Here is a 72,089-nt window from a genome sequence, read left to right on the forward strand (position 1 = left end):
GGGAGCGAATACGCTTTGCCTGAGTCTCGAGTTGCTGTCTGTTGTTCTTGAACCGCCGCCGGGTCATCCCCTTATATACATGGGTTGATGCCCGTTAGTTTACAGAATCCCGAGGCCGGCTCATACACGTGTCCGGCTCGCTCTCCGCTCTTTCTATCTTACAACACAAGTTTACATGTTAATGCCGGCCTATGTCTACAGGCCTTAAACCGGCTTTGGGCCCGGGGCCTTCATAAAGCGTCACCGTCTGTCTTCATGGTCTTCAGATATAGTGAACTACCATGGGGTTTACCCGGCTTCTCCTGGCCGGTTTACGCCCAGTGGTAATATCCCCAACATTAGGCCCCAGATTGATTTGACTTGGTTCATGTCAGTCCTCAATACTTAAGAAAATTTCTTCTTCAACATCTTCATGTAATCTTGTAAACCGTCGTGACGTCATCTTCCAGGACCATGGTAAACCGCCGCGACGTCATCTGTTATTTAAAACTGTGTATAACCCACTTTCATTAATGGGCCTCCGATGATCGGCGCAACAGAGCTGTCACACACCCCATTTTTCGGGCTCCTCGATTCTCGCACCTGCCTTTTATCCTTTTGCCTTTATAAATAGGGCCAGGGGGTCTTTCCATTTTCCCTCCGTATCTCTTCACCTCATCTTCTTCCTCATGTTGCCTGACCTTTGGAGCTCCGCCGCCACCGTCGACCTTCGTTTCTTCCGCCGCAACGGCCGCTGCATCAACCTGACCGAACCAGAAAAGTGCGGCGCTCCTCCGCTGTTCGCTCATCATCAGTGAGTTCTTCCTTTCTTTGCTCTAGATCCACCATTAGGGTTTCAAGGTTCATCGGAGTTTATCCAATCTCCGCCATTGCTTTCTCCTGTTCCTTTCATTAGCATAAACAACTAGCTGGATCCAATATTTCTTACGCGGCCGTAGCCATAATCTCCTTTTCGTTAGATCTGTTCCTTTACACAAAACTCATCTTCAACCTTACTGAATTGTTCAAACTCATGAAATTAGGTCTGAATTTATTGTTTTTCCAACGCACGGTAGATCTGAAACTACCATGCCAAACTATGAAACTTGTTTTTCCTTCAATTATACATCTTTAGACTTATACCAGATTAGGCGGTTTAACTTCATAAAAAATGATGACCCAGTAGATACCATTAGTCCCCTGTTGAACCACCGCTGCATTCCCCATTATACTGTCTTCATTGTCAAACTCCGGTTTACATGCAACCAGCTCCGGTTTAACAATATGCTTAGATCCTTACACCGCCTTATAGTTGTCCACTGTAAATCTTAAACTGGCAATAATCACGTTTCAGATCTTTCATTGCCATGGCCATGCAAGTCTATGAATGCAATTGGGCTCCTTCTTGAGTAACCGAAGAACAGCTAAACAATCTTGTTAAAACGGGCGCTTTAGCCAAGAAAGATGTCATCCACTGGAGGGTCCCTGGCCCGGAAAATCCTCCTACACCCAAGGACGGGGAGGTAGTCGTGTTTGCTGACCATCTAGGTCGAGGTTTTAGCCCTCCCGGTTCGTAATTTTTCCGAGATGTACTAGCCAATTTTCAGCTGCGCCCTCAAGACATCGGTCCCAATTCTGTGACCAACATCTGCCACTTCCAAGTCTTCTGTGAGGCTTATCTGCAAGAGGAACCTATAGTCGAACTGTTTAGGGATTTCTTTCACTTAAACCGTCGCACAGAGTTCACGGATGGACCCAATACGGAACTGGGCGGAATGGCAGTTCAGAAAAGGAAGGAAGCCACTTTCCCTCATCCCAAGCTCCACGGTCACCCCAAAGAGTGGAACCAGACCTGGTTTTATTCCAAAGATACATCTCCACCTGATGAAAACCCCCTACCGGGTTACCGCCCTGAACGCCTTAGCAACACGCATCCTTTTCCTCAGAGGTTAACTGCAAAAGAAAGGGCCAACTATGCTCCTGAATTATCAAAGCTTAGAGCCTTCCTGGCGAACGGTTTGACAGGAGTTGATCTTGCTCGTTGTTGGATAAGCTGGAGTATTATGCCCTTAAGCCGGCGCTCCGGTTTGATGTGTGAGTATACGGGGAGTTTGAAGGATGTGCTCAGCGGCACATTGACATTCAACTTACAGATGCAGAAGTCACTGAGGCTGTAAAGAAAATGTTGAACAAACCGGAGGCTGTCGGTGCCCAAACCGGACTACTCCCTTTCTGCACCTTCAACAAACCGCCAGCTGTAAGAATCATATAATCTTTTTATCTGAAGTTGCTTCTGTCCAAATAGTCTCTGAAAGTGTGATTATTTTCTGACAGGGTGATGATCCATTCTGGAACAAGAAACCACCACAAGACAAACCGGCGAAGCCGCAAGATAAACCGGTCAAGCCAGTTCGTCCAATGACCAAGGTTGTTAAAAAACCGGCCAAGAAAAGGACCACTGCATCCTCCGAGCTACCAGCTGATGACGATGTGAGTAATCTGGAATCAGAGGTAGAACTTGACTCTCTTGGTTCATTTTTCATAAACCTCATTGACAATGATTATTATCAGGACGACGCTGAAGGTAGTCATGCGGATGATGTAGAGGTAATCATTCTTTCCTCCGATTCAGATCCTCTGCCAACATCAAAAATCCGTCGAGCAAACCGGAAATTAAAATTTTCTCACCCCCTTGATTACTTGGACCCAAACTTTCTTTTGAAGACACAGCAGCACGAGGCTCGCCGCACAACCCGGCACATCGGCCAGGTAGTTACCTCCGCCGGTTTACCGAACAGCCCGGTTCGGAAACACCGATCAGTGGTCTCTTATCCCCTTGACACTTCATGCCCCAAAGCAGGTTGTTTCCGCCAGCCTCTTAACCCGTTTGATTCAAATTATTAGGGCACTTCTCACTCATCTTCTGGTGAGTCATCGGCCACAAAACTTCCACCCCTCAAAACAGTTCTTGGTTGAGCTATATATATTTGTTTTTATCCTTGATATGTTATTTTATATACTGTACTAATCCTCATGTTTTATTTTTCTCAGGGCCAAGCCTAGACCCAGCAAGAAGACTCGGTTGAATAAACCGGCTGATGATGACGTGGCTGTTAAACCGGAAAAGACTCCAGATCCTAAAGAAACCAACGTTGATGCCATACTGAATGACCCACCGCCTCAAGATCATGACTTTGTTGCTGAGCAGATAGAAGTTGACACCGCAAGCCATCCTGGCCAGCCAACCAGCCCTGTCCGGAGTGATGACAAACCGGTCAGTCCAGTTAAAAATACTGACAAACCGCCAACCCCAGTAACAGCCTCTGATGACAAAGACGATGATATTATAATTACTGGCACTGGCCATACCACTCCTGGCAATCCAGTCGCTTTGTCAAAGCATACTGCCAAAGATGAGCTCTCTGCAATTGGCAAAGGCAAATGGAACGCCGATTTGTCAAATTATGCCCATCTGAATGCTCAAGACCTTCACTCCGGCTTCTTGAACCATCTGTACACCAGTCGTGACTATGAAGCCGGTTTGGTAAATTTGATGAAGGAGCAGTATGAGGTAACTACATAAGTGTTTCTCTCTTACATTTAATTGCAGCTTATCAACTCCAATAGCCCCCAAGTAACGGTTTAGGATACCAATCTAAACCGGGACTTAGTAACAATTTCATGTTTGCAACAATGCATCTTAACTTTACTGATGTAGCCCCCAAGGGCCGGTTTAACTTTATAAAGATGAACTGGGACTTTGTAGCAGAATTCCCATATCAGCAATTCTGAGCAAACACACATTAGCCCCCAAGTGCCAAGTTTAATACTTGTATTGTGCTTGGGAGTTGCAAAAATTTCTGATAAAGAGCAAATATGCATTAGCCCCAAGTACCAAGGGCATAACTTGTTATGTGCTTGGTACTTCAAATATGTACTGTCAACTCATTATATATCTGTCTCGTTATAGGCTGAACAGAGCAAGAAGGAAAGCCAAACCGCTGATCTACAAGAGAACCTCAAATCCCAGCAAGCTGAAATCTCCAAAGCGAAGGAAGAATTTACCAGCGCTCTAGGCGCTATGGAGAAACTGAAAGAGGGCTTCAACAAAGAACGGGCGGATTGGGAGACTGAAAAATCCGCTTTGATAAAAAGGGCTGAAAATGCAGAAGCCGCTCTTAAACCGGTGGTTGATGAACTGACCGGCGTAAAGCGGCAGATTCATGCCATGACTTCTGTTGTGTTCAGTTCCCATGTGTTGTCGGTTTACTGATGTGTACAATGGTGCAGGAACTCGCATTAGCCATCTGGGCTCTGATGTACAGAAGAAGTTGAAAGCTGCCTACACTCTGATAGAACAGTTGTATACCGGTGCGCAGCGGATCATCTATACTGCTTCACACAATAATCCTCCTCCCACTTTGATCAAGGATACCTTAGAAAGGTTATCTATGCTTCCTGCCCGGGTAGACGAGCTAAAAAAGTCTGCCGCTAGAACGGGCGCTTTGGCCACACTAACCCGGGTAAAAGCGTGGGTACCTGACTTTGATCCAGTGGAGGCGGCCCAAGGCTATCCCAGTTTAAAGGAAGACGGAACAGAATTTGGCAATGATGATCTCCGAATCATAAACCGGGAAGTACGCCCATTGGCTTGTCAACTGGTTGAAGAGGCAGATCTTTCGTACTATCAGGCGAGTTATGATGATAAGAACAGACGGGTTGCGACACCAATTCCAGAAGCGCAAAATCTTATCCCACCAATCCGTAAGCACACTTATGCCCCTGACATTGAACCGTCCACGCTGATAAGCGATGAAGCTGTATTCCAAGCCCTAACTGGGATCGACTGGCCAACTGCTGATTTCCAGCCACTGGGTAGAGAGGAGGGAGTTGAACCGGTGCGAGATGATCCGCAGCCGTCAGGCCAAGCTGGTGACCAACCATGAACCGGAGGCTGGTTTAGTCTTCTACATGCTGCAACATGTATTTGAGAAAACAATTATCCTTTTGGGCACTGAAACGCCTTGTAATAGGCTAGTTAAAATACTTGATCTGGTATGCCTTCGTGCATATTTATCTGCGACTGATGCTTGCTTAATCTGACATGCTTAAGATATGATATTCATAATCCATACCATTTATTCAAGCTGTTCCTGCAGATAAGAAGCTTAAAGCACCCTGGCGGTTTACCCCCGGGCGGGTCATGATACCCAAATATATATATGACCAAGGTTTGTAACCAAGGTTGTAAAAGATAACCAAATATGGAAATATATAATACCTGCGACCTTTAGGCATGATGTTGGCTGACCAACTTTGTAGTGAGGGCCATAACCCTACGCTGGAGGATAAGTAACTCCTGTTATATGATGCCGGTTTACAATAAAACCGTTTCGGGTTGTGATAAACACCGGTTTATTCCATACTGGTGACTTTGAGTCAAAACCAGACCGGGCTGATAGTCTCCGGATTATAATTTGATCGTGTACTGACAACTTGTAGTTGACAGCCTAACCGGGTTGATAAACACCCGTTTGAAAGCATCACAAATCTTTATCAAAACAAATAAAAACTTAGCAAAAGGCAAATAAAAACCGTTGTAGTCAAGGCTTTTCACGGGCTGCCAGGCCCCAAATTTGAGGCTTTTCATGGGCTGCCAGGCCACTGAGTTAAACCATTTTTGCAAAGCCTTTTAAGATGGTCCTCAATCCTTAACCAATCATTGTTTTAACTTGACAAGTTCAGGGTCTTTATTTTAGAGTAACTTGTCAAAGTTCGAAGGGTCATACCAGGTTTACCTGGGCGGAGTGACTTACTTAAATAGGCAGGTTAACCCGGGGTTATTGGTGTATACACCAGGCTTCCAAGCCATAGCTTGATAGCCTATTACAAGTGGAGATTCTTAGTTCATTTCGACAGCAAAGAATCCCCAAGTAATATTTTGAGCTGTGCTCAGTGGGTGCCTTTGTTTGAGTTGTTGTTGTTCAACACTCTCTTTGGCCCCGGATTGATTTGGCTTTCAGCCGATCAAGAGGTGTGACTATGGTTCGGATACGACCAAGCCCCCAAGTGATGCTGTGGCATTGCGCCGATCAAGAGGTGTAGCTATGGTTCGGATACGACCAAGCCACCAAGTGATGTAATATAAAGCTTTGAGAAGCTAAATCAAGGGGTAAACCGGACGCCGCTTTATAAACAGAAGCTCCATGTAACCACACATGATGTAAGAAAACAAACAGATACCCCGCTTTAGATAAGGTTCCGGTTTATTATGTTGATCATAATATATACATTGTCATAATATGTACATAAGAAGAGCCTATGGCTCAAGTATAGTAAGGCCGAAGATGAGCAATATTCCACGGCCGGTTGGTCTCTTCCTCCGATTTACGTGAGTCTTTGCACTCTCGAACATCGATTAGGTAGTACGACCCGTTGTGTAGATTCTTACTGACCACAAAGGGTCCTTCCCAAGGGGGGGATAGCTTGTGCATATCCGTCTGATCCTGGATGAGTCAAAGCACCAAATCACCTTCTTGAAAGGTTCTGGTTCTAACCCGGCGGCTATGATAACGACGCAGATCTTTCTGATAAATCGCCGAACGGGCTGCCGCCATGTCACGTTCCTCATCTAACAGGTCAAGAGCTTCCTGTCGTGCCTTCTCGTTGTCAGTTTCAACATATGCCGCTACACGAGGTGAGTCATGACGGATGTCACTAGGAAGAACCGCTTCCACTCCATAAACCATGAAGAACGGTGTGTATCCTGTCGATCTATTGGGTGTGGTATTGATGCTCCATAACACAGAAGGTAACTCCTCAACCCAACAACCCGGCGTCCGGTGCAAAGGAACCATAAGCCGGGGTTTGATGCCTCTCAAGATCTCTTGATTGGCCCTCTCCGCTTGACCATTGGACTGGGGGTGAGCCACTGATGACACGTCAAGCCGGATGTGCTCACGTTGACAAAACTCCTTCATGGCACCCTTTGATAGATTGGTACCATTGTCTGTTATAATGTTGTGTGGAAAACCAAACCGGAAGATCACCTTTTTGATGAATTGAACCGCCATGACTGTGTCACACTTACTAACTGGCTCTGCCTCCACCCACTTATTTGTGAATTTATCAACCGCCACCAAAAGGTGGGTCTTCGTGTCCTTGGACCTCTTGAAAGGCCCAACCATATCCAGCCCCCAAGTTGCAAATGGCCAGGTGATTGGAATCATCCTCAATTCTTGAGCCGGTACATGAGCGCGCCTTGAGAATTTCTAACAGCCATCACATTTTTTGACCAAGTCCTCGGCATCAGCATGAGCTGTCAACCAATAGAAACCGTGACTAAACGCCTTGGCCACCAAAGACTTTGAACCGGCGTGGTGACCACAATCTCCTTCGTCGATCTCACACAAAATTTCACGGCCTTCTTCAGGAGACACACAACGTTGAAACGCCCCTGTCACACTGCAATGATGCAACTCTCCATTGATAATAGTCATGGACTTGGACCACTCGATTATCTGCCTGGCCAAAGTCTCATCCTCTGGTAACTCGCCCCGGTTCATATACGCCAGATATGGAACCGTCCAATCCGGGATAACATGAAGAGCCACCACCAACTGAGCTTCCGGATAAGGAATAGCCAAATCCTCTTCACCAGGGAGCTTGACGGACGGATTATGCGAAACATCCAGGAATACATTAGGTGGAACCGGTTTACGTTGGGAACCTAAACGGCTTAAAGCGTCCGCCGCTTCGTTCTTCCGCCGGTCCACGTGATCCACCTGATAACCTTTGAAGTGACCCGCAACAATATCCACCTCACGACGATATGCCGCCATGAGTGGGTCCTTGGAATCCCAAGTGCCGGACACTTGTTGAGCCACCAGGTCCGAGTCACCGAAGCACTCAACGCGGCTTAGGTTCATCTCCTTAGCCATCCGAAGACCATGGAGTAGGGCCTCATATTCAGCTGCATTGTTAGTGCAAGGGAACATTAAACAGAGAACATAACAAAACTTATCACCTCGTGGGGAAGTTAATACGACTCCAGCCCCCGAGTCCTCCAATTGCCTGGACCCATCAAAATGAATAGTCCAGTAAGTATGATCCGGCTTCTCTTCTGGCGCTTGTAGTTCTGTCCAATCATTGATGAAATCCACAAGTGCCTGAGATTTGATCGCCGTTCGGGGTATGTATTTCAACCCGTGAGGCCCGAGTTCGATAGCCCACTTAGCAATCCGGCCAGTTGCTTCCCTGTTCTGGATTATATCCCCCAAAGGAGCAGAGCTAACCACCATGATGGGATGACCTTGGAAATACTGCTTAAGCTTCCGGCTTGCCATAAAAACCCCATAAACAAATTTTTGCCAATGTGGGTACCTCTACTTGGACTCAATAAGTACTTCACTGATATAGTAAGCCGGCCACTGAACCGGATATTCCTTTCCTGCCTCCTTGCGCTCCACCACAATAGCCACACTAACAGCCCGAGCGTTAGCTGCTACATATAGCAACAACGGCTCTTTGTCGACCGGAGCAGTAAGAACCGGCGGATTAGCGAGCTGCCGTTTTAAGTCCTCAAACGCTTCATTAGCGGCGTCACTCCAGATGAAGTTATCCATTTTCTTCAGCATCTAATATAAAGGGATAGCCTTCTCGCCAAGGCGACTGATAAACCGGCTCAACGCGGCAATCCGTCCCGCCAGGCGTTGAACATCATTGATACCCTTTGGTTTGGCCAAGGAGGTGATGGCCTTGATCTTTTCCGGATTAGCTTCAATGCCCCTGTTAGACACCAAAAAGCCCAAGAGCTTGCCTGCAGGTACACCAAAGACGCACTTGGCCGGATTAAGCATCATTTTGTAAACCCGCAGGTTATCGAAGGTTTCCTTCAAGTCATCAATCAATGTCTCCTTCTTCCTTGATTTCACCACAATATCATCCCCATAGGCGTGAACATTGCGGCCGATCTGTTTATGAAGACAATTCTGCACACACCGTTGATAAGTCGCCTAGGCACTCTTGAGCCCAAAGGGCATGGACACATAGCAGAAGGCTCCAAAGGGAGTTATGAAGGTTGTCTTCTCCTGGTCCTTAACTGCCATTTTGATCTGATGATAACCAGAATATGCATCCAAAAAGCTTAAACGCTCGCAACCCGCCGTAGCATCAATAATTTGATCAATACGGGGGAGGGCAAAAGGATCTGCTGGACAGGCTTTGTTGAGATCTGTGTAGTCCACACACATACGCCAAGTGCCATTCTTCTTAAGGACCAGCACCAGATTAGCCAACCACTCAGGATGGAAAACTTCAACGATAAATCCAGCCGCCAAGAGCCTGGCTACTTCTTCTCCAATAGCCTTGCGTCTTTCTTCATTGAACCGGCGGAGAAACTGCTTGACCGGTTTATACTTGGGATCAACATTGAGAGTGTGCTTAGCGAGTTCTCTCGGTACACCTGGCATGTCAGAAGGCTTCCACGCAAAGATGTCCCGATTCTCACGGATGAACTCGATGAGCGCGCTTTCCTATTTTGGATCCAAGTTAGCGATGATGCTAAACTGTTTGGACGAATCGCCAGGCACGAAGTCAACAAGCTTAGTCTCATCAGCCGATTTAAACTTCAGGGTCGGATCATGCTCTGTAGTTGGTTTCTTCAATGAAGTCATATCTGCCGGGTCAACATTGTCTTTGTAAAACTTCAACTCTTCTGTTGCACAAACCGACTCAGCATAAGCCGCATCACCTTCTTCACACTCCAGAGCAATCTTCCGGCTCCCATGCACGGTTATAGTTCCCTTGTGACCTGGCATCTTGAGCTGCAGATAGACATAACAAGGCCGTGCCATGAACTTAGCATAAGCTGGCCGTCCAAACAGGGCATGATACGGGCTTTTGATTTTCACCACTTCAAAGGTCAAAGTTTCTGATCTTGAGTCATGCTCATCTCCCAAAGCCACCTCCAGAGCTATCTTACCAACAGGATATGCCGATTTACCACGCACCACACCATGGAACACCGTATTGGACGTTTTAAGATTTTTATCTGTTAACCCCATGCGACGGAAAGTTTCGTAATAAAGGATATTGATACTACTCCCTCCATCCATGAGTACCTTAGTGAACTTATAACCTCCCACCTCAGGCGCCACCACCAGTGCCAGATGACCCGGATTGTCAACCCGGGGCGGATGATCTTCTCTACTCCACACAATCGGCTGCTCGGACCAGCGCAAACAACGGGGCACCGCCGGTTCAACGACATTCATTGCCCTTTCATGAAGCTTCTGATCGCGCTTGTCTAGGCTAGTGGTGAAGACATGATACTGTCCGCTATTCAACTGCTTCGGGTTGCTCTGGTAACCCGACTGCTGCTGCTGCTGTTGCTAATTCCCCTGATTGTTATAACCACCTTGGTTGCCCTGATTGCCTTGATTGCCATGCCCGCTCTGGTTACTGTGAAAACCTGAACCGGTACTGCCTCCACCATAACCCGGCCCATGAGACCCAGGGCCCGAACCGCCACCCGGTCCATGATCATACCGGAAAGAATTAGAGTTTTTGAACTCTTGCATGGCAAAGCCACCGTTCATAATTCTTGTGGCAAAGCCACCCGGTCCTTTGTTTTTGTGGCAAAGCCACCGTTCATAATTCTTTCATACATGTCACTCTTCATTCATTGCATATCCCGGTATACCGCCGGAGGCATTCACATAGAGTCATATTTTGTTCTAAGTATTGAGTTGTAATTGTTGAGTTGTAAGTAAATAAAAGTGTGATGATCATCATTTTTTTAGAGCATTGTCCCAAGTGAGGAAAGGATGATGGAGACTATGATTCCTCCACAAGTCGGGATGAGACTCCGGACTAAATAAAAAAAGGCCATACAAAAAAAGAGAAAAGGCCCAAATAAAAAAATGAGAGAAAAAGAGAGAAGGGACAATGTTACTATCCTTTTACCACACTTGTGCTTCAAAGTAGCACCATGATCTTCATGATAGAGAGTCTCCTATGATATCACTTTCATATACTAGTGGGAAATTTTTCATTATAGAACTTGGCTTGTATATTCCAATGATGGGCTTCCTCAAAATGCCCTAGGTCTTCGTGAGCAAGCGAGTTGGATGCACACCCACTTAGTTTCTTTTGTTGAGCTTTCATATACTTATAGCTCTAGTGCATCCGTTGCATGGCAATCCCTACTCACTCACATTGATATCTATTAATGGGCATCTCCATAGCCCGTTGATACGCCTAGTTGATGTGAGACTATCTTCTCCTTTTTTGTCTTCTCCACAACCACCATTCTATTCCACATATAGTGCTATGTCCATGGCTCACGCTCATGTATTGCGTGAAGATTGAAAAAGTTTGAGAACATCAAAAGTATGAAAGAATTGCTTGGCTTGTCATCGGGGTTGTGCATGATTTAAATACTTTGTGTGGTGAAGATAGAGCATAGCCAGACTATATGATTTTGTAGGGATAACTTTCTTTGGCCATGTTATTTTGAGAAGACATAAATGCTTAGTTAGTATGCTTGAAGTATTATTATTTTTATGTCAATATTAAACTTTTGTCTTGAATCTTTCGGATCTGAATATTCATACCACAATTAAGAGAATTACATTGAAATTATGCCAAGTAGCATTCCACATCAAAAATTCTGTTTTTATCATTTACCTACTCGAGGACGAGCAAGAATTAAGCTTGGGGATGCTTGATACGTCTCCAACGTATCTATAATTTTTTATTGTTCCATGCTATATTATATTCTGTTTTGGACATTAATGGGCTTTATTATACACTTTTATATTATTTTTGGGACTAACCTATAAACCGGAGGCCCAGCCCAGAATTGTTGTTTTTTGCCTATTTCAGAGTTTCGCAGAAAAAGAATATCAAACGAAGTCCAAACGGAATGAAACCTTCGGGAACGTGATTTTTGGAACGAACGTGATCCAGAGGACTTGAACCCTACGTCAAGAAAGCAACCAGGAGGGCACGAGGTAGGGGGCGCGCCTACCCCCCTAGCGCGCCCTCCATCCTCGTGGGGCCCACGTTGCTCAACCGACGTACTTCTTCCTCCTATATATACCTACGTACCCCCAAACTACCAGATACTGAGCCAAAAACCTAATTCCACCGCCGCAACCTTCTGTACCCGTGAGATCCCATCTTGGGGCCTTTTCCGGAGCTCCGCCGGAGGGGGCATTGATCATGGAGGGCTTCTACATCAACACCATAGCCTCTCCGATGATGTGTGAGTAGTTTACCTCAGACCTTCGGGTCCATAGTTATTAGCTAGATGGCTTCTTCTCTCTCTTTGGATCTCAATACAAAGTTCTCCACGATTCTCGTGGAGATCTATTCGATGTAATCTTCTTTTGCGGTGTGTTTGTTGAGACAGATGAATTGTGGGTTTATGATCAAGTTTATCTATGAACAATATTTGAATCTCCTCTGAATTCTTTTATGTATGATTGGTTATCTTTGCAAGTCTCTTCGAATTATCAGTTTGGTATGGCCTACTAGATTGATCTTTCTTGCAATGGGAGAAGTGCTTAGCTTTGGATTCAATCTTTCGGTGTCCTTTCCCAGTGACAGTAAGGGCAGCAAGGCACGTATTGTATTGTTGCCATCGAGGATAACAAGATGGGGTTTATATCGTATTGCATGAGTTTATCCCTCTACATCATGTTATCTTACTTAAAGCGTTACTCTGTTCTTTTGAACTTAATACTCTAGATGCATGCTGGATAGCGGTCGATGTGTGGAGTAATAGTAGTAGATGCAGGCAGGAGTCGGTCTACTTGTCGCGGACGTGATGCCTATATACATGATCATACCTAGATATTCTCATAAATATGCTCAATTCTGTCAATTGCTCAACAGTATTTGTTTACCCACCGTAATACTTATGCTCTCGAGAGAAGCCACTAGTGAAACTTATGGCCCCCGGGTCTATTTTCCATCATATTTAATCTCCCGACAACAAGCTATTTCTGGCGCCGTTTTTATTTTGCTTTCTTTACGTTGCATCTTTATCATAAAAATACCAAAAATATTATCTTATCATATCTATCAGATCTCACTTTCGTAAGTGACCGTGAAGGGATTGACAGCCCCTTTATTGCGTTGGTTGCGAGGATTTTATTTGTTTGTGTAGGTGCGAGGGACTCGTGCGTGGCCTCCTACTGGATTGATACCTTGGTTCTCAAAAATTGAGGGAAATACTTACGCTGCTTTACTGCATCACCCTTTCCTCTTCAAGGGAAAACCAACGCAGTGCTCAAGAGGTAGCATGTCCCGTGCTTACCGCACGCCTCGTCGCTATCACCGCGCCGAGCATCTGCTGTCCTGGTCGAGTCTCCTGGGTAGCTAGCCCCCACTGCCTCAACCCCCACTGCAGAGAACCACCGATCATCACCGACCGATGCTGAGTATCACGTCTCCATCAGACCACTGGTACCTAGTCCGATCCACGTGTCTCTCGCTATCCCGTTGAAATAGGCTTCGACTCTCCATGCATTTACGACGTAGCCCATCCATCAGCATAAAATGTAGTCATCCATCAGACTCCAGCTCCACCTTCAACATGACTCCATGTAGCTGCGCCTTTGCTACCCCGCACCTTGTCGACTTCAAGCTCTCTCATGTTAGAATAATTCCGAGGCCACCGTGTGATTGCTTTAAATCCGAGGCCATTGTGTGAGTGCATTAAAGCAATCACACAAGAACTTGAGAGAGCTTTTACCACTTGTTACAATAATTCCGAGGCCACCGTCGATCTACCAAGGATCAAGCAATCACACAAGCACGACACTGAGATTTGTTAACGAGGTTCACCATCATGGCTACATCCTCGGGGCCTGACTACGGGCGATCCTCCCCGTGACACCGTCACAATACCGCACCCCGGCCACCCGGGCGCCGGCACACGCCGCCGGCTCCCCCACGTGCCCGTGCTATTATGTTGGCATAGGTTACATCGTGTGTCTACCCCCGATATATATGAAAGGCCTAGAATACAGGTGTCTTATTAGGACACAACTCTTACCATGTCTACACACAGTCCAAAACCAAGTCCAACTATAACCTACCTTGTACAATAATATTCGACACAACTCTAACAGCCCGACCCAGGTGACGTCGAGCCCGCTCCACATCCGGATGAGCGAGTGCAATGGGCTATGTTTTTCCATGCAGCCGCATCCCTTTTTCGCGGGTTCTTGAATTATTTTGGGGCGGAGCTGCACCACCTTCCTCCGAACGCCATAGTTTACCTATCCGTATTCGTCTCTTTGTGCGAAAATTTTATCGGGTGCCACCTCATTTGGCTCTATTCAAGCATATTTTCTCCTGCCGCTCCCAAACTGTCAAAAAGTCTTCTCCAGATGAAGAGAAAACTAAAGTAATCCAGCTGTGCGGCAGATTGGGAATCCAACTCAAGGGCTCGAGTGCTTTCCCGTCCATCAATTTTTCAAGAATTCTCTATTTTATTATAAGGATATTCCAAGTAGTGGTTCTCAAATAGGCCTCCAATTTACAAAGGCGTGGGAGTTGCAGCCCCAAAAGCGCTTAGTGTGTCCAAGCTAGAGAAAACCAGCATCGAAATCTTGATCAATGTCTTGGCGTCGGAATTAAGAGGGCCGACATACACGAGATTGACCTGCTAGAAGCCTTATTAGTCGTCTCATCCAGCCGCTGCAAGAAAGGGCGACGACGATCTGGAGTACAAAGGTCCGAGTGATTCTACCTTAGTGCATGCTCGGCCTTTGACAGGGACTGAAATTGAAAGCCGAGTGAAGCTCATCACTTCAGCGCGTGACAGTGCTCAAGGAGGTCGAAGGGTAGCTCCCTATGACCACGAGCATCCGCCAGCAGAGGTAATCTTGTGTTTGATCATTTTTGTAAGCTTGCCAGTGAACTTGTATATTCTGATTTGATTCTCCGATTGCTTCCTCAGCAGGCTCCACGGGAGATGGTTTCACCAATCCCGAGGGTCGACCGCAATCCGGGTGATGTGGTGTCCGACACCAACCAGAGTGAAAACCAGCCGCAAGACGCCGAAGAAAGTTATGAGGAGGATGGCGATGATGATGAAGTTAGTGATGATGGGGAGGAAGCGGAGTCTTCTCCCTCTGACTATGTTGTTAAAGAAATCCGGTCCAAGAAAACTCAAGACCCGAGTGCTCAGACCCCGACTGTATGAAACTTAAAGCGTGGTCGAGTCGGAATTGCTGAACGAGAGGGCAAGGCCCCCAAGCAGGCAAAGCAATTGGCCAAAAGAGATTTCAGCAAAACCTGGAAGGTCGTGACTCTTCCAGTAATGATGTCAGTGTCTATTGCCTCAGTGTAAGTGTCATAGCTATTGCTTTTACTTTATCCACCCATTTTGATCTTTACTTAATCAAAATGTTAGCAAAATCTGGAAGGCTGTGATTCCTTCGGCTTCAGTAGGGATGGGCTTCTCCACCACGCCGTCTATGATTATGTCCAAGAGCATCCACATGGGCCGGTTGAAATGCGTCAGCGCGGTTCGGGTGCGCGACCGGCAGTGGCGCGAGGGGCGGCGTGCCTCGGGTCAGCGAGCTGCCGCGGCGCAGAAGAAGAAGAGCGGCCACGACGGCCTAAGGAGATAACCGCGGCGGTGGCTAGGTTAGGAGTATGGCAGCGGTGCTCGATGTAGGTAAAAAAGATTCGAGAGCGAGATGAAGACCGGGCACGAACGGTGGCATTCCCGCACCTAAGGAAGCGACGCGGCACATACCACGTAGAAATCGACGCGCGAGGACAGCTGAGTCGGAATTGCTGGACGAGAGGGCAAGGCCCCCAAGCAGGCGAAGCAGTTGGCCAAAAAAGATGTCAGCAAAACCTGGAAGGCCGTGACTCTTCCAGTGATCAAGATGTCAGTGTCGATTGCCTCAGTGTAAGTGGCATAGCTATTGCTTTTACATTATCCATTCATTTTGATCTTTTACTTAATCAAGATGTCAGCAAAACCCGGAAGGCTGTGATTCTTTCGGCTTCAGTAGGGATGGGCTTCTCCACCACGCCGTCTATGATTATGTCCAAGAGCATCCACATGGGCCGGTTGTGTTAGACTAAGTATATAGTCAATATACATGTTGTAACACAATCTGTTTTTTTACTGTTCCCTCTTATAAATATATCACAGCCGTGCCCACCTAGGGCATCGAGCATTGTTCCAAACCCTAGTTTGTCTAACATGATATCAGACGACGCGTTCGATCCGCGCCGTGCTTCCGCCTCCTCTACCGCCGTCGCGTCGGCCTCCGCCGCTGTGCCGCCTCCGTCAACCCTGGCGATGGACTCGCCGTTCATGGCGTCCGCACCACTCGCCTGGGCCCGTCCGGGATCGCACCCGCCTGCGTCCCGATCGCCCGCACCCCGATCTCCAGCGATCCCACCTGCCTGCGATGCGTCCCTGGCGTGCGCCTCCTTCGACCCTGCGCAGCTCCCTCGGGATGCATCTGGCGCTGCTGCGGGGCTGCCCTACGCTGGGACTCAGGCCCATGATGCGACCTACGCCGGGACTCAGCTGCCCCGTGATGCATCTGGCGCTGCGCGGCTGTACACCGGGACTCAGCCCCATGCTGTGTCGCCCTACGCCGCCGGGTCTCATGCGCATGCTGCGGCGCCGGCCTCAGGCCCCCGCGGTGCCCCCGCCCAGGTGCCCTACGGCGGGCCGTATCCAGCGCCGTACGTCACGCCGTTGAGCTCTTGCCCTAGCACTCACCTGAGCTCTCTCTCACTCACTCACCGGACTGGAGGTAGACGTAGAGGAGTACAGAAGAAGAAGGAGCAGGGAGACACAACAGAATTTCTTCCCAGCGCACGAACGCTGCAGCCGCACGTACGGCCTTGTATTCCCTCGAGCAACAAACTCGATCTTTCATCTGTTACAACGCATGGGGTATTATACCCTGGGACTCACCGGGCATGTAGCCACGTCCCAGTCCACGCCCAGCGGCCGTTCCAGCCCGCGCCATCCACGCCCCACGCATGCACGTACGTGCCCTGGTCGTGCGCGCCCGGTCATGCATGACCGACTCCGGCGCTCCCCCGATCCCGCCAACAGAATACACACGCACTACACACCTAGGTGTACTAGCCCACGGACACACCCATGCGCTCCACACGCACGCACACACGTACGCACACTCGCGGACCCGACGCACCCGTCATGCCCGGCACGCGCCCATACACGCGCCCGACTCGACCGGCTCGCCGCCGCGACTTATTTTCCCAACAGCCGTCGCTGTCGCCGTATGTCGCGCTAGTGCCATATGCTTCGTCCTCCGCGGTTCCCTACGAGGCACCATCCGGCGCGCCCTACGCTGCCCCTGTGCCGTACGTCGCGTCGCTGCAGCCCTATGGCGTACCTCCTGCGGTGTCCTACGGTCATCACCAACAATATCGTGCGCCTCCGTCGGCCGATGCGCTGATTCCGTACAGTGCTCCTCCGACGTACGACACGCAGCTCTCCGCACCGGTGGCTGAACCAGGGCCGTTCCACTTCGCTCATCTGGTGACGGTGAAGCTCTCTGCTGATAACTATCTCCTGTGGCGCGCTCAGGTGTTGCCGCTGATGCGTAGTCACTACCTTGAGGGGTATGTCGACGGTACGCTGCCGTGTCCCCCGGCCATGGTTCCGGTGCCCTCGGCCGCTGGTGGCTCCGTCATGGTGTCCAACCCTGCTCATCGTCGGTGGATCGCTCAGGATCAGGCTATTCTGGGTGCCATTCAGTCCTCGTTCACTCCGTCCGTGGCTGCCATGGTGGTCTTTGCTGCGACGTCGAGGGATGCATGGGCCACCCTTGACTCCAGCTTCTCCTCGCAGTCGCTGGCACATTCTTCTGCAATTCGTAACCAGCTGGGTGAGGTCAAGAAAAATGATCTCTCCGTCACGGCCTTCTTCAACAAGGTCAAAAGTTTGGCCGATACACTGTCATCTATTGGGAAGCCTCTTCGTGATGAGGAGTTTACTTCGTTCATCCTCAATGGGCTTGATGAGGACTATGATTCTCTTGTTGAAAACATCAATGGACGTGACACACCGATGCCGCCTCGCGATCTCTACGCGCGACTCCTCAACACCGAACAGCGGCTTGCTGCCCGCCGGTCCGTCGGCGTCTACACGGAGGGTCCTTCTGCGAACGCTGCTCTCCGCGGGGGTGCTCGTGGTGCCAAGCAGAAAGCGCCGCCATCCACGGGCAACCAGCCCCGTCCGCCCGCTCCACCTCCTCCCACAGCTGGCCGCAAGCGGCTACACTGCGAGGCGTGTGGTGGTGGGGTTGAGTGTCAGCTTTGCGGCATTGAGGGGCACTTGGCGTCTCGCTGTCATCGTCACTTTAAACATGATTTCCTTGGCATTGGGAACAATGGGAAGGGTAACGAGAATCAAGCTGCTCTTGCTACACAGGATCCTGGGTTCACTGCTTCGTATTCGGTGAACCCTGCATGGTACATGGACACAGGCGCCACTGACCATTTGACGAGCCAGCTTGACAAGCTGGCCACTCGCCAGGCCTACACCGGTCATGATCAGGTCCGCACTGCCAATGGATCAGGTATGCCCATCTCACATGCTGGTCTTCTTGATGTCCTTTGTGTTCCTTCAGTCACACATAGTTTACTCTCAGTTCCTAAATTAACTCGTGACAACAATGTGTTTGTTGAGTTTCACCCTTTTCATTTTTTTGTTAAGGACCGGGACACAAGGGACGTTCTACTTAGTGGTCGAGCTCGCGACAGATTATATGCGCTTGATGTGCCACGAGTCCATACACGAGTTCCTCAAGTTTTCAGTGGTGTTCGGGTGTCTTCGTCGCAGTGGCATTCTCGCCTTGGCCATCCTGCCACTCCCATTGTGCGCCATGTGCTTCATCGTCATAGTCTTCCTGTTGAGTCGAGTAATAAGGAGTTTGTAGTGTGTGATGCCTGTCAACAAGGCAAAAGTCATCAGTTGCCGTTTTCTGTATCGAGTCATGTTGTCAAGGCTCCTCTCGAACTTGTGTTTTCAGATGTGTGGGGCTATGCCCAAACTTCTGTCAGTGGTCGCAACTATTATGTCAGTTTCATCGATACTTTCAATCGCTTTACTTGGATTTATCTTATTAAGCGCAAATCTGATGTGTTTCATGTCTTTATGCAATTTCAAGCACATGTTGAGCGGTTGCTTAAGCACAAAATTATCAATGTTCAATCTGACTGGGGGGTGAATATCGTAATCTCAACGCCTTCTTTCAGAAGCTTGGCATCTCACACCATGTGTCTTGTCCTCATACACATCAGCAGAACAGTGCAGCTGAGCGCAAGCACCGTCACATAGTTGAAACTGGTCTAACACTTCTTGCGCATGCCTCTGTTCCTTTTCGGTTCTGGAGCGATGCTTTTGTCACTGCTTGTTTTTTGATAAACAGGACTCCCACACGACTTCTCCACATGAAGTCTCATCTCGAGGTGTTGCTTCATGAAACTCCAGATTACTCCTTCCTCAAAGTGTTCGGTTGTGCGTGTTAGCCACATCTTCGTCCTTACAACAAGCATAGACTTGAGTATCGATCAAAAAAATGTGTGTTCCATGGGTACAGTCCTCTTCACAAAGGTTACAAGTGTCTCCACATTCTGACGAATCGTGTTTACATTTCCCGTGACGTTGTGTTCGATGAGACTGTCTTCCCTTTTTCCTCGTTCACATCATCCACTGATACTCCCATCACCGAGTTGCACTCTTTTCCAGTTTTGCCTGATCAATTTGTGGATGCTGCATATTCTCCTCTGTTGTTACCTAACCATGGTGCAGGGACTGGACGAGGTGCGCGACTTGAGCTTCTTGAGGATGATGCTGAGGCCTCACCTACGCCAGCTGCCGCTACGCCGGCTGGTCGACGTCGATCACGCGTGCATGGGACATGCACGTGGATCCGACGAGGCACTCACGTCGCCTGGGGCGGCTGACCCAGCGGCGTCGCCTGGGCCGGCTGACCCCGCGGTGTTGTCGCCTGGGTCGCCTGGGTCGCCTGGGTCTGTAGCCTCGCTATCGCCTGGACCGGCTGACCCCGTGGTGTTGTCGCCTGGGCCGGCTGATCCTGTGGCACTATCTCCTGTGCGGATGGCTTTGCCGATTGTTGCTTCGAGTGGGTCGTCAACTCCTGGCTCGCCCTCGCCGATCACGCCCCGCCTGTCTTCGCCGACCACTCCAGGCGACAGTGGCTCCTCTGTGGTGGCTGCTCCACCGCCACCTCCGCCTGTCGTCCTGCGTCCTCATACTCGCAGCAAGAGTGGCATCTTCAAACCGAAGAAGCACACTGACGGCACTGTTGCGTGGCTTGCGGCCTGTATGGCACATACTGAGGCCTACCCTACGACTGAACCACGACATTTTCTGGCAGCACTTGGCATTCCACACTGGCGTGCTGCGATGGAGCAGGAGATTCATGCTCTTCAACGAAACAACACTTGGCGCCTGGTTCCACCTCCATCTGGTGTCAATGTCATTGACTCTAAATGGGTATTCAAGGTGAAGAAACATGCTGATGGTTCCATTGAGAGATACAAGGCACGTCTGGTTGCCAAGGGATTCAAACAACGGTATGGCATTGATTATGCAGACACATTCAGTCCTGTTATTAAACCAACCACTATTCGTGTTCTTCTCTCCTTGGCTGTTACTCGAGGATGGTCGCTTCGACAGCTTGACGTTCAGAATGCTTTTCTCCATGGAGTTCTGGAAGAAGAGGTTTATATGCGTCAGCCACCTGGTTTTGTTGATCCTGCTCAGCCACATCATTTGTGTCGTCTTGTCAAAGCTCTTTATGGTCTGAAGCAGGCCCCTCGCGCGTGGCATGCACGTCTTGGCGCTGCTCTTCGTGCTCATGGGTTTGTGCCTTCTACAGCGGACACGTCTTTGTTTATCTTTCAGCGACCGGAGGTGACTATGTACATTCTGGTCTATGTTGATGACATCATCCTTGTTAGTTCGTCTGCTGCTGCTACAGATCGGCTTGTGTCCTCTCTTGGTGCTGAGTTTGCTGTTAAGGACCTTGGGAAACTGCATTATTTTCTGGGTCTGGAGGTTCTTCATTCTGATGGTGGCTTGACCCTTACTCAGAAGAAGTACTCCCAGGATCTCCTCCGTCGTGCAGGTATGTTGCAGTGCAAGCCTGCTACGACTCCCATCTCTGTCACAGACAAACTGACAGCTCTTGCTGGTGACTTGCTTTCTCCCGAGGATGCCACTGAGTACCGTAGCATTGTTGGTGGGTTGCAGTACTTGCTCATCACTCGACCAGACATATCATTTGCAGTAAACCGTGTGTGCTGGTATCTTCATGCGCCGCGTGATTCTCACTGGTCAGCTGTTAAGCGCATCTTGCGCTATGTTCGTCACACTGGTTCATATGGTCTTCATCTTCAGTTGGCGCCTTCTAGACTGATCTCCGCATTTTCTGATGCCGACTGGGCTGGTGGTCCTGATGATCGGTGATCCACGGGGGACATGTTGTGTTCTTTGGACCTAACTTGATCGCCTGGCAAGCTCGCAAGCAAGCTACGGTGTCTCGGAGTAGTACTGAAGCTGAGTACAAAGCGGTTGCTAATGCCACAGCTGAGATCATGTGGGTGCAGTCGTTGCTTCGGGAGTTGAAGGTCTCTCCAACTCAGCCGCATGTCCTTTGGTGTGATAACATCGGTGCTACATATCTTTCATCCAATCCAGTATTTCATGCCCGAACGAAGCACATCGAAGTTGATTATCACTTTGTGAGGGAACGTGTTGCTCAGAAGCTTCTTCAGATCAAGTTTGTTTCTTCTAAGGATCAGCTTGCTGATATTTTCACTAAACCCTTGCCCTTGCCTTCTTTTGAAGGATGTCGACGCAATCTTAACCTTCTGAGTGTTTCAGGACATAGTTAAGATTGAGGGAGGGTGTTAGACTAAGTATATAGTCAATATACTTATTGTAACAAAATCTATTTTTTGTACTGTTCCCTCTTATAAATATATGACAGCCGTGCCCATCTAGGGCATCGAGCATTGTTCCAAACCCTAGTTTGTCTAACAGGTTGAAATGCGTCAGGGCGGTTCAGGTGCGCGACCAGCAGTGGCGTGAGGGGCGGCGCGGCTCGGGTCCGCGAGCTGCCGCGGCGCAGAAGAAGAAGAGCGGCCACGATGGCCTAAGGAGACAACCGGGGCGGTGGCTAGGTTAGGAGCATGGCGGCAGTGCTCGATGTAGGCAAGAAAGATTCGAGAGCGTGATAAAGACCGGGCACGAACGGTGGCATTCCCGCACCTACGGAGGCGACGCGACGTATACCACGTAGAAGTCGACGCGCGGGGACAGCTGAGTGGACCGCGCGCCACGGCGCTACGACCCGAAGAGGCAACGCAGCGGCAACGCAAGGGTCGAAGCAAGGGCGGAGAAGACCTTAGGGCGGCGGCGTGGACCGCAGACCGCGATGCTACGGCCAGATGAGGTGACGCAGCGATAGCGCGAGAAACGGTGCAGCCGCGGAACAACCTCAGGGCGGCGGTATGGACTGCGTGCCGCGGTGCTACGACCTAAAAAGACGACACAGCGGCAGCGCGTGGGCCAGTGCAGCCGCGGGGATGGCCTCGGAGTGACAGCATGGGCCGCGGTGTTACGGCTTGAAGGGACACGTAGCGATAATGCGCGGGTCGATGAAACCACGAGGAGAACCATAGGACAACGAGGGTGCGACCGCCGAGACAACACAGCGGTAGCCCGTTGATCAATCCTAGGAGAGGCGCGCACACTCGGTGATGATCTTTACAAGATCCCGCGAAGCTGCTCGAAGACGGCTGAAGAGACCAGACACCAGAGGCGCGGCGAGCAAAATTGAGAAGACGTGGGACGGACGATGAGGCAACCCGGCCGGACGTGGGTCACACACGATGCGACACCAGACAAGGACATGACATGTGCACCAACTCCCACGTGAGACGCATGATGCGTCATCAGCCAAGGCGTGCACGGACACGTGTGTTATCCAAGTCAAATGAGCGTGTTTGGTTGTCATGTCAAATACTGCTTGCATCGCATATTTGTCTTAGCTCAGCCCGACTGAGAAAAACAGACAAAACCCAACATCTGTATGGTGTTTGATCGCCTACAGTACATTAGTGTTCTTTTTTTTCTAAAACTCGATCAAACTTTTTATTTAAGCTTCCCATATGGGGATTTCGTCTGAGACAACGTACAAAATAAAATCTGAAGGCACATGCAGCCACACCTTGCGTTGCTGCTTCCTTCGCCAGCAAATGGGCGGCTCCATTGGCTTCACGTCTCGCCCATGAAACCTTCCAGCTTTCTCTCAATGCCAACAACTGCCTGACTTCCTCCACGATTGGCCCTAGTGGTGAGAGATCCTTTTCCTTGCCCTCGAGCTTGCACACAATCGCCCGGAAGTCCATCTCAATGTGTAAGTTTGCAAAATTTAGTTCGTTCGCCAGCAAGGCAGCTCTCCTGCTTGCCAGGAGTTCAACTCTCTCTGGGTCACTCCCCAGTGGGAGGACATGGCATGCACCACCCATATATGCTCCGTCATGGTTTCTGAAGATCACTCCTGCTCCCCCGCTCTCACCACCTTTTGTTATTGCACCATCTACGTTGGCTTTTATCCACCCCTCATCAGGGGGCCTCCACCTCTCTTTCTGAACTGGCCTTGCCTGCTTGCTCTTGCGGCCATGGATAGCTTGCCACTCACCCATTAGGTTGAAAACCCTTTTCGCTATTGACTCTGCATCTTTGATCCGCTGTCCATCGCGTGCATTATTTCTCGCTAGCCATAGCGTATACGTACCCTGCACCATTACGGCCCACTCATCATCAGAGGCCTCCGCAAACCAGGCCAGCAGCCATCTTGACAACGCACTCTGGGAGCAGACTGACTCCGATGGGATCGTCATCGGTACTCCCAACTCCGAATGCATTACCTTCCAGAACTTCATCGAGTGATAGCATCCCCAAAATCGATGGAAATCCGTTTCCTCACGGCCACAAGCAATGCAAAAAACACCTGGCTTGATCTTCCTCCTTAGTAATTCCGATCCCACAGCCAGACCGTTTCGAATCAGTCTCCACATATGGGTTTTGACTTTGCCCGGCGCAACTGTGTCCCATAGGCTCAACCAGGACTTATGATCCGCCACTGAAGATGAGGACTCCGACCGTCCGGATCTCACCTGTTTTTGGCTCATGCGTAGATGGTACGCTGATCGGACAGAGAAGATGCCATTTTTAGTATAATTCCATGCTTGGTAGTCTTGTACCCCACAGTTTTCTCCTTCGCTTTCTCTGCCATGGCAGCGCCCTTCAGAAGAGAAAGGCTACACCAGTCCGCGTCGAGGGAGGCGCAGTCGCTTCCCCGGACACCACCGTAGACACGCCACCCCCGCCGCCAAAACCCTAACCCTAGCACTGCCAGGAGATCGCCAAGCAATCGCCTTCCAGTCGCCCCTTAGCGTTTCGCGCATGCGTGGTGGACCCCCATCAGTGTTCATTTTAGGGCCGGCTGTTTGATTGCACATATTTCTGCTTCAGGAATCAACAAATGCACACCATAATTATTTGGCTGTGTGCATGTGTTCTACTGACACCTTTCAAATGTGGTGGCCTTACCACCATATTTGTAGCACAACATCAAGCACAACAGCAAAGAACAGACAACAAAACAAAAATAAGCAAACAATAAACAAGAGGGTAAACAACACAAACTAGTATAACTATGGCCATAAGTTAAAGATAGCAGGGACATCCCATGCCCCCTACTTCACACCAGGGTGCTGATCCTGGCCAAAATATTAACAAGTTAAGTACTAGTTGAAACAATTACCACAAGCTATTAGCAGGTTAATACATAAGACTCGGTACTAATCTAGAGTGCGAGAGAAATGTCGCCGGTGCAAGTATGCTTGGTCGAGCGAACCCTGCACATGATCGAGCTGTCATGGTTGTAGATTTGCACCTTCAGGCCAAGTCTGGAGATCCGCAGGATGAGGAGGTCGCCGGGGACGATCTTGTGGCGGCGGCAGAAGTATTGCCAGCCCTTACCAAGGACCATGTGCCCCTGGAAGTTCTGGACCTGAACCCAGAACTCACACCGCTTGTTGGCGGATAGCCTGATGACACACTGTGGCTTCATTACTAGCCACTGTTGTAGCACCTCCATGAACTTGGGCAAGATGATGAGCATGACGAGATCCTCCATGTCCTTTATATGAATGTAGAAATGCAACGGCTCCCGGCCCCCCCTCCTCGTGGCCGGTCCTTGGTGCTCGTCCCCATGACCGTGGCTGGCTCATGGCAGCGACCCTGCCAGGAAGGTTCCCTCTCTTGAGCCACCGGTTTATTGGGATCAGGTCCTCGGTGCCCTCGGCTACAGCCACGACCTACGCTCCTCCACCGGCTACGTCGCACTCCGTCTTCATGATCTTCTCAGGTAAGATGACTTGTGTTATTAACAAAGCATTGACAACTTCCTCTAATGGTTGGCAGTTGCCCAAGTGCAAATGCCACTCATCAGTGACAGTTGCTAAACAGGCAATGCTCTGTTTTAGATCATAGCACTAAATTAGTGGCAGTTGCCAAATCAGTGCTATGATCTAAACATTGCAGTGTAAGTTTGGCAAGTTGCTAAACATGCTATGCTATGTTTAGATCATAGCACTGGATCAGTCACTATGATCTGAACATAGCATTGTAAGTTGCTAATCATTAGCAGGACACCCACATTTGGCAGCATGTTGGTCGGTAGTAGTATCTAAACGAGCAAACACAATGGTCCTATAACGTCTATGAGCATGCACATACTAAAATTATGCACAAACCCTAACTACGAACAGCACAAAACACTGAATAGTACAACTTGTGCGGCATGAACATCAAGAAAAGCTCAGTACCAATCTAGCATGAACATCAATCCAATGTGACTACCTATCTTCCAAGCACAAACCTACAACAACAGCACCTAGTATGAATGATGGCAGTGCACTAATCTACCAATCAAAAAATAATGAGGCGGTGCACTAATCTACAATAACAATCAAGAAGCAATCGATTGGATTTGAATCGATTCGATTGGGATCGGATGCTACTTACCGGAGCGGGTGCCGATGGAGCTTACGCCAGGCGGGGGGGGGGGGGGGGGGGGGAACCCCGGCGGGAAGGAGGAGCCGGCCGAAGAGGAAGAGTCGGCAATGCCGCGGGCCATCGGTGATGCGAAGGTGCTCCAGGTCATGCAGGAGGTCGAGGAAGAGGGTGTCGTCGCCCATGGCCCTGCCCGGAGAACAACCTCGAATGGGGGTAAAAAACTTCCAACCACTGGGGTTCCGAGCAACGGCGTACTTGATGTCCTCTCTCGCGGCACCACCACACCCAGGGCCAGCAGGTGCAGACACGGCAGTGGACCCGAAGCAACTGGCACCTCATTGCCCCGACGAGGGGGCCTGGTGTAGAAGGGCGTGGGCGTGCGGATGGCCGCCATTAGTTCAATGCTTGAGTTCGCCAGGTCAGCCACCCACCGGTCTTGGATGTTTTTACTGCCGGCCATGATGGGGGTCAGGGGTGGCACGTCGGCGGGCGATCCACCGAAAAAGAGGAGAGCAAGGGGCGGTGAGGAGAGTAAGAGGGAGCGGTGTGAATGGAGGAATGGGCGGTGATACGAGAGAGGGAGCGGAGTTATGAGACATCCAGCCCATCTCCCGCACTCCCCAAGGTGTGTAGCGAAGAGGCACGCGTGGCCACAACGAGCCTAGCTCAGCAAAAACTCTCAATTCGGTCATTCCTCCCGGACCTGGCCCTGTGGTGCTTTAAGTTCCGTGTGACCGGAGGAGCGGATGCAACCCAGAAAACCAAACAGTCCATTTTCTTTCCGCGCGAACCTCGTTGGGCCTAATGAGAGCCACCAAACATGTCTGATATGGTTCAGCTTGCATGTTTGCCCATCACAAGCGGCTGCCAATGTAGGCGCACGAGCAACCTGCGTGGGGCGCGTGAATTGGCCTTGGGCCATGCAACGCGGCATGCACGAGGGCTGCCACAGCAGCACACCTGATGCTGGTGCATCGGGAAGCTGGGTGTCGTGCAACAACCAATCCGGGTGGGCTGCTATCCGATGTCGAAGTAGAGGCAGCGGGTAGATGACGAACGGCGACGAGCGACACAAATTGATCTTAGGTCGAAAAACCAAAGAACAAGCGCGAATGAAGAGGACCGACGGAGAGAGAAAAATCTGGACCGAGGATCGGAAAAAAGACTCTCTAGGGTCTGATCAACACGATTAATAGACAACCTAGGTACAGGCGACGTGGCCCCCGGTGTAGATCATGGGGATCGACTTCCTCAGGGATGCACTAGTAGAAAACAGGTCTTTGGTCACAGGGCAATGCTCACATTAGTCCCGGTTCAGTCACGAACCGGGACTAATGTGAGCATTGGTCCCGGTTCGTGCGGCTAAGGCATTAGTCCCGGTTCACCTGGGCCCTTTAATCCCGGTTGGTGCCACGAACCGGGACTAAAGGGTGCGATGCCCATTAGTACCGGTTGGTGGCACCAACCGGGCACCTTTAGTCCTGGTTGGTGCCACTGGTTGGTGCCACCAACCGGTACTAATGGGCTTTGAGGCATTAGTACCGGTTCATGGTACGAACCGGTACTAAAGGTCCCATTTTCAAACTCTACACCCCCCACCCCCCCCCCCCCCCCCCCCCCCCCGCCGCGCGTGGACCGCCTTTTCAGTTTTAGAAAAAACAAAAGAAAATGATGGAGATGTCAAAAAAATAAAATAAAATAAGTTTCCCATGTGATATGTGGTCTAGTTGTTGGGAAAATTTACAAATATGAATTTCGACTTTATTTGCAAAATCTCTCTGGAATTTGTAAAATGGGCATAACTTTTGCATACGAACTCGGATTAAAAAGTTTTTTATATGAAAAATCATCTACTCAAAAAGTTACATCCGAATTTAACCGGGGAACCCCGTTAAACATTTTCAAAATCCTCAAAAACCTAACAGAAAAGAAATTACGGGGCTTTTAAGATCTAGAGTGGAAAAAAATCGAAAAAATTTCAAACTTACTAGTGGCGCACCATTTGCTAGTGGCGAACCGGCGGGCAGTGGGGAGGCGAATCCACAGGCTCGACGTTGTTGCTTGGAGGGGAGGTAACCCTAGCCGTCACTAAGGGATAGGAACACTTCATATCCTTCTCCGGTGGTACTTTCAGGAAGGAGAGCCGTGTTTTTTGACTATTATGATTTTCAGTGTAAATTTACTTTTTAGTGGTGGTTCGGCATTCAGTTCTCTCTTCATTATACCGGCTATGGTTTTGCTTGAAAATTATCATATCTAAGAAGCCCTTTGGTTTTCACAAAAAAAAAGCCTTTTGGTTATCTTTGAAAAAACTAATTTTAGCTTTCTAGGATGATGACATAATCCTGTAACCAGGTTAGTCACATTTTGTAGTACTCCTATATCACGTGAATATTTTTTTTGAACACACATGAATAATTTTTAATATAACAAAATTTGTCGAGAAAAAAGAAGATCACGTATTTCCGTGGCTATCATCTGATCCGAGTCTGCTAATCATCTGATCTGATCCGTCTTGGCTTGGACTCGGGTCACCTCTCCAGGACCTCGACCGGTAAATAAATACTAGCAACAGACCATACGAATCAGCCACCAAAGAAAAGCCAGACGTCGATCCCATCGTCGGGATCCCTGCTTCATTTTGACGTCGATCCCATCGTCGGGATTGCTCGGCGGTGCCATGATGAACCCGGAGATGATGCGGCTGGCGGAGGAGCATCTGCGGCGCATGTCCCCCGGCGACCTGGCCAAGATGCAGCGGCAGCTCGCGTCCAACCCCGACCTGGTAAAGCTGGCATCCGAGAGCATGAGAAACATGACTCCTCAGGACCTCAAACTTGCCGCTCAGCAGCTGAACCAAACTAGCCCAGAGGAGATGCTTTCCTTGGCCGAAAAGCTCGCCACGGTTAAGCCCGAGGAGTTCGCCGCCATGAAGGCGCAAGCTGACGCTCAGATCTCACACGCCGTATCCGGTGCCAAGGCCCTGAAGCAGCAGGGGAACGAGCTTCACGGCCGTGGGCGGTACGCCGAGGCTGCTGCCAAGTACGACCTCGCCAAGGATAGCTTGAAGAACGTGCCGTCGGCAGCCGCGCACGTATTAAGGGTGCAGTGCAGCCTTAATCTGATGTCCTGTTACCTGAAATCGGGCAAGTTTCAGGAGTGCGTAAACGAAGGGTCAGAGGTTCTTCTAGGTTTGTGATGATTCGAGCAATGTCGTCGTCAAGGCGTACTACCGTACTACCGAAGGGGTCAGGCGTACAGAGGACTGGGGAACCTTCAAGCTGCCGTCGCTGACTTGAGTAAAGCCCATGAAATCTCTCCAGAAGATGAAACCATTGCTGAGGTCCTGAGAGACACAGAGGGAGAACTTGCAGCTGAAGGAAATCTGCCAAAAGGAATTGTTATTGAAGAGGTTGTAGAAGAACTTCCAAAAGGAGTTGTTATTGAAGAGATTGTAGAAGAACTTCCAACCTTCCAGCCTCCGTCTTTGCAAAATGTTGCGGAGAACCATGATGAAATAGTAGTTAACAACCAGTCGCCATCCAGTTCTATAGCTGATATGCAAGAAGCCGTGAGAAAATCCATGGAAGACCCGGCTATGCGGCAGATGTTCGTGTCCATGATGGAGAACATGAGTCCTGATGTGATGGCAGACTTGAGTCAGAAGTTTGGCATGAAGCTCTCCAAGGAGGAGGATGCCAAAGCACAACAAGCTATGGCTTCATTATCTCCAGAAGGTCTATACAGAATGATGAGATGGACGGCCAGAGCACAGCGAGGAGTAGAAGTAGCAAACAAGACAAAGAACTGGCTCCTAGCCAGGAAGGGCTTGGTCATTGCCATTGTCATGCTGATCTTGTCCTTGATCCTCCTGCGTCCTGGATTCAGTGTCAAATCCATGTTATGGGTGTGTAGTCAATTAACTACATGGCTTTTTGCCAAAAGAAATAAATACAAGTGAAATTTCATGTATAAATTTGTGAAATATTATAAGATTTAGAGATGGGTTATACTTGACATCATAGGTTTATAGTTCGGGCACCCTCACCACTTTCATTCAACTATATGTTTTGTCCTAGACATCCCTCTGATGCCGATCACACCGTGTATCCTAGAAATTGGGAATGAATACTTAGCCTTGTTTGTTCTTTTGTCATATGTATTTATATATTGTACATATTAGAAGTAATTGGCCAAGGTTCTTTTTACCTTGAGGTATATATAGGCTGACCGCTGAATTGTGATGTTATGAATGCCTTATGTTATATTGTTAATTGATACCATATGCCGTAAAATCATATGTTCTATTATTAATTGATAAAATCATAAAAAATACATTTTCTAAAATTGAGAACATGAGCAGCACAAATTACATAACAGGGGAAAAACAGAAACTTAATTGATCACTTGCTAAAATTGCAATATAGACATAAAATGCTTTGCCCTCCGCGCCGCTCTTGCACTCGGGTGGCATGCAAAAACATAAAACGGTGACTGATTTGTGTCTAGCCGAACTACAACAGCGTGGTTAATTCCAACAGATGAGTCCTAATTTTCCCTCTTAAAAAGCATGAAGAGATATCTGTGATTGACGACAGTTGATGATTGATAGCTGCAAATTTTAACAGCTGATGATTGACAAGATTCACAATATATGATTTGGTAGGCACACATAGCTCATCGGCAGGTAATCTACCGTTACAGCCCGGAGGGTCCACTCAGACGTTGATACTATGTGATGTATGATAGCAGAATGATGATGTGGGTGAAGGTATTTTGTGGAGGAGTTCTCAAGTATATATGCCTTACAAGGAAGCCGCCTCACCCGGGTGAGTATTATGCTGCCGCTTGCGTTAAGGCAACTGTGCACTAGATTCATATTTGCCTGATATAAGAACAGTGTACTAAATTTTGGAAGCTGTTAGTGAGCTCTTTTTCTCCCGACTAAAGTTTAATGTTTGTCTGAAGCTGGGTATTCGTATTCATTTACATATACACCGTAAGGGATATTGATCTCTTGGATATTACTTGCATAGCTGTCAAATGTGGCTCTCTGGCATCTTGCACAAACAGAAGCTGTCAAATGAATTAGAGCAGTTCTAAACTAGCTATTCATCTGTGGCCATTTCCGAAATCAACTGAACAAATGAATATATTGTGCATGGTTTATACGTGTAATCTTAATAGGTGGGCACCAAGGATCAGACTGTAGTCGTGAGAATAACTGGCCGCCCTATTAGATGTGGCAGAAATAAGAAGACTGAGAATAGCATGGGTTGGTTTGGTTGGCGATGGCCCAACTTTTTACGCTTGTTCAGTTGGGATCTAGTAGGGGCGTAGTGGAGAGAATAACTTGTCTCTCTATTAGATGCGATAGAAATGAGAATAACTGGCATATCGCCTGTCACCCCTACACCCTTGGCCGTCTCGGGGTACTCAACCTCTTCAAGATTGCTCATGCACTGCGTTTGCAATGGTTTTCGTTTGAATGGAAGGAACCCAACAAAACGTGGGTGTGTATTGGAAACCGTTGTGATGATGCGGATCCCGACTTGTTCTACACCTCCTACACTATCACCATTGGCAATGGGGAGTGGGCTCCTTTTTGGGTCTCCCCTTGGCTCAATGGGGTGCGGCCTAGGGAGATTGCACCTTTGATTTACAAGGCGTCACTAGGAAGATGTGGAAGGTGGCCGAGGCCATGATAGAGGGAGCTTAGCTCTTTATAATTAAGCCCCCGAGAATTGGACTACTGAGCACATCCGCCAAATTGTGTCCCTTTGGGCCAACTTGCGCGAGGTCCATCTCACGATGGGCATAAATGACGACATCACATGGAAGCATACGGTTAGCAGGCACTACTTGGCACAGTCGCAAAAAAAAAAGCAGGCACTACTTGGCAGCATCCGCTTATAAAGCATAATTTCATGGCCTCATTACTTTGTGCACGGAGTTGGCAGTGTGGAAAGCTTTGGGGCCCTCCGAAAGTCAAAGTCAAAATTTTCGCACGGTTGGCCATCCAAAGTCAAGTTTGGACCGCCGATATATTTGAAAAAGGGGGTGGCCAAACTGTGGAAAGTGTCCATTTTGCACGAGCGACCCGAATCCGTTGATCATCTCTTCTTCAAGTGTCGCTTCACTATTAAGATTTGAGGCATGATTAAAGAGTGGCTCCATCTCCACTCCGTTGACCTTCATCATGGAGCACCATCCCTTCCATCAAAGCTAGGTGGATTGGTATCTCCGAGCCTCATCGCCCTAATCGGAATGTCATGGCCTCCCTCACGATGCTACCCTCTTGGATCATCTGGAACGAGCGCAACTCATGGGTGTTTCGGCACAAGTCCATGCCACCACCAATTCTGATCACCATCATCAAGGAGGCCGCTGTTTGGAGTATTGTGTGTGCCAAGCATTGGGGTAAACTAATGTCTCGAGAGTGAGACTTTGTATATCTGTGTTGTTTGTAAGATCTTTAAACTTCTTCTCAATTAATGGATGAGGCATATCTTTTGCCTCTGTTTCAAAAAAAATACCAGGTAAAAACGAGTTGAAATATTCTGCACAACATTTATATATCCATTTTGTTTGTTTACCTCATTGGGTTTGGCAGGTGTGCGCTTTATGCACTGATTTGCAGTGTGGCATCTACTGTATGTTAGGCAGCGTTGTGTGACTATGGGGAGCAACAAAATGCTTTACCGGTGGGTATTTTTTTCCGACATACATATTTGTAATTGGTGGCTTCAGATGGGGTCTGGACGTCGAAACATCTAGGGGTAGGGCCTTCCTTTATTTTCTCCGCACACTGCGTTCTGACACTACGTTTTGGTTGTGGATCTTTGTTCCATTATCTTCAATGGTACTTGAACCCGGTAAAAGTTGGATCGAATGGAAAAAAAATGTAACTGGTGCCTACTTTAGTGTAGAACCCTGTAGCTGATATGTTTGATCATATGGATTTTGATTGTACAGTTTGTTTTGGCTTATAATGACAGTAATGCACAGGTACTATGCTATTAATAAAATTGATCCTACCTCAATCCTTCCTACCCAAAGGAAACATGCTACAGAAAAATTATTGAATAGGGAGGTATTCGTTTGGTCGAATAAAATAACAGCTCAAAATATACTAATTAGAGTCGAGAAAGATTACCAAATTTGAACAGTAGAAGCGAGGGACCAGTTTATCCTTTTAGACACATGGGCCTAACTAACGAAGCCTGATCACCTGCATGTTATCTTTTTATGCATTTGATCGACAAGCCTGCTATTTTGGCAGAAAGTACAGGAGAGACCATGCATGGCTATTTCTCACCACCTCTCTCAGATTGAGTGTTTTCTTGGTATCTGTGGAAGGTTACAAATAGCAAAGTCAGCAGTAGTAGTAATACAGGAAATTTAACCACTCCTGCATTCTTGATTGTGGGCAAAATTGAAGAAGATATGAACAATTATCAGTCATCCCGAATTCATTTAGATAATAATTAGTAGTATCTCAGCTTAGACAGCAAACCTCTTGCTAGTATCTACATCAGATTAGTTAATTAGATGGGTAATCACCTGAACCTATTCTTGCAATGAGCTGCAAAGCCTTATAGGCAACTGGATACAAATTCAGGTGGGGAATCCCCCACCCCCACCCCCACCCCACGCCGCCCCTGTTGAAAATTCAAAAAAATTAGATGGCTAACATGGATTACTGAGAAGCATGTTTGGAACTTAGATATGATGCTATATCAGATAGAAGAATTCATGTTTGGATTGGAGTGAGTAATTGTTTTTTTCTTAATGCCTAGCTTAATTCTAGATGGGTCATCAAACTATAAATTGCAAGATCCTCCCCCGTCTCACTACTAGCGTCTTTGTTTGAGAATCTGTTTCAAAACATTTGCCAGTTGAAAAAATAAAACAAACTGTTTACTGCTGTATTTCTACTCTTAAATGCTTTCAAACTGGTAAAGGTGATTGTAATTTCTTGAATCAATAGGAATGTGGCCAAAGATAGTTATAGAAAATGAAGTGAGTAATAATAAGTAATGCATGTGTGAAGCATCATTTTCAGGCTACACCATTGACGGTGGGTGCAATAAGAGAAGGTAGTACATACTAGCTTAATGCCAGGTCCATATTACTATTTTTGAAATAACTGGCAGGACCCGCATAACTTGTCTGATTTGGTTATTTATTTTAAAGAATGGGGATAAAAGCTGAGCTTCTAGCAACAAATTAGCAACTATTACACTGCTGTAAAAACTTTGCTCGATTTACAAGTCATGCCCAGATGAGGCATAACTGTGTTTTTTCTTTTACCCATTAATTTTGCCGATCCATGGAAAAGAACCACTCAGAGTGAGAAGTTTAGAACCTTTGGGCAACAATAACAAATTCGATAGGTTTAGTTTTGCCAGTCCCTGACAAAGAGCCACTCAGAGTGAGAAGTTGAGAATTCAATGTGCACTCAATACACTTAGTTCAGAATGTTGGGTAGTTGACAACAGAATTACATACTAAGGTACATCATGGTCAATAAAAATCAGAAGATACTTCCAAAATAGGTTTAGTTTGACAACAGCCTAGAAATTCAACAATCTAGTAGGAAAATATTGGTCATGGTCCGACCGACAACTCAACAAAAACACGAGATTAGGAACACACCAGGGGTGCATAAGTAGTAGGCAACGAACAGCAAACTTAATAGCACATAATTATTCTTGGCAACAATCAGAATATTTTGTTCTCTCTCTTGTAAAAAATAAATATGTTCATTCGATATGATAAGTGATGGAAATAAAGAGCAGAAGATGTAAGCTCACATTCAACCCACGCGAACAGGTAACAAGTGACCAGTGACCACAGCAGTTAGTACTACATGAAAGCAAATATATTAGGTGACTAGGTAATTCATCCAACAGCATTACCCATTGGATCGTTTTTCGCTTACAAAATATGTACGGCTAAGTGACATCATTCAAAGCCGCAAAAGGCATTCACCTGAAGAGCACATTTCGGAATACTAGGAGGACATATCCAAACCAGCGCCAGAGAACTAGAAGATTAGGCACACACACTCAACTACTGATTTTTACAAAGGCGTTAGTGCGGTCGCATTAAATGGATGAAGCAGCACCGACTTTCAGTGATCATCCCGAATTCATTTGAAGAATAATTAGTAGTATATGAGCCTAGACAGCAAACTACTTGCTCATATCTACATCAAGTTAGTTCATTAGATGGGTGAAAGGATTACTGAGCAGGTTGTTTGGAATTTAGATATGATGTTATATCAGATAGAAGAACTCATGTTTGGGTCCGAGTGAGTAATTGCTTAATCTTTCTTAATGCCTACCTTAACTCTAAACTGGTCATCAAACTACAAATTGCAAGTCCCAACCACGTCTCACTATTACCGAGAATCCATTTCAAAACATTTGCCAGTTGAGAAAAGTGAAAGTGACTAGTGATCAGTAATGCTATGTAGTATAGTGATGCATCATGTTGAGCCTACACCATTGGCTGTGGGTGCAATAAGAGAAGGTAGTACATACTACCTATAAATGCCAGGTCCATATTACTATTTTTGAAATAATTGACAGGACCAGCATAGCTTATCTGATGTGGTTATTTATTTTAAAGAACGGTGATAAAATCTGGGCTTCTAGTAACAAACTAGAAACTACTACGTTGCAGTAAAAACTTTGCTCTATTTACAAGTCATGCCCAGATTAGGCTTAGTTCTTTTTACCCGTTTAATTGTGCCGGTCCCTGGCAAAGAGCCCCTTAGAGTGGGAAGTTCAGAACCTTTGGTCAACAAAAAATATATCAAACAGAATTCAATGTGCACTCAATACAATGTTCAGATAGTAGACAACAAAATTATGTACTAAGCTTAAAAAAATCTGAAGATTCTTCCAAAATATGTTTAGTTTGACAACAGCCTAGAAATTCAACGATATAGTCAGAATTCTAGTACTCCCTCCGATCAGTATTACTTGTCTTAGATTTGTCTAGATACATCACATTTTAGTGTAAAATACATCCGTATCTAGACAAATCTAAGACAAGTAATATGGATCGAAGGGAGTAGGAAAATATTGGTCATGGTTTGATGGACAACTAAATCAAAACAATAGATTAGGCACACACCAGTGCATAAGTAGTAGGCAACGAACGGCAAACTTAAGAGCGTTTAATTAGTCTTGGCAACAAACAGAATTACTTTGTTCTCTCTCCTGAACAAAATGAAGAAATAAGTATGTTCATTAGATATGATAAGCTGCATATTGTGCAATCTATATAAAAGAACTCCATATTGTTTGACAACGGCCTAGAAATTCAACAATATAGTCAGAATTCTAGTAGGAAAATATTGGTCATGGTATGATGGACAACTCAATGAAAACACAAGATTAGGAACACACCAGTGCATAAGTAGTAGGCAACGAACGGCAAACTTAAGAGTGCTTAATTAGTCTTCGCAACAAACAGAATTATTTTGTTCTCTCCTGACCAAAATAAAGAAATAATGATGTTCATCAGATATGATAAGCTGCATATTGTGCAATCCATTCAAAAGAGCTTCATATTGTTTGACATCATCGATGGCAGGCCATGAAGGATTCATAAATGAAGCTAACATCTCTTTAGACTCTGTATATGCAGCAAAATATATATAAAAGAGAACAGCAGGAAACATCATATTACTGTAAAAGACCACCATCTTAAAATTCACAAATGCTCAAAAAAATAGCGTCATCAATATTCAGCTTAGATAGAAATGAAGAACAGAAAATGTAAAGGATACTAAACATGGTAATATAAGCTTACATTCAGCCCACACGAACAGATAACAAGTGCCACAGCAGTTAGTACTACATTAAAGCAAATATATAGGGGACTAGGTCATTCATACAACTAAGTATTACACATTGGACCGCTTGTCGCTTACAAAATATCTACGGCTAACCAACATTGTTCAAAGCTGCGAAAGGCACGCACCGAACGCTAGGGGGACATACCCAAACCTTACAAAATATCTACGGCTAACCAACATTGTTCAAAGCCGCGAAGGGCATGCACCTAAAAAGCACAATTTGGAATGATAGGACGACATATCCAAACCTGTGCCACAGAACTAGAAGATTAGGCGCACACACAACCAACAACTGATTTTTACAAAGGCGTTAGTGCCACCACGTTAAGTGCATGAAGCAGCAGCGACTTTCAGCGATCATCCGACAACCAAATCCGCGAAAGAGGGAATAAAAGGTAGGCCACCCAGGAAATCTCCAGAAGTGCACATAAGATGCACTTCCTTGCTATCCATATCATACGACAGATTCACCTCCTTCCAGTCAGTAAGGAAAATCAAATTATGCTCCGGATGAATTGCAAACATCTCGTACTTATAGGTCCTGTCCTCTTCGTCACAATCCTCTTCGGCGGATTCCCTTCCAAACAGTTCTGGAACGTCAACGGTGTGCTTTAGGGTCCACTTTTCACTAGCATAATCCTCAAGTACCCACACACAGAGTTCGTAATAATGAGGATGCATATACCAGGCATGCAATTTCCCCTGAGAGTACCCAATTGAACTATAACCAGAACTGGCGTCTTCCATTCCTTCCGGCAAAGCAATTTCCCCACAAACATCCCCCTCTACGTCCACAACGGCTATTATAGGTTCCTCGATCACCAAATGCAGAAAATGCATCATGCCATTCAGGAAGGCACATTCTGCAGAAAAAGAAGGATACTCGCTGTTATCCCCCCACTCACTGTTGCGAGTCCATCGCCCAGTTTCCGACAAGTATATCGCCACATCGTCGCACACCTCAACAAGGGGCGAAAACACCACAAAGCGGGACGGAACGGCCGGGTCGAAACCCAGGAAGGGCTGCACCACTTTGAAATATGCAGGTTCACCATCCTCTTCATCCTGCCATACTATAGGAGGCAGCACGGTCCACTGCCCGGTCATAGGATTGCACACGACGTAATCGCATTCCTCGGCTTCCTCCGATTCCCGGCATTTGCAGAGAAGAAGGCTGCTGCTGCATTGTTCGAGCTTGACGCTTGCGTACCTCCTGCGGAGGAAAGGGAGCGAAGCGTTGACCAGAGGGGCGCCTCCCCCGGGCAGATTGCTGAAACGGAGGCCGCCGTCCGAGTGGTGGGTGTGGAAGAATCCGGAGAGGGTCTGCGGCACCCTCCTTTCGATGGCCCGGTGGGAGCAGAGGACTCGCCACGCCTTGGACACGCACCGGAAGCGGCACAGCGACCGGTACGGCACCCGCGACAGGATCTCGGCGAAGGGGAGGCTCGCCGCCGGCGGCTGCCTCGGCCTTTTCGTCCTCCTCCCCTGCGAATTCAAGAGACGGGCGGCCTATTCAATCAGGCTCCCGATTCCCTTCCATGGACCGATGAAAGATCGGAGGAGGGGATGTGGAGCGGACCTGAGGTGCGAAGGCGGGGAACGGCGGCGTGGGACGGGACGGAGCACCCTCGTCGCGGCGGCCGGTCTCCGGCGGGTGGTGCTGCTCCGTGCGCGCACGCCGGCCTCGTCCTGGCGGCATCGCTTCCTCCTCGGATCGGGGATCGGTGGTACCTCGGGGATGTCGCCTCGGCCGTCGCCGGAGCTCTAGGGTTCGGAAGCCGGGAAGGGAAATAGCTAGAGCGGCGGCCGCGTTATCTTTGTCGCTTGACTGTTCGCCTGGATCTGGATGGGCTTTACGGCTTCTTCCAGAGTCTTGCCGAGAACAACTACTAGTAAAATAATGGCATGCATATCCATCGAAATATTTTTTCTAGTAATAAATTACGTTACAACGATATCAATTGCCCATTTCTTCCATTCTTAGTGGCACCCAGGGGCATCATCGTCCTAGAAGATGCATAAAATCCAAGGCCGTCTCTTTGTACATTGTATCTCGAACTAATTCTTGCCGTTCATTTGCAAGATTCGAGGATAAATCAACGGTAGATATAGTGTTTCTAAACAATTTATAATAGACTATGCTACGGATATAGTACAACCTTCCTTTGACGGCTGATGAGACCACTCAGTCTGCGTCGGCGTATCATCTGCCCGTGATCGCACCTGCCTAGGTGACGGAGTCAAATTCGCCGGATCTCGGGTAGGGGGTCCCGAGCTAATTGTCTTGACACGATGGTAACTGGGGCACATTTTTTATCCATGTTAGGCCTCTCCTAAGAGATAAAACCATCATTTCTTGTGTTTGTATTGATTTTGGATGGAGTACAAAGTATAGATGATTGATGGAGTAATGGGAATGGGGTATCCCTGTGTTTTTGGTAGTGTGGCTCCTTTGGAAAAGACCATATCAGACTAAAACTAGAAGGGAAAATTATTTTCCTTTGACCGTTGTTTTTCACCCAAAGACATACATAGGTACATGAGTATTACGACCATAGTTGGGTAGCTGATGACACCAGCAGTAACAGAATCAGGGGCTGGAGGCCGAGCATCCAGGGCATGTGTCGCAATGGCAGGGGGGCCTTGCGAAACACTAAAGGGCCACCACGTGGCACGGGCCAGCGCCGGGGGTGGGGATACCTTTAGTACCGGTTGGTAACACCAACCGGTACTAAAAGGGTTGGGGGTTTTTGTTTTATTTTTTTTATTTTGTGTTTTCCATTTAATTTTGTGTTTTCCAAAAAAAACACATTTTCCATAACGTGTACAATATGTAGTATAATAAAATACCAGCAAATGACAAAAATTAAATGGAAAACACAAAATTAAAGAAAAAATAAATTTTATATATATATATATATATATATATATATATATATATATATATATCGCTATTCGTCAACCTGGGTGAGGAATAATTATTCTTCACCCCTTTATTTTTTTACATCAATGCACCGTATTTTTACGTTTATAAATTTTGTCTTATTTCAAACATAAAAAGAGAACGTAAAAAAATATGCACTCGCCGTAAAAAATATTTTATGTTACATAAAATTAAAAATGTAAAAATATAATGTAAAACATATATAAAATGTGTTTTTTCTGGTCTTATAATCGATATTTTTGTTTTTTATAACAAATTTTACATATTGAATCAATATGCATGTAACCATTTATATTCTAAACGTAATTTATTTAGAAAATGATCGTAAGATTACCTCGGGTGAAGAATATATACCATGTGGTACTATATATACTATTTTATTATTTTAAATATGTTCATATACTATATATATAAGATATTTCAAAGCAAATTTCATGAAAAAATTGCATATGAACCCATAGTTTTTGTTATATTTGTGAAATACGTATATATTTGTACGTAAAAAAGAGCATACTCAAAACATAGTACATACTACCTAAAAAATAGTATATATACTACGTAATCATTGTTATATACTACATACTACACGTACATACTCTCGGTTTCGACCGATACTACATACAACATACAAAACGCAAGTGGTGGTAACTACCACTGCTTGTAGGAAAGATATATATATATATCATCGAATGTCTCGCACCACACCATTCACATATATATATATATATATATATATATATATATATATATATATATATATATATATATATATATATACAATTTGGTATATACAAAGACCGGCGAGGTATATTTACATACAATAGCAATTTAGAGATTGTTTTCACATTATAATGAGTTACTAAATCACTAGGTGAAAGAACCACGGATTAGTTTTAATTAAGTAGATGGATCCTAAGTGATCAAGCACTTAGCTAGCATCCATCCAATTGAAACTAATCCGCGGTTCTTTCACTAAATGATATAATAACTCATCATCATCATCATCATATTATAAAAACTCTTGCATCATATAATCACCAACAACACTAGCTAATAATCATCATAGTCATTAACACTATTTAATCATCATAGTCATTATCTAATCATATCACCAACACTAGCTAATAATAATCATCATAGTCATTACCACGAACACTAGCTATTTAATCATCACAGTCATAGTGTAGCACGTCATCATCTTCAAACTCATTCTAGCCTTAAATAAGAAACATTCACTTGAGCAAAGATATCATCGAGTTCAACATGTCATGAGATTATAAGCGTTCATAAAACCATAAAAGCAAATCACTTTGAGATTAAGTTCAGGACGAAGAACACGAACATGAGAGGACAAGTATTAAGAGCAGGAACTAGCTAGTCACTCATGTTGCTCTCTCTCAGGTAAAATAGCATAAAACATGTGTAGCTCTCCTGATTCATCATATTGGAGCATGTAGATGAACCTGTCTCCTAATTGTGGGTTGCGCTTCTGATTGCTGCTCCCTAGTACTTCTCTGCGATCCTTCACAATTTTGCTCCAGTCTTTCACTATTAAGCATTCCTCGGTTTTAGAAATCCTGAATGCACTCATGTGCGTTGTAGGATGTCTTGGCCGTAAGCTAATCATTGCCATGCGACTTTCAGTTTCGATCCAATGAGGCACAACTATCATCGGGAGTCCCTGTTGAAGAACATCGTATAGTAACATACTTAGCAATGAAGTTTAGCTTCAAATATAATGTATGAAAAACATGCACTAAGGACAAATAGTAAAAATCTAACCATCTTTCCTAAATAGATGTGACCGTAGTTCAGTACGGATACTATTGGTCGCACGTTTTGAGTACTAAGATTTTCAAGTCAAGGAAAATAATTTCTCTTGACAGCATCAAGATCCCCAAGCCATGAAACATAATGACTTACCTCGTCGCAGTTTAGTTCAGCCCCGGGACAATGGACGGTCCTGTCTACCAAGCGTTGGACATGTTTGCTTGAATGGAAATAAGCTGTTAATAGAAATTACTTATCAACTATTTTTGAATAAACAATATCGAAGACATAAATATGGTTGAGAAACTCACATAATGGTAGAACTGGAGGCGTCTGCACATCGACCCAGATGTCGATATTACCTTCAATATCATCTTCCGGGCGAATATCAAAGGTGATAACCATATCAGGCTCAAATGCATAAGCCTTGCATAGTGCTTGCCAAGTTTTGCATTCAAAATAGGTGTAGGTGTCTGCATTGCATAATTTTGCGTAGAAAGTATAACCATGATCGGTCTTCAAGTAAACTCTCTTTACGTCCATAGTTTTCATAGGACTGAAACCAATCTTATCCAAGACAAAAATTCTTGCATGGCAGGGGATACGCTAGTAGAATAGTAAAAAATTAAAATTATAAGTTGAAGCAAATGAAGCATAAGTCATGCTTAATTACGATAAAAGACTTATCGCTGTGACTTACTGTATCCACTTCAAAGGTCTCATCCAGCTTGATGCTGAAGCGCCTACCATCAAGTAGGAAATTTATGTCGCACAGACCGCGCTCGTCTTCACAGTATTCGCACATACCGAAATCATTTTCGTCGTCAGACATTTCCTATGTTCATAGTTGAAACATTAATTGATAAACACTTACTATTCTATTAATTCAACTAATTCATTTAGTTCTATTAATTCAACTAATAAGCACTTACTAAAAATAAACTAGTTCTATTAATTTTCTTACTAAGAATAAACTAGCTAGTTCTATAGCAAAAATTTAATTAGATCATCAAATCTCATATACCTAGACTTTATTATTAAAAATAAACTATTTCTATTAATTCAACTAGTTCAACTAAGCACTTACTATAAATAAAAATAATTAATTTCTTACTAATTCAACTAAGCACTTACTAATTCACCTAAGCACTTACTAATTCATCTAACATTAATATATCTAATTCATCTATAACTAAAAGTATAAAAAAACTAACTCATCTAATTAACATTAATTAATATCTATCTAATTCATCTAACATTTGACATTAATATCTAGCTATAATTCATCTAATTTTGATCTAATTAACAATTTGACATGCATTAATCTAATTCATTTAGCTAGCCATTAATCTAAACTTTGACATTAACAAATTGACATTAATCTAAAAAACAGAAAACAGAAAATAAGTAAAAAAAAGTGTGTGTGTGTGTGTGTGTGTGTGTGTGTGTTTGTATGTGTGTGTACGAGCGGGGGCTCGATCGGGGCGCGGCCATGGCGCGCGCAGGGGGCTTACACGGCGGGGCGGCGACGGGGGGCGGCGATCGACGGCGCGGCGACGGGGCGGCGGCGTATGGGGCGGCGGCGCGAGACGTACGTACGACGACGACGGGGACGGCGACGATGGGTCGGGGCCTCGACAGGGACGTGGGCGGCGACAGGGACAGCGACGGGCGACGGCGCGGGACGGGGGCGGCGTACGGGGCGGCGGCGATGTCGAAGAGATTGGAGAAGTGCGAGATGAAACTGAATTTTTTTGAAGTGTTGTATATATAGGATGGACCTTTAGTACCGGTTGGAGCCACCAATCGGTACTAAAGGTCAAATTAGGCCAGGCCAAACGGCGGGAAGCGACCCCCTTTAGTACCGGTTCGTGGCTGAAACTGGTACTAAAGACCCCCCCCCTTTAGTACCGGTTGGAGCCACCACCCGGTACTAAAGGGGTGCGCTAGCGCAGGTGCAGTGCGGAAGTTTAGTCCCACCTCGCCTAGCGAAGAGCGGCCGCACCTGTTTAAAAGCCCCGGCACGGCCGCTGTATTGAACTCCTCTCTATAGCAGGCTTCTGGGCCTAACTCTGCCACTCTGCCCTGTGGGCCTATTGGGCCTTGCGGGCCTGCATCCTGGCCCAACTGTGGTTGGGTTTCTAGTCGTATACAGGCCGCTGTGGCCCAGTAGGCGGGCTTTTTTCTTTTGTTTATTTTCCATTTTTTTCTTTTCTGCTTTATTTATTTTCTTTTATTTATTTGTGAGTTTTTTTTGCATTTAGAGTTTCTTTGTGAATAATTTTGCTTTAGGTACAAAAAATTACAAACTTTCTGTTAATGTCAGTAGTTTTCAAATTTGAATAGTTTAAATTTGAATTATTTGAAATTTGTGTGAATCACTAGTTTGTGAATAACTTTACTTTAAAAATAGATTTTTCAGTGATTCTTTTTTCTTATGTTTAATATTAGTGTGTTTTATCATTATATTCAATTTGGTAATATTTAGGTTATGTAAAAAAATTAAATGCCTTTGTAACAAATGAGTTTTCGTCCGAAACCCTGATACTTCAAAAGAGATTGTCCATTTTGTACACGAAGTGCGTACAGTTTTTGCCGTAATCCTCTCTACTTTTTTGCACATACTATGTGGGTGAAATGATGATACCATGCCAACTTTCAACCTTTTAGAGTTCATTTGTAGTGCTTTTCAATTTCAGGGTCTTTTAGCTCAAAAAATCAGTAAATGCATGAAAAATAGCAAATGATGTCAGAAAGGGTTGAAAGTTGATGACATGGCTATGAATGGTGCATACTGAATGCACAAAAGTCTGGAGTTGTAATAAGTTAAAAAATGAAATGACTTTGTAACAAATGAGTTTTCGTCCGAAACCCGGATACTTTGAAAGAGATTGTCCATTTTGTACACGAAGTGCATACAGTTTTTGTCATAACCCTCTCTACTTTTTTGCACATGCTATGTGGGTGAAATGATGATACCATGCCAACTTTCAATCTTTTCAGAGTTCATTTGTAGTGCTCTTCAATTTCAGGGCCATTTAGCTCAAAATAAATCATTAAGTGCATGAAAAATAGCAAATGAAGGCAGAAAGGGTTGAAAGTTGATGACATGGCTTTGAATGGTGCATACTGATTGCACAAAAAGTCTGGAGTTGTAATAAGTTAAAAAAATGAAGTGCCTTTGTAACAGATGAGTTTTCGTCCGAAACCCTGATACTTCGAAAGAGATTGTCTAGTTTGTACACGAAGTGCATCCAGTTTTTTCCGTAACCCTCTCTACTTTTTTGCACATGCTATGTGGGTGAAATGATGATGCCATGCCAACTTAAACCTTTTCAGTGTTTATTTGTAGTGCTCTTCAATTTCAGGGTCATTTAGCTCAAAACAAATCATTAAATGCATGAAAAATAGCAAATGAAGGCAGAAAGGGTTGAAAGCTGATGGCGTGGCTTTAAACGGTGCATACTGAACACACAAAATTATAGACCAGTGTAGGTGAGATGGAGCAAAGAAAAAGACTGACACGTGCACTAGTGGGGGTCGTCGTGATGAGAAGTCTAGCTTTGAATCCTTTGTAAAGGAGAGGCGCAATGCTCACCTGCACGTTGCTTAGCTTCAGGCCTTGAGAAAGGACACATAGCTCCGTGCAGTATACACCATTTCCTCAAGGCCTGAAGTTAAGCAACGTGCAGGTGAGCATTGCGCCTCTCCTTCATCGTCGTTCCTCGTCTCTGCACTCAGGGCTTATAAACCGCTGCGAGTCACTCTCATTTGGCGAGGTGGTAAATTTTTTGTCCCATTTGGGGCAGGTTTGGGTATATGCTCCTCACAAACTGATACGTCTCCAACGTATCTATAATTTTTGATTATTCCATGCTATTATATTATCCATCTAGGATGTTTTATATGCTATTTTATATGATTTTTGGGACTAACCTATTAACCTAGAGCCCAGTGCCAGTTTCTGTTTTTCCTTTTTTTTAGTATTGCAGAAAAGTAATACCAAACGGAGTCCAATTGACCTGAAATTTCACGGAGATTATTTTTGGACCAGAACAAGCCCACGGAGTATCGAAGATGGGCCAGAAGAGTCACGAGGCACCCACGAGGGTGGGGGCGCGCCCTACCCCCCTGGGCGCGCCCCCTACCTTGTGGCCGCCTCGGAGACCCCCCTGACTTGTTTTCGACGCCAAAACATCTTATATATACCCAAACTTTCAGAACATAACCTAGATCGGGAGTTCCGCTGCCGCAAGCCTCTGTAGCCACCAAAAACCAATCGGGACCCTGTTCCGGCACCCTGCCGGAGGGGGGATCCATCACCGGTGGCCATCTTCATCATCCCTGCGCTCTCCATGACGAGGAGGGAGTGGTTCACCCTCAGGGCTGAGGGTATGTACCAGTAGCTATGTGTTTGATCTCTCTCTCTCTCGTGTTCTTCATATGGCACGATCTTGATGTATCGCGAGCTTTGCTATTATAGTTGGATCTTATGGTGTTTCTCCCCCTCTACTCTCTTGTAATGGATTGAGTTTTCCCTTTGAAGTTATCTTATCGGATTGAGTCTTTAAGGATTTGAGAACACTTGATGTATGTCTTGCATGTGCTTATCTGTGGTGACAATGGGATATCACGCGATTCACTTGATGTATGTTTTGGTGATCAACTTGCGGGTTCAGTGACCTTGTGAACTTAGGCATAGGGGTTGGCACACGTTTTCGTCTTGACTCTCCGGTAGAAATTTTGGGGCACTCTTTGAAGTACTTTGTGTTGGTTGAATAGATGAATCTAAGATTGTCTGATGCATATCGTATAATCATACCCACGGATACTTGAGGTGGCATTGGAGTATCTAGGTGACATTAGGATTTTGGTTGATTTGTGTCTTAAGGTGTTATTCTAGTACGAACTCTAGGATAGATCGAACGGAAAGAATAGCTTCGTGTTATTTTACTACGGACTCTTGAATAGATTGACCAGAAAGAATAACTTTGAGGTGGTTTCGTACCCTACAATAATCTCTCCGTTTGTTCTCCGCTATTAGTGACTCTTTGTTGCATGTTGATGGATAGTTATATGATCCAATTATGTTATTATTGTTGAGAGAACTTGCACTAGTGAAAGTATGAACCCTAGGCCTTGTTTCCTAGCATTGCAATACCGTTTGTGCTCACTTTTATTACTTGTTACCTTGCTGTTTTTATATTTTCAGATTACAAAAACCTATATCTACCATCCATATTACACTTGTATCACCATCTCTTCGCCGAACTAGTGCACCTATACAATTTACCATTGTATTGGGTGTGTTGGGGACACAAGAGACTCTTTGTTATTTGGTTGCAGGGTTGTTTGAGAGAGACCATCTTCATCCTACGCCTCCCATGGATTGATAAACCTTAGGTCATCCACTTGAGGGAAACTTGCTGATGTCCTACAAACCTCTGCACTTGGAGGCCCAACAACGTCTACAAGAAGAAGGTTGTGTAGTAGACATCAAGCAGTTTCTGGCGCCGTTGTCGGGGAGGTGAGTGCTTGAAGGTATATCTTTAGATATTGCAATTGAATCTTTTTGTTTCTTGTTTTATCACTAGTTTAGTCTATAAAAGAAAACTACAAAAAAATGGAATTGAGGGTGCCTTCATATGCTTCATCTTTTTAGTGTCTTCCGTGAAAATAAGGATTCCGATAATTGTGCCAAAGTGTTAGAAGAAGAATGCATTAGAATGTTTGGCACTAAATCTTTGTATGATGAGCATGATTGCAATGTTGTTAGTATGAGTTCCTTGAATATCCATGATGCTGATGATATGCAAAGCCACAAGCTTGGGCATGCTATGTTTGATGAAGATGATATTTTTAGTCCCCCAAGTTTTGATGAGAAAATACATTATGATGATAGCATGCCTCCTATTTATGATGATTATTGTGATGACATGTATGCTATAAAGATTAATGATAACCATGAAACTTGTCATATTGATTTTAATTTTCAATTGGATTATGCTTCACATGATAGTTATTTTGTTGAGTTTGCTCCCACTACTATTCATGAGAAGAAATTTGCTTATGTGGAGAGTAATAAATTTTATATGCTTGTAGATCATGAAAAGAATGCTTTATGTGATGGTTATATTGCTGAATTTATTCATGATGCTAATGAAAATTATTATGAGGGAGGAATATATGCTTGTAGAAATTGCAATAATATCAAGTTTCCTCTCTATGTGCTTAAAGTTTTCAAGTTATGCTTGTTTTGCCTTCCTATGCTTGTTGATTATTGTTCCCATAAGTTCTTGACAGATTCTGTTTTCTATGTGTTGTTTGCTTATTTTGATGAATCTATGAGTAGTATCGGAGGGTACGAACCATATAGAAGTTGGAATACAGTAGATATTACACCAATATGAATTTAGAATGAGTTCACAACAGTGCCAAAAGTGGTGATTTATTTTCTTATACTGACGGAGCTTACGAGTTTTCTGTTGAGTTTTGTGTTGTGAAGTTTTCAAGTTTTGGGTAAAGATTCGATGGACTATGGAATAAGGAGTGGCAAGAGCCTAAGCTTGGGGATGCCCAAGGCACCCCAAGGTAATATTCAAGGACAACCAAGACCCTAAGCTTGGGGATGCCCCGGAAGGCATCCCCTCTTTCGTCTTCGTTCATCGGTAACTTTACTTGGAGCTATATTTTTATTCACCACATGATATGTGTTTTGCTTGGAGCGTCATTTTATTTTATTTTGTTTTGCTTGTTGTTTGAATAAAATATCCCAAGATCTGAAATTCTTAAATGTTAGAGAGTCTTCACATAGTTGCATAATTATTCGACTACTCATTGATCTTCACTTATATCTTTCGGAGTAGTTTGTCATTTGCTCTAGTGCTTCACTTATATCTTTTAGAGCACGACGGTGGTTTTATTTTTAAGAAATAGATGAACTCTCATGCTTCACTTATATTATTTTGAGAGTATTTTAGAACAGCATGGTAATTTGCTTTGGCCATAAAATTAGTCCTAATATGATGGGCATCCAAGATGGGTATAATAAAAACTTTCATATAAAGTACATTGAATACTATAAGAAGTTTGATTCTTTATGATTGTTTTGAGATATGAGGATGGTAATATTAGATTCATGCTAGTGAGTAGTTGTGAATTTGAGAAATACTTGTTCTAAAGTTTGTGATTCCCGTAGCATGCACGTATGGTGAACCGTTATGTGATGAAGTCGGAGCATGATTTATTTTTTGATTGTCTTCCTTACGAGTGGCGGTCGGGGACGAGCGATGGTCTTTTCCTACCAATCTATCCCCCTAGGAGCATGCGCGTAGTACTTCGTTTTGATAACTAATAGATTTTTGCAATAAGTATGTGAGTTCTTTATGACTAATGTTGAGTCCATGGATTATACGCACTCTCACCCTTCCACCATTGCTATCCTCTCTTGTGCCGCGCAACTTTCGCCGGTACCATACACCCACCATATACCTTCCTCAAAACAGCCACCATACCTACCTATTATGGCATTTCTATAGCCATTCCGAGATATATTGCCATGCAAATTTCCACCGCTCCGTTTATTATGACACGCTCCATCATTGTCATATTGCTTTGCATGATCATGTAGTTGACATCGTATTCGTGGCAAAGCCACATTCATAATTCTTTCATACATGTCACTCTTGATTCATTGCACATCCCGGTACACCGCCGGAGGCATTCAAATAGAGTCATATTTTGTTCTAAGTATCGAGTTGTAATTCTTGAGTTGTAAGTAAATAAAAGTGTGATGATCATCATTATTAGAGCATTGTCCCAGTGAGGAAAGGATGATGGAGACTATGATTCCCCCACAAGTCAGGATGAGACTCCGGACAAAAAAAAGAGAAGAAAAAAGAGGCCATAAAAAAAGAGAAAAGGCCCAAATAAAAAAAATAAAAAATGAGAGAAAAAGAGAGAAGGGGCAATGCTACTATCCTTTTACCACACTTGTTCTTCAAAGTAGCACCGTGATCTTCATGATAGAGAGTCTCTTATTTTGTCACTTCCATATACTACTGGGAATTTTCGTTATAGAACTTGGCTTGTATATTACAATGATGGGCTTCCTCAAAGTGCCCTAGGTCTTCGTGAGCAAGCAAGTTGGATGCACACCCACTTAGTTTCTTTTGTTGAGCTTTCATAAACTTATGGCACTAGTGCATCCGTTGCATGGCAATCCCTACTCACTCAATTGATATCTATTGATGGGCATCTCCATAGCCCGTTGATACGCCTAGTTGGTGTGAGACTATCTTCCTCCTTTTTGTCTTCTCCACAACCACCATTCTATTCCACCTAGAGTGCTATGTCCATGGCTCACACTCATGTATTGCGTGAAGATTGAAAAAGTTGAGAACATCAAAAGTATGAAATAATTGCTTGGCTTGTCATCGGGGTTGTGCATGATTTAAATATTTTGTGTGATGAAGATAGAGCATAGCCAGACTATATAATTTTGTAGGGATAGCTTTCTTTGGCCATGTTATTTTGAGAAGACATGATTGCTTTGTTAGTATGCTTGAAGTATTATTGTTTTTATGTCAATATTAAACTTTCGTCTTGAATCTTTCGGATATGAACATTCATGCCACAATAAAGAAAATTACATTGATAATTATGTTAGGTAGCATTCCACATCAAAAATTATGTTTTTAACATTTACCTACTCGAGGACGAGCAGGAATTAAGCTTGGGGATGCTTGATACGTCTCCAACGTATCTATAATTTTTTATTGTTCCATGCTATTATATTATCTGTTTTGGATGTTTAATGGGCTTTAATATGCTCTTTTATATTATTTTTGGGACTAACCTATTTACCGGAGGCCCAGTGCCAATTTCTGTTTTTTTTGCCTATTTTAGAGTTTCACAAAAAAGGAATACCAAACGGAGTCCAAACGGAATGAAACCTTCGCGATGATCTTTCTTGGACCGAAAGCAATCCAGAAGACTTGGAGTCAAAGTCTGGAACGCCAGGAGGCAGGAGGGCGCGCCCAGGGGGGTAGGCACGCCCCCACTCTCGTGGGCCCCTCGTAGCTCCACCGACGTAGTTCTTTCGCCTATATGTACTCTTATACCCTAGAAACATCAGGGAGAGCCACGAAACCACTTTTCCACCGCCGCAACCTTCTGTACCCGTGAGATCCCATCTTGGGGCCTTTTCCGGCGATCTGCCGGAGGGGGAATTGATCACGGAGGGCTTCTACATCAACATCATAGCCTCTCCGATGAAGCGTGAGTAGTTTACCATAGACCTTCGGGTCCATAGTTATTAGCTAGATGGCTTCATCTCTCTCTTTGATTCTCAATACAAAGTTCTCCTCGATGTTCTTGGAGATCTATTCGATGTTTACTCTTTTGCGGTGTGTTTGCCGAGATCCGATGAATTGTGGATTTATGAACAAGATTATCTATGAATATTGTTTGGTTCTTTTCTGAATTCTTATATGCATGATTTGATATCTTTGCAAGTCTCTTTGAATTATCGGTTTAGTTTGGCCTACTATATTGATCTTTCTTGCAATGGGAGAAGTGCTTAGTTTTGGTTTCAATCTTGCGGTGTCCTTTCCCAGTAACAGTAGGGGCAGCAAGGCACGCATTGTATTATTGCCATCGAGGATAAAAAGATGGGGTTTATATCATATTTCTTGAGTTTATCCCTCTACATCATGTCATCTTGCTTAATGCGTTACTCCATTCTTAAGAACTTAATACTCTAGATGCATGCTGGATAGCGGTCGATGTGTGGAGTAATAGTAGTAGATGCAGAATCGTGTCGGTCTACTTGACACAGACGTGATGCCTATGTTCATGATCATTGCCTTAGATATCATCATAATTATTCGTTTTTCTATCAATTGCACGACAGTAATTTGTTCACCCACCGTAATATATGCTATCTTGAGAGAAGCCACTAGTGAAACCTATGGCCCTCGGGTCTCTGTCCTATTATATTACATGATTTTGTAGGGATAGCTTGCTTTGGCCTTGTTATTTTGAGAAGACATGATTGCTTTGTTAGTATGCTTGAAGTATTATTGTTTTCATGTCAATATTAAACTTTTTTCTTGAATCTTATGGATCTGAATATTCTTGCCACAATAAACAAGATTACATTGATAAATATGTTAGGTAGCATTCCACATCAAAAATTCTGTTTTTATCATTTACCTACTCGAGGACGAGCAGGAATTAAGCTTGGGGATGCTGATACGTCTCCAACGTATCTATAATTCTTTATTGTTCCATGCTATTATATTATCCATCTAGGATGTTTTATATGCATTTATATGCTATTTTATATGATTTTTGGGACTAACCTATTAACCTAGAGCCCAGTGCCAGTTTCTGTTTTTTTTTTCTTATTTTTGAGTATTGCAGAAAAGGAATACCAAACGGAGTCCAATAGACCTGAAATTTCACGGAGATTATTTTTGGACCAGAACAAGCCCACGGAGTATCGGAGATGGGCCAGAAGAGTCCCGAGGCACCCACGAGGGTGGGGATGCGCCCTACCCCTGGGCGCACCCCCCTACCACGTGGCCGCTTCGGAGACCCCCCTGACTTGTTTCCAACGCCAAAACCTCTTATATATACCCGAACTTCCAGAAGATAACCTAGATCGGGAGTTCCGCCGCCGCAAGCCTCTGTAGCCACCAAAAACCAATCGGGACCCTGTTCCGGCACCCTGCCGGAGGGGGGATCCATCACCGGTGGCCATCTTCATCATCCCTGCGCTCTCCATGACGAGGAGGGAGTGGTTCACCCTCAGGGCTGAGGGCATGTACCAGTAGCTATGTGTTTGATCTCTCTCTCTCTCGTGTTCTTCATATGGCACGATCTTGATGTATCGCGAGCTTTGCTATTATAGTTGGATCTTATGGTGTTTCTCCCCCTCTACTCTCTTGTAATGGATTGAGTTTTCCCTTTGAAGTTATCTTATCGGATTGAGTCTTTAAGGATTTGAGAACACTTGATGTATGTCTTGCATGTGCTTATCTGTGGTGACAATGGGATATCACGCGATTCACTTGATGTATGTTTTGGTGATCAACTTGCGGGTTCAGTGACCTTGTGAACTTATGCATAGGGGTTGGCACACGTTTTCGTCTTGACTCTCCAGTAGAAATTTTGGGGCACTCTTTGAAGTACTTTGTGTTGGTTGAATAGATGAATCTGAGATTGTCTGATGCATATCGTATAATCATACCCACGGATACTTGAGGTGACATTGGAGTATCTAGGTGACATTAGGATTTTGGTTGATTTGTGTATTAAGGTGTTATTCTAGTACGAACTCTAGGATAGATCGAACGGAAAGAATAGCTTCGTGTTATTTTACTACGGACTCTTGAATAGATTGACCAGAAAGAATAACTTTGAGGTGGTTTCGTACCCTACAATAATCTCTCCGTTTGTTCTCCGCTATTAGTGACTCTTTGTTGCACGTTGATGGATAGTTATATGATCCAATTATGTTATTATTGTTGAGAGAACTTGCACTAGTGAAAGTCTGAACCCTAGGCCTTGTTTTCTAGCATTGCAATACCGTTTGTGCTCACTTTTATTACTTGTTACCTTGCTGTTTTTATATTTTCAGATTACAAAAACCTATATCTACCATCCATATTGCACTTGTATCACCATCTCCTCGCCGAACTAGTGTACCTATACAATTTACCAATTTATTGGGTGTGTTGGCGACACAAGAGACTCTTTGTTATTTGGTTGCAGGGTTGTTTGAGAGAGACCATCTTCATCCTATGCCTCCCACGGATTGATAAACCTTAGGTCATCCACTTGAGGGAAACTTGCTGATGTCCTACAAACCTCTGCACTTGGAGGCCCAACAACGTCTACAAGAAGAAGGTTGTGTAGTAGACATCACAAACCAGAGCTTCTCACAACAAGCATGATGGTTTCGGTAGGAAACGTCGCACCTTTGGGGACGAAACGATATCCATTGCCTCTTATTGCTTCCAAAAAATTTCTCATGTCAACATAGAACAACAGGAGTGTTGTGTCAATTTTTGTGATTTTTCGGGGTTCGTTTGGACATTTTTATGCATTAGCTGAGTTTTCAATGCATTTATGTGCATAATTCAAATTTGAACTACATGCACATGCTCCAGTGCATATAAATTGGTTGAAAAATCAAATATGTGTCCTTGGGTGCATGCTTAGGTCCCATGCAAGAATTTGGAATGAATTTCAAACACCGGGGCACCGTTGATTGCCGTAAAAACATTGAGATGCCTGGTTTTTAAATTCTAGTAAATCCAAAACTCGTCTGAAATTTATGAAACTTGGCATGCTATTATGGAGCGGCATCAACATGTCGTGGTAAATTTTTTGTCCCATTTCGGGCAGGTTTGGGTAAATGCTCCTCACAAACCAGAGCTTCTCACAACAAGCATGATGGTTTCGGTAGGGAATGTCGCACCTTTGGGGACGAAACAATATCCATTGCCTCTTATTGGTTCCAAAAAATTTCTCGTGTCAACATAGAACAACAGGAGTGTTGTGCCAATTTTTGTGATTTTTCGGGGTTCGTTTGGACATTTTTATGCATTAACTGAGTTTTCAATGCATTTATGTGCATAATTAAAATTTGAACTACATGCACATGCTCCAGTGCATATAAATTGGTTGAAAAAACAAATTTGTGTCCTTGGGTGCATGCTTAGGTCCCATGCAAGAAATGGGAATGAATTTCAAACACCGGGGCACCGTTGATTGCCGGCAAAACATTGAGATGCCTGGTTTTTAAATTCTAGTAAACCCAAAACTCGTCTGAAATTCATGAAACTTGGCATGCTATCATGGAGCGGCATCAACATGAAGTGGTAAATTTGTGTCCCAATTGGGGCAGGTTTGGGTATATGCTTCTCACAAACCAGAGCTTCTCACAACAAGCATGATGGTTTCGATAGGGGACGTCCCACCTTTGGGGACGAAACGATATACATTGCCTCTTATTGCTTCCAAAAATTTTCTGATGTCAACATAGAACAACAGGAGTGTTGTTCCAATTTTCGTGATTTTTCGGGGTTCGTTTGGACATTTTTATGCATTAACTGAGTTGTCAATGCATTTATGTGCATAATTCAAATTTGAACTACATGCACATGCTCCAGTGCATATAAATTGGTAGAAAAAACAAATATGTGTCCTTATGTGCATGCTTAGGTCCCATGCAAGAAATGGGAATGATTTTCAAACACTAGGGCACTGTTGATTGCCGGCAAAACATTGAGATGCCTGGTTTTTAAATTCTAGTACATCCAAAACTCGTCGCGTGCGCAGGTTAACCAGGAAGCATGCGAGATGTTCAACGCAGGATTTGTGCATCTCTTCAACGCAAACGGTTCAGTGAACCAGTAAAGCGGCAGAAAATAAACCAAAAAATATATGTGCTGCCACACGCCCCGTGTGCCGTGCGAGCAGGCGTGAGTTCACGGGACGCATGTGAGCAGTCCGCCGTGCAGGCATACCGGGAGGCGTGCGTGCAGGTGTGTGTATTGACAGGGAGCCGTGCGACTAGCTGTGTGAAATGATGGTAGGAATGGCAGACGTCCGCCGCGCAGGCTCACCGGGAGGCGAGACAACTTTTGAGCGCAGCCTGCCTCGCTCCCATTGGTCCGTATTAATTGCGTGCCCGAGCCGCCGGCCATAATAGGCGGCCGCACCCCCGGTCCACAGTGGTCACCGATGTCTGGACTCCGGAGTGTATGACGATGACGTCGAAGCGCACAATCGGAGGGAGTGGCGATGCTAGGGCTGGTGAAGCACCCGCACAACGCGTGAAGCTGGCCACAGAGGTTTCCGTTGCCGCCGCCGAGGTCTCGCGCGGGCAGCAGCACGGCCTTGAATTCGTCGACACCGTCGTGCCCCCCCCCCAGCCAGAGCCAGAGGTCAACAGCAACTCCGGCAACAACTGCGACTCTGACGGAAAACCGGTTAGTCATTTGTATACCCATCTGTGCGGCAAACATATCAAGTGTTTTCTCTGGTTAATCCCCCCCACCCCGTGATACGTCTCCATTGTATCTACTTTCCAAACACTTTTGCCCTTGTTTTGGACTCTAACTTGCATGATTTGAATGGAACTAACCCGGATTGACGTTGTTTTCAGCAAAATTACCATGGTGTTATTTTTGTGCAGAAATAAAAGTTCTCGAAATGACCTGAAACTTCATGGAGGATATTATTGGAATTAATAAAAAATATTTGCGAAAGAATCAAGACCAGGGGGCCCACACCCTATCCACGAGGGTGGGGCGCGCCTACCCCCCCCCCCCCCCCCGAGCGCGCCCCCTGCCTCGTGGGCCCCCTAGAGCTCCACCAACCTCAACTCCGACTCTACATATTCACGTTCAGGGAGAAAAAAATCAGAGAGAAGGATTCATCATGTTTTACGATATGGAGCCGCCGCCAAGCCCTAATCTCTCTCGGGAGGGCTGATCTGGAGTCCGTTCGGGGCTCCGGAGAGGGGAATCCGTCGCCATCGTCATCATCAACCTTCCTCCATCAGCAATTTCATGATGCTCACCGCCGTGCGTGAGTAATTCCATCGTAGGCTTGCTGGACGGTGATGGGTTGGATGAGATTTATCATGTAATCGAGTTAGTTTTGTTAGGCGTTGATCCCTAGTATCCATTATATTCTAAGATTGATGTTGCTATGACTTTGCTATGCTTAATGCTTGTCACTATGGCCCGAGTGCCATGATTTCAGATCTGAACCTATTATGTTTTCATGAATATATGTGAGTTCTTGATCCTATCTTGCAAGTCTATAGTCACGTATTATGTGTTATGATCTGTTAACCCCGAAGTGACAATAATCGGGATACTTACCAGTGATGACCATAGTTTGAGGAGTTCATGTATTCACTAAGTGTTAATGCTTTGGTCCGGTACTCTATTAAAAGGAGGCCTTAATATCCCTTAGTTTCCAATAGGACCCCGCTGCCACGGGAGGGTAGGACAAAAGATGCCATGCAAGTTTTTTCCATAAGCATGTATGACTATATTCGGAATACATGCCTACATTACATTGATGAACTGGAGCTAGTTCTGTGTCACCCTATGTTATAACTGTTACATGAGGAATCGCGTCCGACATAATTATCCATCATTGATCCAATGCCTACGAGCTTTTCACATATTGATCCTTGCTTAGTTACTTTTCTGTTGCTGCTGTTACAATTGCTACAATACTACTAGTGTTACTTTTACCACCGTTACCGTTACTTCCATACTACTTTGCTGCAGATATTAAGTTATCTAGGTGTGGTTGAATTGAGAACTCAACTGCTAATACTTGAGAATATTCTTTGGCTCCCCTTGTGTCGAATCAATATATTGTTGGAAATATGCCCTAGAGGCAATAATAAAATGGTTATTATTATATTTCCTTGTTCATGATAATCGTTTATTATCCATGCTAGAATTGTATTGATAGGAAACTCAGATACATGTGTGGATACATAGACAACACCATGTCCCTAGTAAGCCTCTAGTTGACTAGCTCGTTGATCAATAGATGGTTACGGTTTCCTGACCATGGACATTGGATGTCGTTGATAACGGGATCACATCATTAGGAGAATGATGTGATGGACAAGACCCAATCCTAAGCATAGCATAAAAGATCGTGTAGTTCGTTTGCTAGAGCTTTTCCAATGTCAAGTATCTTTTCCTTAGACCATGAGATCGTGTAACTCCCGGATACCGTAGGAGTGCTTTGGGTGTGCCAAACGTCACAACGTAACTGGGTGACTATAAAGGTACACTACGGGTATCTCTGAAAGTGTCTGTTGGGTTGACACGGATCGAGACTGGGATTTGTCACTCCGTATGACGGAGAGGTATCTCTGGGCCCACTCGGTAATGCATCATCATAATGAGCTCAATGTGACTAAGGAGTTAGCCACGGGATCATGCATTACGGTACGAGTAAAGTGACTTGGCGGTAACGAGATTGAACAAGGTATTGGGATACCGACAATCGAATCTCGGGCAAGTAAAGTACCGATTGACAAAGGGAATTGCATACGGGATTGATTGAATCCTCGACATCGTGGTTCATCCGATGAGATCATCGTGGAACATGTGGGAGCCAACATGGGTATCCAGATCCCGCTGTTGGTTATTGACCGGAGAGGCATCTCGGTCATGTCTGCATGTCTCCCGAACCCGTAGGATCTACACACTTAAGGTTCGGTGACGCTAGGGTTGTAGAGATATGAGTATGCGGAAACCCGAAAGTTGTTCGGAGTTCCGAATGAGATCCCGGACGTCACGAGGAGTTCCGGAATGGTCCGGAGGTGAAGAATTATATATAGGAAGTCCAGTTTTGGCCACCGGGAAAGTTTCAGGGGTTATCGGTATTGTACCGGGACCACCGGAAGGGTCCCGGGGGTCCACCGGGTGGGGCCACCTATCCCGGAGGACCCCATGGGCTGAAGTGGGAAGGGAACCAGCCCTTAGTGGGCTGGGGCGCCCCCCATGGGCCTCCCCCCTGCGCCTAGGGTTGGAAACCCTAGGGTGGGGGTCGCCCCACTTGACTTGGGGGGAAGCCACCCCCCCTTCCCCCTTGGCCGCCCCCCCCATGTAATGGGTTCCAGGACGGCGGCCCCCCCTCCCAGGGGGCCTATATATAGTGGGGGGGAGGGAGGGCAGCAACATAACAGCCCTTGGCGCCTCCCTCCTCCCCTGCAACACCTCTCCCTCTCGCAGAAGCTTGGCGAAGCCCTGCCGAGATCCCGCTACATCCACCACCAAGCCGTCGTGCTGCTGGATCTCCATCAACCTCTCCTTCCCCCTTGCTGGATCAAGAAGGAGGAGACGTCACTGCTCCGTACATGTGTTGAACGCGGAGGTGCCGTCCGTTCGGCACTCGGTCATCGGTGATTTGGATCACGGCGAGTACGACTCCGTCAACCCCATTCATTGGAATGCTTCCGCTCGCGATCTACAAGGGTATGTAGATGCACTCCTCTCCCCTCGTTGCTAGTATACTCCATAGATGGATCTTGGTGATTCGTAGGAAAATTTTGAATTTCTGCTACGTTCCCCAACAGTGGCATCATGAGCCAGGCCTATGCGTAGTTACTATGCACGAGTAGAACACAAAGCAGTTGTCGGCGTAGATGTTGCCAATTCTTCTTGCCGCTACTAGTCTTATCTTGTTTCGGCAGTATTGTGGGATGAAGCGGCCCGGACCGACCTTACACGTACGCTTATGTGAGACAGGTTCCACCGACTGACATGCACTAGTTGCATAAGGTGGCTAGCGGGTGTCTGTCTCTCCCACTTTAGTCGGAACGGATTCGATGAAAAGGGTCCTTATGAAGGGTAAATAGAAATTGGCATATCACGTTATGGTTTTACGTAGGTAAGAAACGTTCTTGCTAGAAACCTATACAAGTCACGTAAAAACTTGCAACAACAATTAGAGGACGTCTAACTTGTTTTTGCAGCTTGTGCTATGTGATGTGATATGGCCAGAAGATGTGATGAATGATATATGTGATGTATGAGATTGATCATATTCTTGTAATAGGAATCACGGCTTGCATGTCGATGAGTATGACAACCGGCAGGAGCCATAGGAGTTGTCTTTATTTTTTGTATGACCTGCGTGTCATTGAAGAACGCCATGTAAATTACTTTACTTTATTGCTAAACGCGTTAGCCATAGAAGTAGAAGTAATCGTTGGCGTGACAACTTCATGAAGACACAATGATGGAGATCATGATGATGGAGATCATGGTGTCATGCCGGTGACGAAGATGATCATGACGCCCCGAAGATGGAGATCAAAGGAGCAGAATGATATTGGCCATATCATGTCACTATTTGATTGCATGTGATGTTTATCATGTTTTGCATCTTATTTGCTTAGAACGACGGTAGTAAGTAAGATGATCCCTTATAATAATTTCAAGAAAGTGTTCCCCCTAACTGTGCACCGTTGCGAAGGTTCGTTGTTTCGAAGCACCACGTGATGATCGGGTGTGATAGATTCTAACGTTCGCATACAACGGGTGTTGACGAGCCTAGCATGTATAGACATGGCCTCGGAACACACGCAATACACTTAGGTTGACTTGACGAGCCTAGCATGTACATACATGGCCTCGGAACACGGAGGACCGAAAGGTCGAGCATGAGTCGTATAGAAGATACGATCAACATGGAGATGTTCACCGATGCTGACTAGTCCGTCTCACGTGATGATCGGACACGGCCTAGTTTGACTCGGATCATGTATCACTTAGATGACTAGAGGGATGTCTATCTGAGTGGGAGTTCATAATATAATCAGATGAACTTAATTATCATGAACATAGTCAAAAGGTCTTTGCAAATTATGTCATAACTTACGCTTAAGTTCTACTATTTAAGATACGTTCCTAGAGAAAATTTAGTTGAAAGTTGATAGTAGCAATTATGCGGACTAGGTCCGTAAACTGAGGATTGTCCTCATTGCTGCACAGAAGGCTTATGTCCTTAATGCACCACTCGGTGCGCTGAACCTCAGCATCGTCTGTAGATGTTGCGAAACATCTGACATACACATTTTGATGACTACGTGATAGTTCAGTGCGTAAATGCTAACGGTTTAGAATTGTGGCACCAAAGACGTTTTGAAACGTCGCAGAACATATGAGATGTTCCGAAGACTGAAATTGGGATTTCAGACTAGTGCCCACGTCAGGAGGTATAAGACCTCTTACAAGTTTCTTAAGCCTGCAAACTAAGGGAGAAAAGCTCAATTGTTGAGCATGTGCTCAGATTGTCTGAGTACCACAATCGCTTGAATCGAGTGGGAGTTAATCTTCCAGATGAGATAGTGATGGTTCTCCATAGTTACTGCCACCAAGCTATTAGAGCTTCGTGATGAACTATAACATATCGGGGATAGACATGATGATCCTTGAGCAACTCGCGATATTTGACACCGCGAAAGTAGAAATCAAGAAGGAGCATCAATTGTTGATGGTTAGTAAAACCACTAGTTTCTAGAAGGGCAAGGGCAAAAGGGATACTTCATGAAACAGCAAATCATTTGATGCTCTAGTGAAGAATCCCAAGGTTGAACCCAAACCCGAGACTAAGTGCTTCTGTAATGAGGGGAACGGTCACTGAAGCGGGACTACTCTAGATACTTGGTAGATGAGAAGGCATGCAAGGTCGACAGAAGTATATTTGATATACATTATATGAATGTGTACTTTACTAGTACTCCTAGCAGCACCAGGGTATTAGATACCGGTTCGGTTGCGAAGTGTTAGTAACTCGAAATAAAAGCTACGGAATAAATGGAGACTAGCTAAAGATGAGATGATGATGTGTGTAGGAAGTGTTTCCAAGGTTGATGTGATCAAGCATCGCATGCTCCCTCTACCATCGAGATTGGTGTTAAACCTAAATAATTGTTATTTGGTGTTTGGGTTGAGCATAAACATGATTGGATTATGTTTATCGCAATACGGTTATTCATTTAAGGAGAATAATGGTTACTCTGTTTATTTGAATAATACCTTCAATGGTCTTGCACCTAAAATGAATCTCGATCGCAGTGATACACATGTTCGTGCCAAAAGATATAAAATAGTAATGATAGTACCACATACTTGTGGCACTGCCATTTGAGTCATATTGGTATAGAACGCATGAAGAAGCTCCATGTAGATGGATCTTTGGACTCAGTCGTTTTTGAAAAGATTGAGACATGCGAACCATGTCTATTGGTATATATGCATGAAGAAACTCCATGCAGATGGATCGTTTGGACTCACTTGATTTTGAATCACTTGAGACATGCAAATCATACCACATGGGCAAGATGACTGAAAGGCCTCGTTTTCAGTAAGATGGAACAAGAGAGCAACTTGTTGGAAGTAATACATTTTGATGTATGCAGTCCAATGAGTGCTGAGGCATGCAGTGGATATCGTTATGTTCTTACTTCACAAATGATTTGAGTAGATGCTGAGTGTATTTACTTGATGAAACACAAGTCTGAATTATTGAAAGGTTCAAGTAATTTCAGAGTGAAGTTGAAGATCGTCGTGACAAGAGGATATAATGTCTGTGATATGATCATAGAGATGAGTTACGAGTTTGGCACACAATTAAGACATTGTGGAAAGTGTTTCACAATTAATACCGCCTGGAACACCACAATGTGATGGTGTGTCCGAGCATCATAACTGCACCCTATTGGATATGGTGCATGCCATGATGTCTCTTATCGAATTACCACTATCGTTTATGGGTTAGGCATTAGAGATAACCGCATTCACTTTAAAAAGGGGCACCACGCAATTCCGTTGAGACGACACCGTTTAGAGAAACCTAAGTTGTCGTTTCTTAAAAGATTGGGGCTGCGATGCTTATGTGAAAAAGTTTCAAGCTGATAAGCTCGAACCCAAAGCGGATAAATGCATCTTCATAGAAAACCCAAACAGTTGGGTGTACCTCCTATTTCAGATCTGGAAGCAAAAGTAATTCTTCTAGAAACGAGTCCTTTCTCGAGGAAAAGTTTCTCTCAAAAGAATTGAGTGGGAGGATGGTGGAGACTTGATGAGGTTATTGAACCATAACTTCAACTAGTGTGTAGCAGGGCACAGGAAGTTGTTCCTGTGGCACCTACACCAATTGAAGTGGAAGCTTATGATAGTGATCATGAAACTTCGGATCAAGTCACTACCAAACCTCGTAGGACGACGAGGATGCGTACTACTTCAGAGTAATGCGTAATCCTGTCTTGGAAGTCATGTTGCTAGACAACAATGAACCTACGAGCTATGGAGAAGCGATGGTGAGCCCATATTCCGACAAATGGTTAGAAGCCATGAAATCCGAGATAGGATCCATATATCAGAACAAAGCATGGACTTTGGTGAACTTGCCCGATGATCGGCAAGCCATTAAGATAAATGGATCTTTAAGAAGAAGACGGACATGGACGGTAATGTTACCGTCTGTGAAGCTCGACTTGTGGCAAAGAGTATTTTCACAAGTTCAAGGAGTTGACTACGATGAGATTTTTCTCATCCGTAGCGATGCTTAAGTCCGTCGGAATCATGTTAGCATTAGCTGCATTTATGAAATCTGACAGACGGATGTCAAAACAAGTTTCCTTACCAGTTTTCGTAAGGAAAGGTTGTATGTGATACAATCAGAAAGGTTTTGTCGATCCTAAGGATGCTAAAAGGTATGCTAGCTCCAGCGATCCTTCCGTGGACTAGAGCAAGCATCTCGGAGTCAGAATATATGCTTTGATGGAGTGATCAAAGTTTTTGGGTTTATACAAAGTTTGTTAGAAACTTGTATTTACAATAAAGTGAGTGGGAGCGCTACAACATTTCTGATAAGTATATGTGAATGACATATTGTTGATCCGAAATGATGTAGAATTTCTGGAAAGCATAAAGGGTTGTTTGAAAGGAGTTTTTCAAAGGAAGACCTGGATAAAGCTGCTTACATATTGGGCATCAAGATCTATAGAGATAGATCAAGACGCCTGATGATACTTTCAAAGAACGCACACTTTGACATGATTTTGAAAGAGTTCAAAATAGATCAGCAAAGAAGGAGTTCTTGGCTGTGTTACAAGGTGTGAGTATTGAGTAAGACTGAAGACCAGACCACAGCAGAAGAGAGAGAAAGGACGAAGGTCGTCCCCTATGCTTTAGACGTAGGCTCTACAGTATGCTATGTTGTGTACCGCACATGAAGTGTGCCTTGCCATGAGTTGGTCAAGGGGTACAATAGTGATCCGGGAATGGATCACATGACAGCGGTCGGACTTATCCTTAGTATTTAGTGGACTAAGGAATTTTCTCGATTATGGAGGTGAAAAGGAGTTCGTCGTAAAGGGTTACGTCGATGCGAACTTTGACACTAATCCGGATGACTCTGAGTAAGTAAACCGGATTCGTATAGTAGAGCGGTTATTTGAAATGGCTCCAAGTAGCGCGTGGTAGCATCCACAAGATGACATAGATATTCGTAAAGCACACACGGATCTAAAAGGTTCAGACCCGTTGACTAATAACCTCTCTCACAAGCATAACATGATCAAACCAGAACTCATTGAGTGGTGATCACATAGTGATGTGAACTAGACTGTTGACTCTAGTAAACTCTTTGGATGTTGGTCACATGGTGATGTGACCTGTGAGTGTTAATCACATGGTGATGTGAACTAGATTATTGACTCTAGTGCAAGTGGGAGACTGTTGGAAATATGCCCTAGAGGCAATAATAAATTGGTTATTATTATATTTCCTTGTTCATGATAATCGTTTATTATCCATGCTAGAATTGTATTGATAGGAAACTCAGATACATGTGTGGATACATAGACAACACCATGTCCCTAGTAAGCCTCTAGTTGACTAGCTCGTTGATCAATAGATGGTTACGGTTTCCTGACCATGGACATTGGATGTCGTTGATAATGGGATCACATCATTAGGAGAATGATGTGATGGACAAGACCCAATCCTAAGCATAGCATAAAAGATCGTGTAGTTCGTTTGCTAGAGCTTTTCCAATGTCAAGTATCTTTTCCTTAGACCATGAGATCGTGTAACTCCCGGATACCGTAGGAGTGCTTTGGGTGTGCCAAACGTCACAACGTAACTGGGTGACTATAAAGGTACACTACGGGTATCTCTGAAAGTGTCTGTTGGGTTGACACGGATCGAGACTGGGATTTGTCACTCCGTATGACGGAGAGGTATCTCTGGGCCCACTCGGTAATGCATCATCATAATGAGCTCAATGTGACTAAGGAGTTAGCCACGGGATCATGCATTACGGTACGAGTAAAGTGACTTGGCGGTAACGAGATTGAACAAGGTATTGGGATACCGACGATCGAATCTCGGGCAAGTAAAGTACCGATTGACAAAGGGAATTGTATACGGGATTGATTGAATCCTCGACATCGTGGTTCATCCGATGAGATCATCGTGGAACATGTGGGAGCCAACATGGGTATCCAGATCCCGCTGTTGGTTATTGACCGGAGAGGCGTCTCGGTCATGTCTGCATGTCTCCCGAACCCGTAGGGTCGACACACTTAAGGTTCGGTGACGCTAGGGTTGTAGAGATATGAGTATGCGGAAACCCGAAAGTTGTTCGGAGTTCCGGATGAGATCCCGGACGTCATGAGGAGTTCCGGAATGGTCCGGAGGTGAAGAATTATATATAGGAAGTCCAGTTTTGGCCACCGGGAAAGTTTCGGGGGTTATCGGTATTGTACCGGGACCACCGGAAGGGTCCTGGGGGTCCACCGGGTGGGGCCACCTATCCCGGAGGACCCCATGGGCTGAAGTGGGAAGGGAACCAGCCCTTAGTGGGCTGGGGCGCCCCCCATGGGCCTCCCCCCTGCGCCTAGGGTTGGAAACCCTAGGGTGGGGGGCCGCCCCACTTGACTTGGGGGGGAAGCCACCCCCCCTTCCCCCTTGACCGCCGCCCCCCCATGTAGATGGGTTCCAGGCCGGCGCCCCCCCTCCCAGGGGGCCTATATATAGTGGGGGGAGGGAGGGCAGCAACATAACAGCCCTTGGCGCCTCCCTCCTCCCATGCAACACCTCTCCCTCTCGCAGAAGCTTGGCGAAGCCCTGCCGAGATCCCGCTACATCCACCACCACGCCGTCGTGCTGCTGGATCTCCATCAACCTCTCCTTCCCCCTTGCTGGATCAAGAAGGAGGAGACGTCGCTGCTCCATACGTGTGTTGAACACGGAGGTGCCGTCCGTTCGGCACTCGGTCATCGGTGATTTGGATCACGGCGAGTACGACTCCATCAACCACATTCATTGGAACGCTTCCGCTCGCGATCTACAAGGGTATGTAGATGCACTCCTCTCCCCTCATTGCTAGTATACTCCATAGATGGATCTTGGTGATGCGTAGGAAAATTTTGAATTTCTGCTACGTTCCCCAACATAAATTTGGGTTGAATACTCTACCCTCGAAAACTGTTGCGATCTCCTATACTTGTGGGTTATCAAGACTATTTTCTGGCGCCGTTGTCGGGGAGCATAGCTCTATTCTTTGAGTCACTTGGGATTTATATCTGTTGATCACTTTGAAGAACTTGAAAGACAAGAAAACCAAGATTTATCCCTCAACTACGAGGGGAGGTAAGGAACTGCCATCTAGTTCTGCTCTTGATTCTCCTTCTGTTTTGAGTGAACTTGCGACGCCTAAACCTACTTCTGCTATTAATTCTGATATGTCGCATGTTATTGATGATGCCACTTCTGCTATGCATGGTACTTATGATGAAACTACTTCTATGCTTGATAATATTGTGCCACTAGGTGAATTTCTTGATGAACAACTTGCTAGGGCTAGAGAGAATGAAATTATTGAAACTGATAATATTGATGAAAGTGGTGATGAAGATTCTCCCCCTAGATATGAATTGCCCGTTGTGCCTGAGGGTTATGTTATGGATGAAGAAACTGCTAGAGACTTTCTTGCTTGCAATGATAGATATGATCTTAAGAAACTATTAGCTAAGCTGAAAGAAAAATCCTTGAATGCTAGAATGAAATATGACCCTGCTTTTGCTACTTCACCTATCTATATTTATGATAAGGATTATGATTTCTCTGTCGATCCTGAGATAATTACTTTGGTTGAATCTGATCCTTTTTGTGGCTATGAATCTGAAACTATTGTGGCACATCTTACTAAATTAAATGATATAGCCACCCTATTCACTAATGATGAGAAAACTCGCTACTACTATATCCTTAAATTATTTCCGTTCTCATTAAAGGGTGATGCTAAAACATGGTTTAATTCTCTTGATCCTGGTTGTGTGTGGAGTCCCCAGGATATGATTTATTACTTCTCTGCTAAATATTTCCCCGCTCATAAGAAACAAGCTGCCTTAAGGGAAATATATATTTTTGTGCAAATTGAAGGAGTCTCCCACAAGCTTGGGGGAGGCTTCTCCGGTTACTTAATGCTTTGCCTGATCATCCTCTCAAGAAAAATGAAATACTTGATATCTTTTATAATGGACTAGCCAATGCTTCCAGAGACCGCCTGGATAGTTGTGCTGGTTGTGTTTCAGGGAAAGAACTGTTGATCAAGCTGAATTGCTATTGAATAATATGTTGAGTAATGAAAATAATTGGACACTCCCTGAACCGACTCCTAAGCCAACTCCGAAGAAAAGGGGTATTCTATTTCTCAATCCTGAAGATATGCAAGAGGCAAAGAAATCTATGAAAGAAAAAGGTATTAAAGCTGAAGATGTTAAGAATTTACCACCTATTGAAGAAATACATGGTCTTGATAACCCGACACAGGTAGTAAAGGTAAATTCTCTCTATAGATTTGATGAAGGTGATATTCCTCGTTGTAAGTCTGCTAGCCAATGCTTAGATGAGTTTGAAAATTTCATTGTTAAACAAGAAAACTTCAATGCTTATGTTGGTAGACAATTGAAACGAAATGCTTATATGATTGAAAACTTGAGTGATTATATGTCTAGTGTTAAAGGTGAACTTAAACTTATTAGTAAACATGCTTCTATGGTTACCACTCAAGTAGAACAAGTGCTTCAGGCTCAGAATGATTTGCTCAATGAATTAAATAATAAGAAAAATGATAATGCTGTTAGAGTTATGACTAGAGGGGGTAAAATGACTCAGGAACCTTTGTATCCTGAGGGTCACCCCAAGAGAATTGAGCAAGATTCTTAGAGAACTAATGTTGATGCACCTAGTCCTTCTAAGAAGAAGAAAAATAAAAATGGTAGGACTTTGCATGCTTCTAGTGAACCTGTTGTTGACACACTGATACGTCTCCGTCGTATCTATAATTTTTTATTGTTCCATGCCAATATTATGCAACTTCCATATACTTTTGGCAACTTTTTATATTATTTTTGGGACTAACATATTGATCCAGTGCCCATTGCCAGTTCCTGTTTGTTGCATGTTTTATGTTTCGCAGAAAACCCATATCAAATGGAGTCCAAATGGAATAAAAACGGACGGAGAATATTTTTGGAATATTTGTGAAATATGGGAAGAAGAATCAACGCGAGAAGGTGCCCGAGGGGGCCACGAGGCAAGGGGGCGCGCCCCTGACCCTCGTGGGCACCCCGTAAGGCAGTTGTTGCTCTTCTTTGGCCGCAAGAAGGCTAATTTTCGGAGAAAAATCTAGGCAAAGGTTTCAATCCAATCGGAGTTACGGATCTCCGGGAATATAAGAAACGGTGAAAGGGCAGAATCAGGAGCGCAGAAACAGAGAGAGACAGAGAGACAGATCCAATCTCGGAGGGGCTCTCGCCCCTCCCACGCCATGGAGACCATGGACCAGAGGGGAAACCCTTCTCCCACCTAGGGAGAAGGTCAAGGAAGAAGAAGAAGGAGGGGGGCTCTCTCCCCCTCGCTTCCGGTGGCGCAGGAACGCTGCCGGGGCCATCATCATCACCGCGATCTACACCAACACCTCCGTCATCTTCACCAACATCTCCATCACCTTCCCCCCTCTATCTACAGCGGTCCACTCTCCCGCAACCCGTTGTACCCTCTACTTGAACATGGTGCTTTATGCTTCATATTATTATCCAATGATGTGTTGCCATCCTATGATGTCTGAGTAGATTTTCGTTGTCCAATCGGTAACTGATGAATTGCTGTGATTGGTTTAATTTGCTTGTGGTTATGTTGCTGTCCTTTGGTGCCCATCATATGAGCGCGCGCGTGGATCACACCATAGGGTTAGTTGTATGTTGATAGGACTATGTATTGGAGGGCAAGAGTGACAGAAGCTTCAACCTAGCATAGAAATTGATGCATACGGGATTGAAGGGGGGCCAATATATCTTAATGCTATGGTTGGGTTTTACCTTAATGAACGTTAGTAGTTGCGGATGCTTGCTAATAGTTCAAATCATAAGTGCATAGAATCCCAAGTCAGGGATGACATGCTAGCAGTGGCCTCTCCCACATAAAAACTTGCTATCGGTCTAGTAAAGTAGTCAATTGCTTAGGGGCAATTTCGCAACTCCTACCACCACTATTCCATACTCGCTATACTAACTTTATTGCTTCTTTACTTAAAACAGCCCCTAGTTTTTATTTACGTGCTCTTTATATTCTTGCAAACCTACCCAACAACACCTACAAAGTACTTCTAGTTTCATACTTGTTCTAGGTAAAGCAAACGTTAAGCGTGCGTAGAGTTGTATCGGTGGTCGATAGAACTTGAGGGAATATTTGTTCTACCTTTAGCCCCTCGTTGGGTTCGACACTCTTACTTATCGAAAGAGGCTACAACTGATCCCCTATACTTGTGGGTTATCACACACCTAAGAATCCAAATGAAATTTCTATTTCTAATGCTAAAACACAATCTGGTGATGAACATGAACCTAGTGATAATGTTAATGATGATGTTCATGTTGATGCTCAACCTAGCAATAACAATGGTGTAGAAATTGAACCTGCTGTTGATCTTGATAACCCACAATCAAAGAATCAACGTTATGATAAGAGAGACTTTGTTGCTAGGAAGCACGGTAAAGAAAGAGAACCATGGGTTCAGAAACCCATGCCCTGTCCTCCTAAACCATCCAAGAAAAAGGATGATGAGGATTTTGAGCGCTTTGCTGAAATGATTAGACCTATTTTTTGCATATGCGTTTGACTGATATGCTTCAAACGAATCCTTATGCTAAGTATATGAAAGATATTGTTACAAACAAAAGAAAGATACTAGAAACTAAATTTCCACCATGCTTGCCAATTATACTTTTAAAGGTAGAATACCAAAGAAACTAGGAGATCCCGGAGTACCAACTATACCATGCTCCATTAAAAGAAACTATGTTAAAACTGCTTTATGTGATCTTGGAGCCGGTGTTAGTGTTATGCCTCTCTCTTTATATCATAGACTTGATTTGAATAAGTTGACACCTACTGAAATATCTTTGCAAATGGCCGATAAATCAACTGCTATACCTGTCGGTATTTGTGAGGATGTGCCTGCTGTGGTTGCAAATGTTACTATTTTAACGGACTTTGTTATTCTTGATATTCCCGAGGACGATAGTATGTCGATTATCCTTGGTAGACCCTTTTTGAATACTGCAGGGGCTGTTATTGGTTGCAACAAAGGCAATATCACTTTTCATGTTAATGGTAATGAGCATACGGTACACTTTCCAAGGAAACAACCTCAAGTCCATAGTATCAATTCTATTTGAAAATTTTCAACTATTACTATTGGAGGTTTCGAATTTCCTCTTCCTACTATCAAGAAGAAATATGATATTCTTATTATTAGGGACGTGCATATCCCCATTGAGGTAACCTAGTGCTATTCGAAAATTCTCCAGTTTCATTCGATTCGGAATGAGTTTGTTAACAAGACTTGATCAACCTTGTTAGTGGATTCTTTCGATATGCATGAGATGGATGAAGTTAGAAAGCACAACCTTCTGTACCCTCTTTTTACTTTCTGTTATTTAGAATAAATAAAGAAAAAATAGTATTTTCTGTCTGTTTTCTGAATTATCCATGCAATAAAAAAATACCCCGAAAATAAAAGTTCTCCGAATACCCTGAAATTGAAATATGATTTTTTTCTAGAATATTTAAGAATATCTGGCACTGAGAACACACCTGGGGGCCACACCACCTAGCCACGAGGGTCCAGGGCGCGCCCCCTGCCTCGTGGGCCCCATGTGGCCCCTCTCCACTTATTCTTGCACCCACACACTTCGTCTTCCTCCAGAAAAAATCACCACCTAGCTCAAACTCGTGTTCTAGCTCGTTTTGCTGCGATTTTCGATCTCCTTGCTCAAAGCTCCACTCACAAAACTGCTTTGGGGGATTGTTCTTTGGTATGTGACTCCTCCAATGGTCCAATTAGTTTTTGTTCTAGTGCTTTATTTATTGCAAATTTTTGCTGCTAAGGTGACCCTGTTCTTGAGCTTGCATGTCAAATTTATTTGGTCCCAAGTAGTTCTAATGCATGATATAGGTTCTAGGCACTTGTGGGAGTAGTTGCTATCAATCTTGTTGAGTTTGGTTCACTTTTATTTTGAGTCACTAAAAATTTCAGAAAATTTCATAGGAAGAAAATGTTAAAGAGATTGTTGAGAGGCTCTTCGAGCCGAAGCTCGAAGGATAAGCAAAGTGAAGAGAATAAGACGCCCAAATATAATCTTCCCCGTACCGTGGAAGTTCGTCCGTGTGAATGGCCTTGTGATGAGTTCTTGAGAGCCACCGAAATTTATGATGATTTTTATTACTTGGCTGAGAATGCAGGCCTCACCGACTTCCTCCACGACCAGCTCGAACAGTATCTCCTACTCACTAATATCTTTGTGCAAAATTTTCATTTCCATGCTAGGAGATCACCACCTTCGATGGATTTTTATCTATATGATGAGTTTAACGAGATGTCTATCTATGATTTTTGTGCGGTTTGCAAGTTGCCCTTTGAGGGCAGCATCGAGGAACCACATCCTAGGGATGTGGAAGAATTTATTCATATGATTGTTGTAGGGGAAACGAGAAAAGTTTCAGAAGCAAGAACTACTAGCATAAATTTCCCTGTTCTACGTTATTATGCAACATTTGCTAGTAGATGTTTAATTGGCCGTGGGAACAGTGGGGGCCTCAGTGCTCCTGACCTCGCCATTTTGCGCCATGCTTTATTCAGTGATAGAACTTTCAGTTTAGGTGCTATGGTTGCTAAACGGTTGAGTCTAAACCATACAAAGGGCCCCCTATTTGGAGGTATCTTTGCTTCGCGTCTTGCTAAATATTTTGAGATGCCTATTAGACACTATTAGAAGGAAGAAAAGTTGCTGCCCCTTATTTTCTTAGACTATAAAAGCATGGATTTTATTTGCGATGATAAGGAGAAGAGACTCATTTACAACCTGGTATTCAGTAAAACTACTTGTCAGCTTATTACCCTGCCTGCACCTTCTTTGTTTAACATTTATTCAGGCACATACATCATCCTGCCCGATGACATATATGCATATTGGGAGCGAACCCGATCCCCAGAGACTGAGCCAGAGCCACCATGTCGGAGTAAATGGCCACGGGTAGCCTAACCGACTACCCCTGGCTCTTCAGAAAAATTATCGGGCCTTTGGGCCTTCCAACACTCCAAGCATTTGGGCCGCCTTCCCTGGTCGGCTACCACTAAAGCCGACTCCCGTAAGACGACCCAGCCTCACCAACTCCTCCCCAGGACGACTACGGGGTGGCCGACTCCAAGAAGCCGGCCAAGAAGGACACCGACTCCTGGGAGGC

At 45.0% G+C, this 72,089-nt stretch overlaps 2 protein-coding genes and 1 long non-coding RNA gene across 3 annotated transcripts; 1 reads left to right on the forward strand and 2 right to left on the reverse strand.

The window, feature by feature from the left end:
• The first annotated feature begins 28,288 nt into the window (after nt 1–28,288).
• On the forward strand, nt 28,289–30,083 carry LOC109770994 (outer envelope protein 61-like). The gene is given in 1 exon segment (XM_073500775.1): nt 28,289–30,083. A coding segment is annotated over 1 exon segment (1,281 nt). The 5' UTR covers nt 28,289–28,802.
• A 3,104-nt stretch (nt 30,084–33,187) lies between these two features.
• LOC123494299 (uncharacterized) lies at nt 33,188–33,773 on the reverse strand. The gene is made up of 2 exons (XR_006664892.2): nt 33,686–33,773; nt 33,188–33,472 (listed from the first exon to the last, which is right to left on the reverse strand). It is a non-coding gene; the product is annotated as an uncharacterized lncRNA (long non-coding RNA).
• Nucleotides 33,774–36,916: 3,143 nt separating this feature from the next.
• On the reverse strand, nt 36,917–38,831 carry LOC109770993 (F-box protein At5g49610). Its single transcript, XM_020329710.4, has 2 exons — nt 38,575–38,831; nt 36,917–38,480 (listed from the first exon to the last, which is right to left on the reverse strand). Exons 1-2 carry the CDS (start codon nt 38,692–38,694, stop codon nt 37,353–37,355), a joined length of 1,248 nt encoding a protein of 415 aa, XP_020185299.1. The 5' UTR covers nt 38,695–38,831; the 3' UTR covers nt 36,917–37,352.
• Nucleotides 38,832–72,089: the final 33,258 nt, after the last annotated feature.

This window comes from Aegilops tauschii, chromosome 6, assembly GCF_002575655.3.
Source record: "Aegilops tauschii subsp. strangulata cultivar AL8/78 chromosome 6, Aet v6.0, whole genome shotgun sequence".
Lineage (NCBI taxonomy): Eukaryota > Viridiplantae > Streptophyta > Magnoliopsida > Poales > Poaceae > Aegilops > Aegilops tauschii.

Excerpts from the sequence above, each read along its gene's own strand:
- LOC109770993 (XM_020329710.4), bottom strand. The coding sequence starts at position 38,694 with ATGCCGCCAGGACGAGGCCGGCGTGCGCGCACGGAGCAGCACCACCCG. Across the intron at positions 38,481-38,574 it reads TCCCCGCCTTCGCACCTCAG|GGGAGGAGGACGAAAAGGCC; the intron begins GTCCGCTCCACA and ends TTGAATTCGCAG.